Genomic DNA, 55,007 nt, shown 5'->3' with positions numbered 1-55,007 from the left:
AGCTGTCAGGACCTGATATGTGTATGCTGCTAATAACAAACAACAGATACATGTATCTGGCTCATTGTTTATTCATTATTGTTCCAAGGAAAAGCATCTAATCAAAACACTGCAACTTAATAGTTCATGGAGAAAGGAGGTCTGCCGCTCTGGATTTTATTCATGAGGCACGCTGGAACCTGTGTGTGTCTGATGCTGCAGATTACCCTCTGACAGGTCTGCAGCCCTGGGAACAGAACAACAACAGGGACTGCACGATATCAACAAAACATGCTTCCAACAAACCTACTTACACAGTAATGTCCTGATAGAAGGAAAACTATTACATATCTGTTATTTTACATTCTAATATATCGTTTAAAAACAGTGTTTCAGAAGCCTCTTTTTATTTGTTGCCTGCTAATAATAATACTCTGCGGAAATTCTTAAGAAGTAGTTGTCTCCCAAATGTCATTATTCTGAAAAAATCATTTATCCGCCTGCATTATCTTCTCTGCTTTTGTTTATCCCCCTTATGTCTTTACAAAAACCGAATAATGAAATGAATTTCTGCAACAAGGAGGTGTGGTGTCGTGTTTTAAGTTGTTTCTCATATTTTCAGTTGTTACATTTTTACAACAGTCATTTGCTAAGTCACTCCACCAGCTAATAACCTACAATAATTACTTGAAGTGCCAATAAAGCCAAGGGAGCATCCAACTGGTAGAACTTCAGTATTCAGTTGTGACCTGCTTGTAAACAAGCCCCTGAAGAAGCCCACCTCACCCCACCCCGTTAGAGTGAATGAGCTGGAGTATGGACGGGTGTTCCCCATAATGCTCATGTGCCACCATAATAGCCTTTCCCATACAGTGCAGCAAATGTTGGCATGACAGAGTTGCAAATAATGCAGACCTACAGTACAGTTCTTGGTAATATTTGGTATGACCACATTTATTCTTTAACACAGTTTGAGCTCTCTCATGCAAGCTTTCTTGTCATTTCTTGGAGTATAAGAGTCTCTAGGCTTCTTGAAGTACATTCAAAGCTCTTCTTTGGATGTTGGCTGCCTTTTGTATAGCTCTCTGTTAAGATGATCCCACACTGCTTCAATAATGTTGAGTTCCAGGCTCTGGGGAGGCCAATCCCCAATAACTGATAATCATCTGTTGAGTTTTTTCTGTCCAGGTATGCCTTTGCTGTATTGCCAATGTGTTTGGGATCATTGTAATGCTACATAATGAAGCCATTGCCAATGTCCAGATGGCATTGCATGGTGGATCAATATCTGACGGCGCTTTCCCTTTCTGTGCTTTGAAAGATCCCCAACACTACTGTCTGAAATCCAGCCCCAAACCATTACAAGTGATGGATCAAAAATATTTTTTCATGTCTGCCAAACTGTTTTATGTTTGGCATTTTTCACACATTCAGCCAAAGAAATGGGAACGCGTAATATGCCTTTGTAACAGGCTTCTAATAACGTGCCTATATATACAACTGCCGATTTTTTTTTTGCTAAATTGACGTTATGTGTAGATATATTACTTTATTCTTGAATGATTCATAGGTCAGAGTTAAGTGGTTCATCAAGTAAACAAAAATAAATTAATAAAATTCCTCTAAAAACAAGCAGAGTCAAGACTTTGACACACACACAAATCTCAAACTTTAGCTCCACAACTAAGTAGAAAATATGTGAAAGGCATAGTGAGACACAAACATAAGCAATATTGCTCAACTACCTTGTATTCAACGCACCATTTTGAGAAGTCTGCCACTCAAATGAGAAATTCTGAACTTATAGTGCTGCACATACTTTTTTTCTCTTGCACCCTGTAATTTCAAAGTCTCCAAAGGCAACACGACAGGCCACTCATTCACACTGGTTCTGTTCGGTCCTTCGAATTTTTAATCTAACATGAGGAAATTGATTTGCTATGAATAAGGAGCCAACAACGGCAAACAGCCAAGTAAATACACGCCAGGCAAACCTGATCAAGTCAGAGGCTGCCAAACATTACACCGAAGAACATGTGCCATGTGTTCATGAATGCAGCATGCAGCCACAGATTACATTTTGCCCTCTGTGACCTGGTAACCATGGCAACAACACATGCATGGTCATCCGTAGCAGAGTAAAAGTCACCCTCCTGCTCAGATGAAGGGAACGAGAAAAGTAGATGGATGAAATACAGTGAGGGGCCAATAATGGATGCGTGCATCAAACTACAGATGCATAAAAACAAGGTTCTGCTGCTGCTGTGCTGTGCTCTTGTGACTGACAGTGTGTAATGAATTGCCATAATCCCTCAGACTGCATGTCACTACATAACTCTATCCTCCCACTCTGGGTTTTTAACTTATAGCTCACTCAGCCTACTTTGTGTGCTAATCGCACTGCCATGCTTTCTTTCACATTTGCATTTGCATAATGACAATGACAGGAGGAATGTGTGCTTGTGTGTGCGAATGTGTTTGAGTAATCTAAAGTGTCCCTCTGCTGCCTCTGTTAAGACTGTTATACAGTTTTTCTTGGGTATTCTCATTCAGCGTCATGAGACTAATTCTGCCATTAAGCTGGAGATCCTACAAATGACTCGCTATTCATTAGCGCATCATCTACTAATTTAAAAGACAATATTTAATAGTCATACACCAAAAACAATGCGATCATCCTAACAGCGACTCATCATCTCAAACATTATAAAAGTGTTACCCAGGCACTCAACTACAGGAGCCCTGTGCTCACATTAAAGTGATAAGATCCATCTGCCAGACAATATATCAGAACAAGATTTAAATTAAATAACCAAAAACGTGTCATGGTCCTGCCAAGCCCCACTCTTCTTTCTCTTTCACTCTTCCCCTAGATTCCCCTTTTCTCTCATTTAGTGTTTGGAGCAGGTTTTCTGGTTCTCAGCTCCATCTCTGGGCAGGGCAGTGCCTGCCCCTCTGACCCAGCTGGCACACCAATCCTTACTTAACTCTTCTCATTACTCCTTAGTTCAATGGATTTAAGGCCATGCTAATTTATCATCTTTTGCCAGATTATTGTTGCCTCTATGGTGGTAAATTGACCTCACAAGGTGTATGCCTGTTTCTGAAATCTTACCTGTTCCTGACAAAACTCTCTTGAGCCTCTCCTAGTTTATGTCCCTGCTTGTGCTTAGATGGATCCCTCAGAGGAATCGACTTACTTTCAGCTAAATCGCCTGTGATCTTCTCAAGCTGGTCTAAGTAAGCCATTCATCATTTTTACCTGTAGTTACCTGCCTACCCACTTCCCACCTTTTCGTCCTCTGAATTTATCCTGGCAGTTCTCCTCCACCTTCAGCCTAAGGAAAAGATTTAAGCGGCCTCCCTGGAGAATACCTGCCCAGTCCCAGAAAAAGCCTTACCTGACTTCAATCTGTCAGCCTTTGAGTCCAGATTCCTGAGGTCCTTTCAAGTGAAGTCTTTTTAAACTAGTCACTGGTCTCTTGGGTCGTGCTTTTGGTCATAAAAAGAAAGAAATTTCCACCTGTTCAGTGTCTTCTTTTAAACCCTCTATTTTTATAGCTATAGACTTTACCTGATCTCACACAATCTGCTGACTGCTACTTTAATGAAAACAATAAATTGCTTTACTGAAATACTTAAAGAAGCTATTAGAAATACAGAAAAAAAGCATTGGTTAAAGCAATGTAAAAAGGGCTTATTAAAAATGTATGCAGTTTGGTTCAGATCCACTTTCATAAAGTCATTAGATAAAGTCAGTACAAAGTTATTAGTTTAGTTGTTTTCAAAATGGACATGATTTGTTATTTCCACATTTTCCCCATTTAAAAGCAGCCCTTCAAAGTGGTTAGTAGCACCACTTTGTGTTTTAAAAGATTCTATTTTTTTAACATGAAACTAAGGTGTATTCTAGTTTACTCTTTCACACATAGGCAAACACACACAATGCTGCCAGCTTGGGCATTTCAGCAGGGAAGTGCACAATATAGAATAAAAAGTGTATTGGCTCTTGTCTTAAGCATCAAACATGAGGAAGCTGTCAAGGTTTAACTGTGTGGGAGGCAGAGTAGGGCCAAATTGCAGGACTTAGAGACAAGGGATTACCTAAAAGAGGCAGTTTTATTGTTGTTACTACTCAATTTCACACAAATTCAGACAAAGAAGGTGCAAAGAACAAAGGAACAAATAACTAGGAAGAAACTAGGAGGAACTAGGAGATGAGGAGATTGGAGACATCTGGTGAACACAGCTGAACAGAATCTAACTAATGAGACAGGGGAAACCAAAACAAAGGACAAGAGGCTATAATAATGAGTAAATCACTAACAGTGAAACCAGGACTAAAATATACAAACTTGAGACAAACACAGAAGATAAGAAACAAAGAGAAAAGAATGGAAAGACAGACTAGGAAGACCAAAAGGGGAATAATCATCATCTATCAAGTAACAAACAGCACAGAAAACAGAATCATCATAAGCCCAGGAATGTAAATATAACATTATAACCAGACGACTAAATAATACAGAATATAGGATCCAAAAAATACAAAACCAGAAAAACCCAAATTTCCCAGAAATTCAAAACCCTCATCTAAAACCACGTCAGACGCAGTGCATTCCCGTCTTTCCAAAAACATCTTGCTTTTAGTGAGTTAAGTTCATGCTCATTTTCCATTTTCAGAATTTTATGAGATGTCATCCTCAAACCTGCACCACTGCTTACAGGCTCGAGACAGTGATAAAGAAAATTGTATTCTTGAATTAAATCAAGGATTATATTCCATCCAGACAAGACGGATAATTAAATCTCTCCAAATTCAAAGAAAAAAATCTTCTCAGGTTGAGTCGCCGTTCCCATGTATTTTATGTGTTTTGGTTTTGATAGATCCAAATAAAATATTGATGTGTGTTTACAGACATGTCTTAATATCACAGTTTTGTTCTTTTTTTTAAAATTTTCTGCTAGTGCCAAAGGGTTTCTTTCACACTGCAGAGGCGGTTGTGAGAACACGGCATGCATGCGGAGAGGTTATGTAACAAAGAAAGCAAAGTGCTGCATGTTTTAGTGCTGCCTCAGCATTTTGTTTTTAAGATGTTTTTGCCCAGTATGTGTTGCAGTCCCAGACAGTGACAGCCCTGAGTGATATAATCCAAAATATAAACATTTAATTTTCTCTTAAAAATCCACTTTTTCCATTCGGGTGCTGGAAAATCCATTTCTTATCTCATCTGTTTCATACAGTTTAGGTAATTACAGGCTGCTGCATGCCACCAAATTACCCAAATCACTTCTCTTCTTAGCACCTGACAAATTGCAGCATTGAGAAAGGTAGGAGGTTCTCATTTTCCTTCCGCTGCCTTAATTTGGGGTATTTTTGTGGCGCAAAGATATTTGTGAGGTGAATGTTCAATCCATGGCTGAATTATTGATAAATTTGATGAGTTTTACAGTGGAAAGTTCAGAGTATTCCAGGTCAAAAAATTCAAAATGCATACCCATCATAGGAGAATATATGATGTCCAGCACCTAGATTATGAAATCACATGTAATATTGGAATGGAGTCTGAACTCTACATGAGATGAGTTGTGTGGAGTTGAGGCAAATCTTGAATGTAATTTAAAAACCTACCTAATTTTAACAGCATAATATCCTATCTTATTGCATATCCAATACGGCATTAATGGGATATTATGCACAAAAATATTGCAAACGATTGCCATTTAAGTGGCTTTTAGGATCAATTTTGCTGTCGCCTATTGCGGACTCTGGATAGCCGACAGCAAGTGAATGAAAATTAAAATTATTAAAATAATAACCTAGTAAACCAGAGAGCCAGGAGCCTTGTTGCTCCTTTGCACTTCATTGTTGTTCAGCCTCAACATTGTGCCCTGGTTCAGCTAATGCACCTTGTGAAGCTATCAGTGTCTCTGAAAAGAAGTGCTTGAAATTATAGTTCAAACCTCTTCACTGGAAAATATCTTCTTGGCAACTGGAGAGCCGGCGTCATTAGTTCCAGCATTCGGGTCTCACGGGTGGAAAAGTTCTTCTCCAACACCTCAGCAAACGGCATTTGAGGTACCAGGTTCATCTGGCTGTGAAAAACCTGCTGCTGGATCTGGTTAGCGGCTCCTCGACAGCTCCATGCACACTTGAAAAGAATGAATAGCCCTCAATAGCGTGAAGGGATTGTGTAAGCAAGCTGTCTACTGTGGCAAACGGTGCTTGTGCAGTTATTTTTATATTGTTCTCTGAACTGCAGAAGTTAGAGAAAGTTGCTGGAATAGGAAGATACTTTAGTACAAACATGAAAGACATATTATTTCTGGAGCACGTTGATGCTCTGAACAGATGGTCATTACTAACAAGTTAATTTCCATTTACTGAATAAAAATGTTGCCCTTCCTAAGCAACCTTTTCAATATGAAACCTCTCATGTTACGGCAGTTCAACTGAAAGCTTGATTTTTTTTAAAAAACATCAGCGCCATGCCATTCTTCTTCGACTTCCATGTGTCAAAGTGAGGAAATACCTTCTGTAAAGTGTACAACAGATGCTTTGTGGAGAGTTCTTCCACCACAATTTGCTATTCCTGGTATGTATGTCTGCAATTTGGACGACGGTTAGTTGCCCAGCAACACAAGCTGCAGTTATTGTGATCCTTTTAACGTGATGCTGGCACACAGGCACTGAAGATGCAAATACAGGTCAGTATGTCAAGGTCCACTTCCCGTCTCCTCCTTCCTTGGAACGCATATGAGGGAATCATATACTAGAAGTCAAGCATGTTCTCTGTTCACTGTTACATAATTTAAAACGAGGGAGAAAGAACATGTTGTAAAACTTCAGCATCACTTTTTTAAGCAAGAGTTTAGATTTCTTGCCAAATAGTTTGTTTTTTTTAACAGTTTTGCTGCCAAAGCAGAGCCTCATATATGCACAATATTTTACACCAAACATGCCCACAGGACTAAATGGGTGAAAAGCTGAATTATTTATGAAGGTTTAGCAGCAGATTTATTTTTTGATTGATCATTTTTACTGTAGAAGTCAACAGACTCTCTGCACTATACCATCTGGCATTCAGTTACACAAGAAAAATTAATGTGAGATGATGTGTGCAGGGAGCCCCACAGGACCCACAGGAGAAGAACGGACTGCCTTTGATTTCAAGAACATAAAAGAACAATAAGCTTTGTGGAGAAAAACACAGACTGTGTCAACATCAGCATTTGTCTTGAAAGGCTTTGGCCTTTAGCATCTTGCCTCATTATTTCAGTGATGTTTAAGTAAATGTGGGAGCTAGAAACAGAAAATATTGCAAACAATACTTTAAAACATCAACCTGCTAATAACTGTCTATTTGTGAACTGTTTTTGGTCAGCGTTCATGTCAATAACATGGTTTCCACTTTGCTTTCATAGCAAGCTGTGATGGAAAAATACATCTAATTTCCTGAAACTGCTGCTGATGATCATCTTTTCATCAGGCGAAAAATAATAGAGAAAAGAAAGTATGCATCAGACTTTATTTCTATTATGAGCAGCAAGCTGATGTAATTTGGCAAGATAGGAGGTGCCTCTGTGGCGAAGGCAGACAAGTTAATTCTTGATTAGCGTCACATACAGAGTGTTGCAGGTAAACAGGACACCTTGTATTAACATCTAGCTGGCCGATATCTATTTTCTGACCGTTTCATTTCCACACAGGTGGCACCTGCTTTCTGGCGTGCATGACAAGATAGCACAAGCACCTGGGCGCGAACTACAAATATATCAGAGTCATTTCCCCTTTTTAGAATTTTCCGTGTGTGCGTGCGTGAGTGACAAAGTAAGCAATATCTGTGTTGTCCTACATGGCAGGGAGCATGTGATCTAACACCCCCACTACTCATCGACTGGCATGCAGCGCAGCGAGTGTTTGAAGAGAGCAGCAATAAAAATGTCTTTGCAGCAGCACAAGTTGAGAATGTAAAGCACATTTTTAAACGAGAGGCGCTGAAAGCACCAGATAAAAAGCCAAAGTGAATATTTCAGCATAAAGGTTTATCTTTTTTCTCTCTCACAAAAAAGCATTAAGAATAAAGGCCTAATCGCAGGTTCGAAAGGCTTCAGATGGCGCAAATGAATTCACATGCACACAAAAAGCTGCCTTCCAAGTATAGTATGTGCCACTGAGATGAATGTTATCCAACTGATAATGAGCTGTTGGGCTGCAGCGATTTGAAGTCTCCAAAAGGGAAAATGGGTAACCACAAAGTCAATGTGATAGGAAGCGAGGGAAGACTCCTGTGGGTTTTTTTCTTTCTTATCAAAGCAACGCCACATAATCATATCCTTGGGCAACAGCTTATTATACAAGGTGCAAACCCCAGTGCTTCAGCAGACGCGCACACTCACACACATTCAAACATAACCGTGAAGAGCTTTTTATTTTCAGCTGAATTTCTGTATTAGTATCTACAAAAGCATCCCATTTTTTAGAAGTAGGAATCAGGGGATCTTTTGTGGTTTGGTGATGTTGTTGCTCAGTAGTCGTGTTTGCAGGGAAGGACACAGTGGGAGTTAAATGGAAGAGCTCAGTTCACTTGTATGGATTACCTTCTTCAGCTCTCAGACGTTTATTGATCGGTCCATCTTTGTGTGACTGCTGCGTGCCACTCTCCTGTGAAGAGAGAGGGAAGTGCACAAGGAACAAGGAAGGGGCAGATCCCCCCATGCGCACACGTGTTTGCGCACATGTATTTAACCACATATAGATACAGAAAGAAAGTGGGCACAGAGGTGGAGGGGGAGCAATAGGCTACGTCCACACGTACACGGGTATTTGTGAAAACGGAGATCTTCCGTTTTCGTTTTAAAAAATAATCCCGTCCACACGTAAAGGCAGAAATGAAGGAAAACGATGCTAGGAACATGCCAAAGCAACAGGTGGCGATATATTCCTAACCGTGCAGAAATGTTGGCCAATCAGAAGTCTAGAAGCCTCGGTGGGAAAAAGTAAACAAAGCTGGTGCATAGAAGCAGAACCGAGTCATATGTGTGGAGGGACAGTAACTGTGTGTGTATATGTAAGCATTTAAACACTGCAGAGAGTAAAATTAATAGTAATAGTCAGTGTTGGGAAGGTTACTTTTAAAATGTATTCCATTACAGAATACAGAATACATGCCCCAAAATGTATTCTGTAACGTATTCCGTTACGTTACTCAATGAGAGTATTCTAAATACTTTGGATTACTTAATATATTATCATGCTGTTTACAACTACGTGAATGTACTATTGCTGTGTGATTTATTACTGTTACTGAAGGTCCGCGGCTCCGAACCGTAGTAAAGGGACCTCTGGCTAATACGGTGAGTTCTGTGTCGGGCTCGTAGCCGAAAACTAGCTTTACTTTGTTGTCTGGGTCAACTTTGCTAGCGAGAGACAGAGAGAGGCGTTGAAAGGCTGCTCCAACGGAACTTATTGTTTTTGGAGGAAAACACGAACACGGTGTACAGTCGAGTCTTAATAGCTTACTTACAACTGGGCTCGTCAGGCACTCTTCTTGGCTGCAGTGGTTATTATTATATTTACATGCTTCCAGCTCCTGTTTTTGCTCGATGACAGCTCATACTTTTCCTTTTTCTCCCTCTATCGCTCACAGACACATAACGGGTATGGCAGTCCATTCTCCCTGCAGCAGGGACTACACTGCCTATGATGCTACATTCTTTAGAGCTATACCGGTAGCATTCTGCCTATTAGCTTAGCACAACAACAACAAAAAGGCCTCTCTTACCCAGGAAACATGCAGAGAGAGAGAGCGTCACCCTGTAACCATGGCAACCGTAACGCTGCTACCTGTAACAACAGAATGTAGCTGTCAAACAAAACCCAAACAGTCCTGACCCGCCACAATATGAAACAGGGAAGTACCGCCATGTAATCCATTTATTTCAACAAAGTAACTGTATTCTAAATACCACCTTTTTAAACGGTAACTGTAACGGAATACAGTTACTCATATTTTGTATTTTAAATACATAACGGCGGTACATGCATTTCGTTACTCCCCAACACTGGTAACAGTATTGTAGAAATTCATTTCACCGAAACAATAACGTGGCGCACAGTGTGACGTCAAAAAATGCGCACACCTTTGGCGCTGCGTTTTCTCCGTTTTTCTCGTCCACACGTAAATGCAAAAACTGAGTTTTCAAAAATATCCACCCTGGCCGGAGGTTTTAAAAATCTCAGTTTTCAGTGACCAAAAACGCAGTTTACGTGTGGACGAAAGGTGCAAACACATAGAAAAATCTGCGTTTTCAAAAATACCCGGGTACGTGTGGACATAGCCTTAAAATCTAGAGACAATTATTAAAACTGTCACTTCTCCAAAGACACCCGCTTAATTAATGAATCAATCAAATGCCAAAAGTGAAATCCAAAGCAACAGAGAAAGATATCAGATATCACACACACACACACACATATATATATATATATGTATATATATATATATATGTATATATATATATATATATATATATATATGTGTGTATATATATATGTATATATATATATATATGTATATATATATATATATATATATGTATGTCAGGTTTATAATAGAGCTCCTAATTTCATCACACAGATTGTTATCTAAAAAGCTCTTCACCCCTGTGTCATTTGTCCTGCTGCTGCTGCGTGTGTGAGACACAGGTATTACTCAATGTTGTGGGGACCTAAAGTTTTATTGAGACTAAAAGGTAGCACCACAATGTGAGTCATTACCAGTGTTGGTCAAGTTACTTGAAAAAAGTAATCAGTAACTAATTACTGATTACTTCCCCAAAAAAGTAATCCCGTTACTTTACTGATTACTTATTTTCAAAAGTAATTAATTACTTAGTTACTTAGTTACTTTTTAACAACACGATTTACAACCTGAATAGGTGATAAAGCGATAGATCTTCAGCCCAATTCTACTTTTTCTACATAATCCATCATACAAAATGTAATCAAATGGAAAAGTCTCTTTTTAAAACTTGTTTTATTAGTTTAAATCTTTTAACTTTATGCATCAAGCAAAAATTTAATTATATGCAACATTCTCTGACTGGAAGAAATTTGTTCAATATTTAAACCTATTTTCTGCACATTCCAGCACATAAAATAAAATATGTTTTGTGTTTACACTCACTCTTTCAAATAGATGCAAGTAAAACACAGCAGAAAATAAATAACATCAAAGACTAGCGGTCCTTTTGCTCTATTTTCACCTGTAAAGCAGGAGTAGGTTAGGCGGAGGTTTACCTTGGTGCAGGTGTGCGCAGCGGTCAGTGGAAGAATCCGCAGTTTCTCTGAGTTTCCCATTATGTCGTTGCGCACTCGGTGCTTGCTTGGAAGTTTAGCGGGGTTTTTCTTCACTGTAAAAATAAGGTTTCTTCCCACGCACAACGGACACTAATGTTTTTGTCACTTTTTATGGACTCAAACTCAAAGTAAGGTCAGTACTTCCACACTTTAAACGCTGCACGCTCATACTCTCTCCCGCACTCGATATATTATCCATTGTTGATCTGCACACAGCTGTTGTCACCAACGTGGCACCCGCTTACGTCACTGTCATGAGACATTCTCGCAAAAAAATCACGTTTTTAGTAACGCAGTAACGCAGCGTTCCTACGGGAAAGGAACGGTAATCTAATTACCGTTTTTGCAGTAGTAATCCCTTACTTTACTCGTTACTTGAAAAAAGTAATCGGATTACAGTAACGCGTTACAAGTAACGCGTTACTGCCCATCTCTGGTCATTACATTGTAAAGTGAACAAATGTTTTAATATTTTGGGTAAGGGTTAGTATTGGGCCAGTAGTGGATCTGATAAAGGTTAGAATACACCTTAGAAAACAAACATAGGAAGATGTAATAGAGACTAGAGTCGTGCATCTAAGTGCTTGAAAACCTCCCCGCCAAATAGGTCTTCTCTCTCCGAGGAGAAGTTCCCCCTTTTTTCGTGACAGGAGGCTCCACCAATCCCATAATAATCTCGGATCCTGCAGAAGGAAGAAAAGGCTGACAAAAGAGTCACAGTTAAGTCGAGGACACACCTACGCGGTCTATTATCTATGAGTAATATTGTGAAGGTACCCTTTGTGATATTTCTCTGGAAAAAAGAACATCTGATTCTGCGATGTGCAGTTGTTATGTATGTTTGGCACATCCCAAATAGCGTTCAATAGCTTACGCAACTTCAGCCCCACCATCTGCAGCTCTCTGTGAGCACCTGTCATTGTCCTCGTTGGTTTTCTTATGCTCCTTTGTGTTTCTCGTTTGTTTCAATCATTTATTTATGAGTTATTTATGATATTTATGAGTTTATTTTTGTTTTTTTCCTATTTTTCAATGGATGTTGGCATCCCTGTGTATCTAATTGTGGTTTTCACTTCCTGCCTTTGCCACCCAACATCACCAATGCTTCATTTTCTTTCATTTGCATATCTCGCCTCTCTGTCTTTGTTGTATTATATATGCATTTTCCCAGTGTTCTTTGTAGCCCTTTAGTTTTTTTGTATCAGTGCTTCTTGATCCTATCCTGACAGTTTCACATGGGATTTCTGTTACCAGTAACTTCATTTAAATATCTGTTGTGTTATTGTACCCAGCCTGACTCGGTCCACTTTTTGTCCAAAAAGGAGAAGCGGCTGACAGAGATACAGCCTAATAACTGCCATCTGCATCTCATTAAATATAATATGGCTTTTCCAGCTTTTTATTATTATTACACACCATCTCAGTAAAAACACCAAACAGAGCATCAGTTTCATATTTACTGAGTTTTATTAAATAGAGTTATTGCAGGTTGGGGCATAAATGCGTTCAAGCATGTAGTAAATTAATCATGCCCTGTGTGAATAATGTGATGGGCATTAGAAGGCATGATGAATAAAGTGTGAAAGTGAAAATCCAAGATTTTCAGAGTTGGCTTTGTATATGGAAGAAGATGTAACAAGGCAGGTATTGTCGCACCTGCTGATTTTATATGCAGCGTTCATGATCACAGATGCAAGCTTAGTCAGCGATGCCCTTGTCTGCCACCACATTAATCTGAATTAACTCCCCCTTGCTGATGTGTACAGATGTGAAAGAGCAGTGTGGGAAAGATGACACTGAGGGAGGGGGGGGGGGGGACTATAAGATAACAGGAAGGATATGTGAGGGTCAAAAATCTAACGTATGAAGGGATTATCTGACATCCATAACGTTTCCATTACAATGTTTTTTTCATGAAATATTTTAAGGTCTTAGTTTAAACATTTGTGAATAAAATATGAGTTCATGAGTGTTGTGGAAATTTTGACACAGGTTGTCGTTATTTTGCCCTTTCAAAGGGGGTCAAACAATACAGAGTACAGCAGCAGTCTGCATGTTTCATGATCCTCCAGTCCTCCTCTCCTCCCCTGTGTCTTTCTGTGATCGTGCAAATCACACCTTCTGTTACAGCTGTGCCTCCTTCTTTGCTTCCCGCTGCAGCACACCTGTGATAATTAACTTACCGGTTGACAATCCTGTGATCAGCTGTTGCTACTACTTAAGGACAAGGAAGCCCATCAGCTAATGCTGGATTGTTAAGCTGGAAACAGTCAGTGTTGTTGGCACTTCTCACTAGATGCTTTGTGGTATTTTGCTCCCGTTTCTGTCTTACCTGTTTTTTTTTCTCGTCTGCACAGGACTCCTGCTTCTCCATCTGACGTGACTTACTGAGAGACAGAGAGAATATTTTCCTGTACGAATCAACTCTGTGGGTTTACCTGTGGGATCCAACAAATCCTCTGACTACTATTGCTTGCCTTTGCATTACTGTTGAACAGCCACTGTAAATAACCGCACTGAACTTATCATCCTGAGTCCGCATCGTGTCCTGCAGAACTCCCGAGTTATGATGGCATGGCATTTGACATAGAAGAAAATCAAGCATAGAATCATTGGACAGAGCTGGGGTAATGAGACACCGGTTAACACAATCATTACAATAAGGAGACAACAGACACAAAAAACTGGTACAGGACATAAAAAACAAAGACGACTGGTATAGGCCTGATTACTAATACTTCTCAAGATATATGAGAAAAGGAAACCCAAAGGAACCAAGAAGTAAACAAAACAATAAAGAAGAAAACACAAACAGAAACACAGAGAGACTTTTACTGCTACAATTACTACTATTAATAATAGTAATAGTAAGAATAAGAATAATAGACAATTACCAAAACCGGAGACTAAACAACATTACAAAAAGTCAACCTGAGTATTAGAATCATAAGGGAAATTAAAGGGATTTAAGGGAATTAAAAACTTTAAGTAGTAGAACAATAGAAAAAAATCCAATATACAAATATATTAACTAAAGATTTCTAATTCAAAAACCAGTCCCAGAGACCATACTGAATATAAGTGAGGTCCGTGGCATTGATGATCGGGTAGTTTGTCCTATGTGGAATAGGGATGTGCGGATCGATACTGAAATATCGATTCCTCCGATACCAGTCATTTATGTTCTAGAATCTATTCTCACATTAAAATATCGATATTTTAGTAATTTAGGGTAAACTTGTAGTTTATCGTTAACAAGAAGACAGTGGAAAGAAACTATATCATTCAGATTGTCTACATTGGAAGGAACTACTTCCTCTTCCGCCTTTCATAGTCATGTGCGAAATACGGCTGTATAAATGTGTCGCAGCCCCTTGGCGTGCGCACTCACAACAATGGCTGAGCATAATTGGAGTCATGTGCGGACGTATTTTACATCCACAAACAGCCGAGACGTGGTTTGCAATACACGTGGCAAGAAAGTGAGGTGTTGTGGCAACACCACAAATTTGTCAAACACCTCAGAGTAAATCATATCAGAGAATATGACGAGCGTATATTGAGGCGAACTGAAGAGGAGGAGTGGACATGGACACATGGTCTCTCACGGAGTCCTTTAGTGCTGCGGGCAGGCAAGGTGTTCAAATAGTGCACAACTTCAGGTTTTTTATTTCTATATGATGAACTCTGCATTATTAAGTGATAAGAACAAGTAATCTGATGTCCTGTAATCATTATGATGCTATAATTTGAGATACAATAAAAGATACAATAAATAAAATACGTTTTTGTACAAAGTATCGGTATCGGATCAGTATCGTCGATACCACCCTGAATTTTTCTTGGTATCGGATCGGAAAGGAAATCGGTGGTATTGCACATCACTAGTGTGGGAGAGCTGACTTAGTGGTTTTTAACAGCAGTAATGACCAGACAGTTTGGTGCAAGAGCAACACAATCTTCAAAACATTCTCTTCAAACGTACAAAAAGATTATAGATTTGTTTTTTGCTTGCCAGCAGCCTGAGACATTATTTTAGACTTAGTCATTCTAACAGTGACCTTTGAGAAATGCTGTGATTAAAATAACATCAGCATTGATCCAAATCTAACAGTTTCTTAAAACATTTCAGCCATTACAGCAAGTCAAGTCTAGACATTATTTTGTTCTGCAGAAATGTTTGTCAGAAGGTTATCAGGAAGTAGAGCAACCCTCATTTATTTGAAATGCAGGGGAAACTATTGTTATTTAACTTACCTTATTCATTTAATTGACATTTTATTACACTGAAATGCTGCTCTAAACTGCATTGTGTGTTATAAATGATGTTCTTTGTGACTTTGGTCCCCTGTGTAACAAGCTTCTCCCGTGTATTTTTTGGAATATCCACCACCTTTCTCATGATGATCATTATCCCATGATTTTCATGGAGCTCCTGACCAAGGGTGATTGATGGTTACCTTATTACAAAGGCTCATGCTGATGATCTTGTAGCCCATGCCAGCACTGTGCAGGTCTACAGTCTTGTCCTGAATGTCCTTTGACAACTATTTTATCTTGCTCTCTGTGGTGGAGATGTTGGAATAGGACAAAGTGATACTGTGGACATGATAAATTTCAGTTACTTCAATTAAGTTTAATTCGATTTGATTTATATAATGCCAAATCACAACAACAGTTTGTTGGAGGAAGTGACAGTGGGAAGGAAAAACTCCCTTTTAACAGGAGGGGCTGCTTTATACACTTTTCAGGAGTATCTGTAATTGATTAATCGATTGTTGATTGTTGGTTTTTGTTTGATATCCTGTCTCTCTACATTAAAATTAAACCACAATGAAAATTAGAGACTTTATTTCTTTGTAAGTGAATAAATATACAAATTCAGCAGGGGGTCAAATAAGTATTTCTCCTAATATGGGCGTATTACGTGCATGCATCTGTGTGCACCTGCAGGTGTTTTGAGTGAGCAGGCGCTTTTGGACAAGTTCATTTCGCTCAGTTGTTCATGGTGATTGATTTTTGCAGGGCTCAGTTGACTGAGCAGGAAATGAAAGACTCCAGTCGACGGATAATGCAGCCTTTTTCCTTTTGAGCTTAATTATCCATCAAGAACCGGTGACTAGAACAACTCGACCTGACAATGAACATGAAGCACAGGGTTAATTAGACAGACGCTTGAGAGCAACATCAGTTATAAAGATTGTTTCCACACAAATGCTAACCGTGTGTTAGACTATGCATTATTGGCTGTCCCCTAAACACAGTGAGAGTAATTGATACAAAAACAATGTGCAAAAAGGCTGCAATTAACTGGACTTCACTGAATCCCAGAGAGCAAGGCTGTTAAAGCATTGTCCCATGCAAGATGTATAATTCTCCTTTTTATAAGTTTTTTCAAACAGACTTTCTAAAATGTGTGCTGTCTTCATAGTAATTCTTTTTTAATGATTTTTTTTTTCAATAGATTCAGTGTTGGGCTTTCATTAAACCTACCTAACAGAAACATCAGTATTTTATTAATACAACGTGACAATTTCTGTGGATACTGACATTGTTGTATATATTTTGTAAAATAATGAAGATCAGACAATTGAAGATCGATCTAAATCTGATCTTTCTTGTTTTTTTTAATTCAAAAGGCTTGTGCTCCTAAAAACTGCTGATAGCTTTCTGCAGGATTTAGAAAATGCAACCTCATTAGAAAAGATTCAGGTGTGTATTCAGCAGGATTGGGGGCAGAGGTGCAGTTCATTTGTTCAGCACTAAACCCTCTGAGCTTTTACAATGCAAGTTTGCAGTGAAGACTATATTATACAGATTTAATCACATGAAGGTTTAAGCATTTCCGTTTGCTGATGTTGCTAATTATCTGTTTCCAGAGCTTTTTTTTTTTAACATTACTGCAGTCACATTTTTTGACCAAGGCAATATTTCTGCATGTCCTTGCATCTCTAAGCATGTGGGAATAACAGCGAGAGTTGAAGCATTTAGAAACAGATCCTCAACCATCTGTTCCTAAGATACAGGATATATTTTACACTTTTTGCATCTCTACCAAATATGAAAAATATGCCCTCAATAATACACCCATAATGTTGATGCACAGTACACTCAAATTACCAGATGCAAAACATGCTATCGGGTTCATTATAATATAGGTAATAGAAATACAATGTGCAAAAAATACATTTGAAATGTAAATCTTTAAACCTTTGTGATTAAATTTTAATCAACAGAAATTTTATGTAAGCAACTATTACGTAAGAACCTTTTGTAACGGGTCATGGGTGAACACTAAAGTGGCTTACTACAACAGCATCATTTCGCTGCACCATTAGGAGAAATTACTGTGGTAATATGGCCCATTAGTGCAACAATGTCACCCATAATAGGATTACTATCCTGACTGCTGTCTGTAACAAAAGCCATATGTTCCAGTTACAGGTGCTGTCCAGCTTGAGCGAAACAGTCTGCAAATTACGATAAATTAGGAACCATGTGCTCATATTTCATGAGGGGACTCATAATGAGATGAAAAAAAAACCTCTTCGTGTCCAGAAATATCTAAACAGCTCTACTTCAAATTCCCAAATAATCCTCCTGACTAAATAGCATTACTGCAAAGTTTAAAACTTAGGCAACACTGGTAGTAAACACTCACAGACATTTTATTAAGTATACCTTGCTTGTACCGGGCTGGTCCCCCTTTTGCATTAATTCAACAAAGTGCTGAAAACATTCCTCAGAGATTTTGCTACTATAGATACTGATACGAAACTATCCCCCGCACTTCCATCCATCCTGAGCTGTTGCTGCAAGGCAGAATGGATCTCTGCTTTTATGTTGTTCATGCCAAATTCTGAGCATCATCAGAATGTCGCGACAGAAATCAACATTTATTGGACCAGGCGATATTTTTTCAATCTTCTGTTACTCATTTTTGATTAGCCTGTGTGAATTGCAGAAACAGTTTCCTGTTCTTACCTAACAGGAGTGGCATTCATGGTCTTCTGCTTCTGTAGCCAATCTGCTTCGAGGTGGGACATATTTTGCTTTCAGAAATGTTCGCCTACCTTTTCTATAATGAGAGATTTTTCTAGTAACTGTTGCCTTTCTATTAGTTTGAAGCAGTCTGCCCATTCTCCTCTGACCTCTGGCATCAACAAGGCACAGAAAACTGATGTTCACTGGATATTTTCTCATTTTGGGGCTGTCCTCTGTAAACCCTAGAGATTGTTGTGTGGGAAAATCCCAGCAGATCCTGAAATACTCAGACAAACTCATTTGGCATCAACAACCATCCCACGTTCAAATCACTTAAATCACCTTTCTTCCTTATTCTGATGCCGAGTTTGAACTTGACCAAGTCTACATGTGATTGGCTCATTTGTATTAACCCTCTCAAGGCAGACGTTGCCAATTTGCAACAGTTAAAAACTAACAACCTGATTACCCCACATACATATTTTATGAGTTTTTTTTACTCAGAAGTACCACTGCAGGACTTGGTTGTGCAACAAAAAGTTTAATTTGAGCCTGAGAGGGTTAATGATAAGTTGAATGGTGTACCTAATAAAGTGTGTTAATGTCACATAAAGCTGAAGCACATCACTACATATGGTCTCTTACCTCATTCATTTAACTTGGACGTAACCTTTAAATTTCTTCAGGTTTGCAAATAATCAGAATGGCAAAACCATGAAGAAACAAATGTTATGTTTCAGCAGCTTTATACACTAAGCAGTGGTGAGATGGTCAAAAAGGCTTGCTGCTTTTAAACTAAGAGCAACAAAAAAGATGACTATAGCCGAGGGTAAAACAACTTTAAAGCAAAGTCAGAAAGATTTACAGCCACTCATAACCTACAGTGGTTTTGTAGTTTCTGTTGACAGAACATTACAGCATTAACTGCTCAAAGACTTTGCAGCAGGTGTTATAGCAGCAGAGCGAGCATTATATTATATGCATGTATTCCACTTGGGTGCAAATAAATTCTACTCTGCTGCTTCTTGAACTGATGTCTGACTTGGCTGAGGACACAAGCTGAACCAAAAAATTCAGCCTCTGACTGATACCAGCTCACAACAGCATGTTGACAACTAAGAAATAATTTGTACTGACTCATAGTCTCTCATTTATTATGGTTCAGACAATCAATGACAGTTCTCTTTGGGTAAACTGGAGTTAATATTTGATGAGTAAATGCAATCCCTTGAGCCTTTCAGTACACATTGCTGATATGACTGCATGTGAGACACAAAAGCCGCAATGTAAGTCTCTCATATTTTATCCAGGAATGGGTTTTTCTTCTGTTGAATGATGAATGAATGAAGAAATGAATGAAAGTGTCACACATGTACAGTACCTCTGCGATTAATGCTCTGAAATGATTAATCGCAGATTACTTGGATCCTGACAGTGTGACCAGCATCCATCATAAACAATGACACCACGACTTACCTAGAAGTCGTGTCCTGGAGGACCTAAAAAAAAAAAAACCTCCCAGATTCTCTGAGCATGTGAGTGCAGATTGGATGCTTGAGTGAATTAAAGTAATTTAGAGAAGGAGAAATGAACAGATGGCCAGAAAAAGATTATAATGGAAAAGGAAAGGATGGAGCAAATGGTTGAAAATCTATGAAAGAACACGCGGTTATTGAGAGCAATCTAAAGCCTTTTTAAAGCGCGGTTACAGACTACATGTTTACAATTCTTTTCATTTAGCGTTTTCTCTTCTTTAAATGAAAATTTTGTCCACTTTAACCTCAACTACTGTCCCAACAAAACATCAAAAAAAATGCACAAAATAGAAAAAAGTAGAAATCAGTCATATATTTATGACTTGTATAATTTATACTATGATTTTGCATTGGTTCGAAAATGAAATAAACATTTAAAAAATTAAAAATATAAAATTTAGCTGATTTTTTTTTCTTGGTTCTTTTGGTTTTATTGTGTTTTTTGCATCTCAAAACAAAAGCATTAGAGCCGTTTTGTAAAACAGAAAATCAAATATCTGTTAAAAGGATCCCGTTTTTCTTTCAAAGACGCCTTCCTGATTAATGAATCAATCTAATGCCAGCAGTACATCAGTGTCAAAGCACGAAAGAAAAACAGAACTCCCCCAATTTAATTAGCAGCAGCTGATCATGCATGTAATCAATACTGTGGTCTCATCTGCACACACACAAACACACACACAAGGGCACGTAAAGGAGCTGATCAGCAACTGACCATCAAATTACTGAGAATCCTTGTCAGTGTTGGTTTTCATGTGGAGGTCACGTCTGCATGCCAAGGTAAAGATAACAAGCAACACAGGGGACATAAACCTTACAGACAGTCTCACAAATTCAAATTAATTTAATTAAAGCCAGGCTTCAAAGCGTGGAGCTGGAACCTGGGCTCTGCTTCTGCCTAAGCTGGCTTTTTCATGGAGGTGAGATATGGCCCGTTGACTGGGATGTTGCCAATTTAGTCCAGTAAAAAGACAGCTCTATTTATTATTATTAGTAGTAGTAGTATTAGTATTAGTATTATTAGTATTATTAGTATTATTTTACCACCAAAATGGTATTAAAAATGTCCTATTTTGATAAAATTCACGCTTTTTAAGGTGATTATTCTGTAGTATTCTATATGCTCTTCACCCTTTTCACACAGCAGCTCACCATCTACCAAGACGTGGATGTCAGACAGGTCTGCTTTCTGGTTCTGAAGCTGAATTATACATTTGGATGATGCTGGAAGGAAGAAAAGTGGTGATCCTTTATAATATATGAACATATAGAGGGTTTTTTTTTAATGGAGTGGAGGTTTTAAGGAATCCACATCTCCCTTTGGAGGAAGTTTCTCTCTCTCTCTCCCTCTCTCTCTCTCTCTCAACAAGAGCGCACACGGTCACTGAGAGCGCAGCCGGAATGCGCCACAGCGCATCCAGCAGTGTCACACTGATGAAGCGCGTCTCCTGACCCTGACAGCACAAGCACGAGATGCCTGCAAACACCTGGCTGGATTTCGCGGAGGCGGTCTGTTCTCCGTCTTCTTTTTACGCTCTGTCTCAGCGTTGCTTTTGCTAGGAACGCGACGTCCTGGATGCGTTATCTCCAGTGACGCTGAAGTGAAGCGCAGTTCGCTGAAGCCATGTGAAGAGCGGACATGTCTCTTGTCGGGAGCACCGGAGGCAAAACGCGAGTCCAGTAGAGGAACAGTGCTCGCACTTTATTGGAGAGCAAAACAGATCCTTCCATGAGGAGACGAAGAGAGAAGAGATGGTAGAGAAGTAAGTACGCAGTCAAGTTGGAAATCTAAGCCTAGCAGATGACGATTAGCTGCTTTTATTCTTCGTGACTTATAACCTGTTATCAAGTTTGCACTTTAGAGAAGATGTTAAGGGGGAAAGCTACCGTTCAGTAGGTAATCGGTTCATTGATAATTGATTGAAGGTTAATAACGGGGATATTTGAACTATTCGTATTATTGTTTTGAACTTGATGACACTTTTACTTAATTATAGACAAGAAAACGTCATTTTTAATTAGGTAGACCCATTAAAAATGGACTAATATAATAAAAGTGCTTACCGCAGTTGCCTGTATGTGCAAATAACATAACCATAAAACCTAAAACAGTCCTTTTTGTTTTCACTGGATTGTTTTTGAGCGAGTGATCCTCTCCATGAGTTGTTTACTATAAAATTATGTCCAGGACCTCTCGGGGTGGTTATGTAATTGCATCTACTGTAGCAAGCGGTTTAGGAAACGGGTTTGTGACAAAGAGTTCTAAATTTTTAATGAGCGTCCATTCAGTTCCTTTGCACATTTATACTGTGGGACAGCAGCCAAAATAAATAAAAACATGCATGCATTTAAAAAAATATATAAAGATATAGTATTTTAACTCATGGAGTGCAAAGGGTTGCATTCTTCTTTCTTCATTCTTCTTCACATGTTTTGCATGCACAGATTGATTGATTGACAGATCGATTGAAGTGATATATGAAGTCATACATGTATATTTATTGGACATAATTCGGAAGAGGATCGAGAGATAATGAAGCCGATTGTAAAATTAAGGCTGATGCATTGTGTTTTTTTCCTTCAGTGTGAACACAATGTGAATGAAAAGTGTCCAACCTCATGCTGATCGCTGGGGTTGAGGTGGCGCTGTTTCTTAAGAAAAACATAAAAAATGTAATTAGACAAACCAAGTAAAAAAAACATTATTACTTATAACAGCATTAAAAAAAAAACTGCCATTCCTACTGGACTTCTATTTTTAAGATTTAATGATCAGCTTTTCTGCCAGGTTACTGACATTTTAAGAAGGTGGTGGCATTAAAATACTGCAACTGAAAGTCTCACTATAATATCTATATTAACGTTTCTGAAATTTCTTTTTCTTTTTTTAGCAGCCAAAAAACAAAAAACTCTTAGCTGTATGCCACAAAATTCAGAAATTGTCTGCACAGAGGTCATCTTAGGTGATTCCAGTGATTCAATATAAAATACAAAAAGAAAATGCTGCATATACAGTTTTTGTTCTGTTGTACATATATATAGTCAGTCCTCATGTATTTACACTGTGCATATAGTAACTAATTATCCATCCCTTATCTATTCCACTATGTATTACATCTTTGCACCATTGCATCTTAAATGTGCTTTAATTGTTTTTGTCTGTCTCATTGTGTCTGTGTCATGCTGATGTCGTGTAGTCAGTATTGTCTGTTACATACAATGAGAGCAAAGAAGAAAACGGAGCCTAATTCCTTGTATGTGTACAAAGCAGATTCTGATTCTTATTATTCACTATATATAGATATTTGCGATGCTCTGCTTGGCCTTTACTAGAGTCACCTTTAGCTGCTTGTTTGTGGATCTTTCTCCATTCAGTTTTGTATTTAATAACTGAAAAGCTGCCTTACTGGATTGAAATCAGCTGACGGGCTTGGTCGATGCTGGGGGGGGGGGATCACATTTCTTTCCCTGGAGAACAAGAAAGTATGATTTTAGGTCATTATCCCTTTGCTCTGTGAAGTGCTGTCCAATCAGCAGTTGGTTGAATGTAAAGAGATTTCATCCTCAAAATTTGTCCTGCTATTTCTATCAGCAATCACATCATCAATAAACACTAATGACCCAGTTCCACTGCCCATGCCACAACACTGCTTCCACCATGTTTAATAGATGTGGTAAGCTTTCCATGCTTGTCTCTTCCCATCATTGTGGTAGACGTTAATCAATCAGTTCTCTGGTAAAGTCTAATCTTTCTCTTTCTTCAGTGTAACCAGTAATTTGAACCTTGTTGTAAACTTGCTCTATTTCCAATCATGATGTCTCTTCATTGTAAACTTTAAAAGTGTTCAGCTATCTCCTCGAGTGTGCTTGACTTGGTTACTTCTGCAGTTCACACCTTTTTGGCTCAGCCAGCCAGTGCATTCGTTCTTTTTAAGAATTAACCCAATTGTTGATTCAACTGCTCCTTTGTTTTTTCAGTCTAATGGTGTCCTCACTTGCACTGACATCTATTTGGGCATCATATTCAGAGTTGAAACGGAGGCTACCAGAGCTTTTATTGGCCTAATTTGTCATGAAACAACAAATTAACAGCCCTCACCTGCTCATGAAACCGCCTGTCAGTCAATTGTCCAATTAATTTTGAGTATCTAGAAATGGAGATCGTGTATAATAACGTCTGATTCCAAAACAAAAAATGTGTAAAGGCCTTGAAACAAGGCTGAGCCCAGACTCGGTTTTATTTTAAATCCTTTGTTTGTGTGAAGAGGAAAAAAAAATTAACTGTCGAAAACTTAAGGACCCAACTGTATACATTGAGAGATAAAACATTACAATCCAACCCTGCTCTTTTCTTTAACACATTAGACCAGATTTTCTTAAATATACATGTGAAAGAACCTTTTTCCACATCTGCTCCATGCTTGCCGGTCTTCTGGACCAGACAGGATCCTGGTAGTTGGTCAGAAACTTTCCATTTCCTTAAGGAAATGAACTCCTCCCTGTGCTTGAAAAATTTAGAGTAATGTAGGGGGAAGGATAATACCATCCTGGGATGGTTATAAACCACTTCGTGACTGGAAGAGAAGGTGTTGAAATGCCTCATCGACCCATTACACAATTACAAAGTGTTCTTGAGACTATCTAGCCGCTCAATGTTGTATAGTATATATCAATTTTGAGTTCAAGAAAAGTTAAAGGTTTTATGCCCTTTAGGATATTTGATCCACAATAGGCAGTTTAAACATAGAGTATGGGTTGTGGTTGAGTTTGAAGTTGAAAGCAGCTCTTTGAAGTAAATTTATGAGTCAGAAATGCCGTAAACCATTTAAAAAACGATGTTTTGAAGTATCAGGTATTTAAAAATATGAAACTGAAAATCATTTGTACTCATTTACATTTTAAAGACAGATAATTAATAAAAGCAGTTATAAAGAACAGTCTGCAATAGTGTTCAGGGACAGCCAGTCCTGGAACATTTTATGAGTTTAAAGCGTGGTAAGATTTCTAATTATCTCACAAACTTTTTCCTTTATGTGATGAAGAAGCAAACAGTAATTTAAACAGTTAGTTAAATGACAGAATCAATAACTGGCAATTATTTTGTTGATTAAACCATCTTTTTAGGCAGAACTATCACAGCTCCTTTGGTCCAAGCTTCTTCAGTGAGAGCTCCTTTTTTGTTTGACATATTTGTTAAAGGTTTATTATTACATTTAGCCCAGTTTAGTTTGAATGAATAAAACATATTATGATACTGCACTGTCTGGATGGTAACCATGAGAAATAGTTAGTCGCAACCCTATTATATTATATTATGTAAATCTCATATTGCGCATATTGTTTCCTGTTTATGTCTGTGATAAAAATAGCACAGGTACAGTGAGAGATTCATTGACTGATGAATCTACTGGCAACCAAGTCTAATTATAGGAAAGGTGAATGATGTGATAAATGAGGAAACATGTAAAGACACTGATCCACATAAATCATTTGTGTCCTTGCAGTGGCTGCACCTGACCTTCTTGACCCAAAGGCTGCCGCTCACAACTCCAAGCCTCGCCTGTCGTTTTCAACCAAACCAGTGGTGCTGAACACCCCAGAGGACGAGTGCGACACTCGGACTACAGTCATGAGGTGGAAGACGGTATCAGCTATCTTTTTCCTGGTGGTGTTGTACCTCATCATCGGGGCAACAGTGTTCAGAGCACTTGAACAGCCTCACGAGAGCTCCCAGAAACTGGCCATTCTTACTCAAAAGCTGGACTTCTTGGTTGCGCATGCATGTGTAAACTCCTCGGAGCTGGAAGAGCTGGTCCGGGTAGGTGGAAGCTTCAGTGCCATAATAATAATCCTAATTTATTCTGTTGTGCAGGTCTTAATGTGTAGCAAAATACAAAATTTGTCTGCAGATTTTTAAAACTCAGGGAGAACACTGAGCAGTTTGTACCTGGCAGCTTAATGTCATTTAAGCACCCCTGAAACCCTATCCTGCCTCTAACATTATGCCTTGCAGAAAAGTATAATAACTGTAAATAGTTTTTACCCCACAGCTGTAAAAGTCTAATGGAGTATTGTCGTCACCCTGCCGGGGGACGACCAGGGGGTGTCAACACCCAAGTTTGTAAATGTGATAACTCAAGAACAAGGTGACGTAGGATTTTGACATTCATACCATAGTTACAGCTAAGAATCTCAGAAGAGTTTGAGTCTCAGTAACCTTGAAGTCAAGGTCAGAGGTCTTTAGAAGAAAACCCTTTTCTAAAGTTTGAACAACCCCCACCCCCACCCACTGAAGATATAACTCTTTGTTATATCCATCACCATCTTTGTTCCAATGCAGGACTCTCTGACTGCCATGTGTCTCTGTCATAATGTCTCTGTTTTAAAGCTAAATAATACCATTCTTTAAAGATAAGCAAATTTGGGGTTCTTTTGTACCTGTTCTTATCCATGAAATGCATTTTTCAACAGTGATTTGTGAGGGTTTTAGAAGCCTTAGACAATTGATACAGGGTAGCAAATCATGAAATGCATCAGTTTTGCTAAATGGAACTTTAAAACAAAGTTTCATTCTAGGGAATTCCATATCACAGCATATCTTTACTTACTTTTTATCTGCAGTTTCATTTGAAGAAACAGAATCGAACCATGCAGGGAACTTTTTATTTTCTTGAGCTCACCATATGCCAAGCACCAGAAAATTACTACTTGAGGCTGAGACCAGCGCGGGAGTACCTTAGAAGAGGCACGTTTAAATGTTTTTGAGCTGTAAACTAAATGACATGGAACCCATCATTGCTGGAGGCTGATGCTAATTTTGACATTTCTATTAAAGCTATAACAAATTAGCATGGGATGAACAAAAGGGCTCAACAGGCCATCTACCGTTTCATCATCCCAAATCTTGAATGCTAGTGCTGATGTAAATTTAACCATTTTGAACTGCTCTGCAAAAAAAAATATACAGAAAACGAATATAAACTATGAATGGCAGCAAAATAAAGCACAATATCGCCAAATTACCCATCTGGGTCCTCAGGTTTGTTTTATGTTTGCCCTTTGGGTATTCAATGTTTGCTGAAAAGAAAGTCAAAGATGTAACTACAAGTCAAGCCATGAAGTCTCGAGTTGAACTAGTAAATCTCACTAAATTAATCCAATCCGTCAACTTGTAACTGCACATCTGTGACTAAAAATAAAAACGCACTAAAAAAAGATATATTGATGGTGCAGCCGTCCTGACAGTCCTGACTGTTTCTCTATGGATTAGTTTATCTAGCAGGCAAACTTGTCAGGGTTGATTAAAAGCATTTCCTCTTGGGGAATCTTGTTGGAGCATTGCACTTGTGGATGATGATTACTTTTCTAATGTGCCAAAGCTGAAAGGTCTTAAATCTCAAGGGAAAAATGATTTTCGACCTTTTCTAAATTTGGCCGCTAGCTGCAATTTCTCATTAAGAGTCTGCCACTTGGAGCCAAGAAAAACACCTTCAACTATCAAAATGTGCAAGACCAACGTTATGTAGTAACATGAAAAATTCAAAAGGTAATACATCAAAAAGCAATGTATGTAGGATGCCCTAAAACATTGCAACAATGACCAAATGCAAACAAGTAATGAGCCAGCAAAGTAATGAAGGTCTACAGAGAACATAAAGCAAGTTTATTATATAATTTCCAATCTATGATTTCTTTTCATAGCATTCATTTTATTTATTTTTTTTGTTTGTTTGCTTTGACCAAATCATCGTGTCACAAGTCAAATTAAGCTACTGGCATAAACATACAGTTTAATGGCAAGGATCATTTCATTGTGAGTGGAGCAAACATTTTTAAAATAATAAAAAATTCTAAGCAAACACTTCAAGTGAAAAGCCCATCATATACTATAACCTGCAAACCAAAAGCTGTTTTAACGTTTGTTTTTAGTTACTAAATTATAGAACAGCAGCGCTTGAATCATTGGTGCACGCTCTGATATGGATTTTACCTCACACTGAAAAAACCCCCTCTTGATTTAACGAGCAGGTCTTCTCATTCATAACATGAGAACAGGAGAAAACTTTCACAATATAAAAATATTACTTTTTATTTCACTCTGGGTTTTATTGTTTAATATTTTAAAGGGCTTCAAAGTGTACTTAATGCATATTTACCTTCTGTGGCATTAAAGTAATAAAAGTATTAGCACACGCTGTTAATAGTACATGTGTGCTCTAACATAATTAAAACCAATTTCACGCTGAAAGGATTTATTACTGCATGTATTGAAAAATGTGTCGTGGCCACAGTTGTAACAGATGGCGGTTATTTATCTTTAAATTGCCGAGTTAATGTTTAATGGTGATGGTGGTGCTTTCAGAGCCGAGATCATCCATCTTTCACATTGTTAGAGTGAAACCTGAGGCTCTGGACAATGGAAATCATCCTTCCAGCTCTCTCTTTCAGTCCCACTACCTGTTACATGACGTCCAACAATAGGACTACGACTATGCAGTGAAGCTTATTTACGGTTAAGACATACTTAAAAGCATATCGTCAGGAAAACATATGGAAAGCCAGCAGTAGCAGCAGTTGATTCTGCATCATCGTCATCTAAAAGTAGGGACCCACGTAACAACTTACATGACAAAAAGCAACTTCTTTTGACAATATGCACTGAGATTGGATCAGTCTGTAACAAAGTAGGAGTTCTTTTGACAGACCGTGACCTGTAAAACTGATAAACAGGATGAGGATGTTTTTTGCTATACGAGTATGTCTCTTGTCCTGCGTGTTCCTTTTTCTGCAGACTGTCCTCTGTCTTTAGATGCATCTGAGCACTATAGGTTTCCTAGACTTCTGGAGCAAATTGGAACTAATTACTTCCTCAAGAACTTAACCTAAAAATACAGGGCGAGTTGTCTCTGGAAGCATTTAGAATCACTTTAATATTTGGTATTTTGAGGCTAAATGTAAGGCAGATAGCAGTGTCGATATAAATCTTTTATTGTGTTTTCACGAGACTAGAGTCCAGCCAAACTCTAGTCTCGGGCAGAGGTGGAGGCTGCAGTGAGTACACCAGCCTTTCAAGTAACTATTACTCTTCTGATCATTTATTGATAGGCAGCTTCAACTGAGGTCCCCCCCCCTCCCCCTCCCTCACACACACACTTTTACTTAATGATGTATACAAACACACACACATGCACACACCTTTGCAGGTTCCTGCTGATAAAACATTACTCAGCAGAGGATTGAGGAGAGATGTGCTCTCAAAGGGAGTAATTAAAAAAAGTGAGTGATGTTAAAAGCTCCAACTCTTTCTCTCCGGTCTATTTGCCTCAGCTTTGAGACGTCCGCTGCGGTCTTCGCGTCATCCTTTCTTATCTTTTATTAGTTTGCATATAGCTGAGTGCCAAAGCGGTGAATTAGTAAGCTCACTTGGCTGAGACACAAAAGGGGGCTGACTGAGCCAGGGCTTTCTGATCTAATGAATTGCTAAATTATGTTTTTAAAGCCACTGTGAATGTAGTGGAATTAACTTTGACCTCTTCCTCCTCCTTTGGTTTATTTGGGAATTATGAGGTTTAGACAAAAACATAATAAAAGCTAATCTTGGTACATGTATTAAGTCTCATAATACAGCTGTCCTCCAGTGGGCTCTACCAACTCTATTATAGCAGCTAAATAGCTTGAGTGGAGAAAACTGTAAATCAATAAATTCTATGCTTTCGTGCTTTTCCTAATTGTCGTCATTTGAGCTCGTTCTAGTGACTGATGAGCAACATACGGTGTCTTGTACACTTACTATATTATAGCAACGTAACTCTAAACCTGAGAGGTCTATTCATATTAAATCCAGCTGATGGAAATAATTAAAAAATTCTAACTCTTTTCGCTTCAATTCTTACGTTTATTAAAAGAAAAGCCACACAAGAATTAGGTCCTTTTTAGATCTTTTTTCTTGGCCTCAAACTGAACAGAATGCATAATCACAGGGGAGTAAAAGCTTTAGTCCAGCATCATACTAGCGTATTCCTCTGCTAGTTAATGGCATCAGATCTGTAGTAGAGTATCTGCTCCCCTGTCGTTTCAAAGTGTTTCTCTTTCATTTTGTCTCAGTAATAATTCTAGCGAGTCTCTTTAGTTGCCACTTGGGCCAAAAATGCTTTTTTCTTACTGCAGTAAATTAAACTGTTCCCCTGTTGACCTGAGTCTCTCTCTCTCTTTTTTTAAACTTGGTGGGATCAAGTTAATGCAGCATTCAGAGGAAATGACAGTTCACTAGTCTTGATCTTTTATCTATCTCGTTTTATCTTGATGCTGTAACCCTTGACACCAAACAGCCAATACGATCCTTCCTCTCCATCTCCTAGTAGCAGAGAGAGGCCGGGGTTTGTTTGATTAATTATATTAGTTGAGTCTGCCATACTCATCGATGTCTTATTTGGCTCAGGTTTACTCAAGCTGGAATCTCTGTCCATGGACCTGAAACATCAGTCATCCAAATGAATGCGTCATGATGAATCTGTGACAGTTTCCATGGTGCTGTATGCGGTAGACTGATTTTTTAATTGTGCCCTTTTTCTCCTTAGATCTAAAATCAGAGTTCTCAGAGTGTGTCCTTGGGTAACTTTTTGTGCAGTCCATGAGGAGGAAAAAATTTGTAGATTAAACAAGGAAATTTTCATAATATTCATAACAAGGAAATCAAACATTTTATTCACATACACATTTTTCCCTAGCAACCAGTGGTTACCTGGGCAACTCTCAGCTTTACAGCTTTACCTACATACTGTAGTATCTGTGCAGGTTATACACTAGTGATTAGAGATCGATAGAGATTAGGTAGGTCAGTTGAACTAGTCAACTCCCCCCAAAAAAGAAAAGAAAAACAGTTAGAAACAGGTAGCAGGAAGAGCAGGAAGATCACAGACACAGACTGTTGTGTGCTATTGTACAGTACTGTTGTAGTATTGTTATTATATTCCTTTAATACACTTTAACCTCCTAAGATCCAGAAGACAAAATGTTCTTTTTATAAATTGTAATTTTTTTACTTTTTATGTTCTGCTTCTGTCCCTTGAAGTGGACATCAGGTCTTGTTTGATCACAGAGTGATATGATGGCTGAGTTGAGCAGAAAAAATTATGGATATATAAAGACAGATAGAACTATAGAGGTGGAGTCAGGCGCTGTCAGCTGTCATTTTGCCTCGAGGAGCCTGGGAAGGGGGATGATGACCCCCAAAGTTGATCACGGATAAGACGTATTGCATAAGCAATAAGGGGCTCTGAAGTTGTGGGATGTGGTTTGGAATTATTAGGCTTGTTGCATTCTATTTGGAAGTAAATTTATAAGTTCGAGTTTTGATGCTTCCTTTGGAAATGACCATTTCCACCTTGTTTGTGTGCTGATTTTTTTCTAAAACCTCATTGCCTGTTTTCTGTTTGATGGAAACAGAGGACCACCCAATTTGGTGGTTTTGGGCAGTGTTGTCCTGTTTTCATGTTTCATGCTAAAAACGATTTCCGCATGGTATTTATGCTATTTTCACTTTTGTGAGTGCTGACATTTTTTTCTTCTCAAACCCGGTTGCCTGTTTTCTGTTTGATGTTATCAGAGGACCACCTGTTTGGTGGCTGTGTGCAGCGGTGTCCAGTTTTCATGTTTCAGCGTGAAAAAAAATATTTCAGTCCAATTTTAGCATGGTTGAAATTAACCTGATAAAGACAGGAGACGTACAGTTTAATGCACTTAGCATGTATTTTATTAATTACATAAATCAGCAGGATAAAAGAAGAAATCAAACTCTTGGCTGGTGTGTGTCTGTGAATTACACACGTTTATACAAATAGGTTTATTAGTTAGGTTTAGGAAAAGATCATTTTATGGCTAAAAATAGATATTTAACATGCTGACAAAGAAGATGAACACATTTTAACAAGCTGTTTTCATAAACTGTTTTAAAACTGGATGTGACATCACACACTGGTCTTAAACTCATTGTCACTGTGGAAATTTGGAGTCCGATATTCCCTTCACTTTGCAAGCTGCATACATAGCTAACTGCTGAGCTGAATCCTAATTAGTGCTTAGTAACAGACTTATAAAATACTGAAATTTCACTCACTAAAACTAAAGAAGAAACTCGTGCTGCGCAGCAAACTATATCATCTGTCAGATCATTGCAATTAAATGCTCCCAAAGGCACAGACACTACAAATGGTTGGATCTAGCAGCATGGAGGTAAGGGCCTTGCAGACGTGACTACAGCTTCCTGTTGGGCACATGTCAAAGTAGCAGCACCTATAATTCAGTTGTTAAGAAAATGTATCTCGTCTAGAGTTGTTGTGAAGTGGCGAAACTATCAATAGAGGGCAAAACCATTTTTGTACCAGTCTGTAAACATTTTACTGCAGTAAAGTCATTTTATTATAAAAGTAACATATGCAGATTGATTTGCTTTTGAAGTTGCCACTGAAAGAAATAACATTTTTGGCACTTTTGGGACTTCTTTTTTTTTTAATACCACTTAAAAGTATTCTTGATGCCAAGCTATGAATAGCCATCAGGAGACCAGTCACTTATTAGGCCGTATTATGGTGTCTTAGGTGGACATCTATCACAGTAGCTGAATTGTGCATGCAATCTCCCTGAATTAAATTTTTCCCTCCTTCTGGAACACATCAGACATTTTAATGCATTAGCTTTCCAAGGCATAATCTATCATAAAGAAAGGCGATAATGCCACAGCTGTCTGCGTCTGGCTATATTCATCCAGTATGCAGTTTGCCAGCAGGGTGAACTCACTGTAATCAAATGCCCAGTGTTAAGTATAGACTGAGCGGGCTCTATGCAAATAGGTGAGAAAAGAAGCAAGTCTACATGTTACATGAGAATTTCAATAAGGAGAGATCATTTAGAAGAACTGAACATGATTTATTGAGAGAGTAAAATTAAATAATGTATTTGCCGATTAAACTCTGATGACCCTTCATGGCAGAGCAGAATCCCAGCACTGATTTAGGACAGGATCCCTAGATGGTGGTGAAGATGAAGATTGAGGCTTGGTGGATAGAGCTCTGTTGGGTGTGGTGGCGATGGGGAGGAGATGGGCTGCACGAATGAGACTCTGAAAGGGAGAATGACAGAGTAGTCAGATTTAACAACACAGAATGGAGGCAGATTGGCTCAAAGGAGACAGGCAAGAAGATGATAGGACTGTAATGATGTCAGTACTGACTCAGACAGCGTGGGGAACTGGTAGTGATGTAAAGAACAGACTAGTAGCCGAACGTCCAGGAAAGAAGGCAGACCATTACATTATTATTGAACTTACACGTAAGCTTCATTTTGATGTATAGAAAAAAATGTAAAAGCGATTTTTCAAAACATCATCTCTCCGTGTAAATACAATGAACTTGTGCGCAGGTCATTCCACATCTTTTGCTTGTGACATGTAAACTTTGGCATGGAAAATAGCGGCACATATTTACTGTATTATTTATTTCATGCTAAGGTTGTTTTTTTTTTTTTCTTTCTTCTGCAGCAAGTGGTTATAGCAATTCGAGAAGGTGTGAACCCTTCAGGAAATTCATCCAATCAGACGAGCCTCTGGGACATGAGTTCCTCCTTTTTCTTTGCTGGGACTGTTATCACCACCATCGGTAAGCAGAGAAATTTCTCATTCGGTTGTGAAATAAAATGGAAATGCAAATAAATTGTAAGAACAATGTGGAAGCATTTTGGATACAAGTGGATACACCTCGGTCCCACTACCAAAAAGTGTGAGCCAGTGCCTGAACAGGCCTTAAATAGTTGTTTTAGTTGAATACTTGTCCTGATCCAGTTTGGTCTATAGCAGCCTCTCACTTGAGATTATCCCAGTAAATAATTTTGTACCTCATTTGCAAATTGTGCCCTCAATGTTAGCTACTGTGCTCTTTATACATAACAGAACTTAAATGTCCAACTTAAATATTTAGTAATGTAATTTGGTTTCATACGAGCAAAAAAACAGCCTGAAACTCAAACACACTTCCCTTCTTTCCATCATTTACACCATTTGCTCTCTCTCTGTCACCTCCAGCTGTAAGAGCTTGCTAATCAGAAAAAAGGAATGGCACGCACACAAACACCCACACAACCGGTTTGACAGCTCATCTGGCTCTTCCAATTGGACCATGACAGTTCGCCGTGTCTGTTCAGTGGGCTGTTGGGCTCCCTTTCACATCTGTTGCACCTTTTCAGAGCACACCCTCCTTTTAAAAACACCCTAAGTGTGATCTTGATAAATATTTTAGCGTCGGGTTTTGCTCGCTAACGCTAAGACTTCTCCTGCAACCTCTTTCCAGATTTCTAGATTTTGGTGCACTGCGCCAGGCTTGTGCTTGCAGTTCTGCTCATGAAAAATTCCCCTCCACACACACACACACACGACGGGTATAACATATCTGTGTGGTGGGCTGTTGAGCTTCATTTCATATTTCCTGGATTCTGTCACAGCTCATCCTTGTGATAAAATGTTGCTAATGCATTGCATTACCATAAATGGATTTTGCCTTTTGGCTTTAAAATATGCTTCCCCTCGAATTTATTGCAAAAAAGCAAAAACTGCACTGTGGGTTTTTCGTCTGCTCACCTGAGACTGAGTATGTTGACTCTCTCTTTTATACTCCTGTGCTCCAGTGAGTTAAAGATGTCGAGTTTTGTCAGTACAAGCAGGTTTACTTCGATTTTCTATGCAATGTGAGTGCAGTAAGTGATGCAGAGAAATGAAAGAGCTCTGCTTTAGTTTAAAAACTAATTAAAAAAGCATGAAGCATCCAAAACTCTCTGAAATTAAGAATTAAAATCTTTTTTGGTAGTAAACTATGCTTGAAATTGGATTTTGCCACAGAAGTCTCGATCTGTGGTGATTTTGTTTGCAGTATCTCTGATGGTTGTTTGTGCAAACAACATATAATTGCTGCTCTGCCTGTTGGCAATCATTTTAATTTTGCCTTACTGGAACAAAATGTTCTGTGGCCTCTGTGCTGCTATGCAAAGACATCTTGCTTTAGAGAAGCCATTATGTCATTTCTTGTCAGCGCACAGTCTGTAAAGAATCTATTAAGAGTCCAGACAGGAAAACATTTCTGAAGCCATATCAAACATTACATTTCATACACACATACTCCTTTGTTTATGTGATCTTTAATTGGATGCCCATTATTGAAACATAGCATACCCCCCATCATCGTTGCCCTTTATCGAGGAAATGAACTGGAATAACTCTGTGGGTTCGGTTGCCTCTCCTGGCTCCTTCCTACCCTCTCCTGGGAGCAAAAGAGCAGTAATCATTGATCTCACAGCATTTCTCCCCATGGGATTTCTTTGTTAAGACTGGTATACTCGGAAATTCACATTTCTACTGTATTTACTCCAACAGATCTCAAATGATTCATTATTTATAGCCTGTAGAAAATTTTTTATTATTCTCTCATACAACTTTGCTCCTTTTGGACTCTGTTGGAAGGTTGTTTTTACAAGAACATGTTGCGACACGTTGTGCAATGGTTTTCCATAAAAAGGTATATTTTTATATATTTTTGATACCACCTCAAACCCACTGTAACAACATCTGATTCAAGGAAAGAGTAAGAGCAACCAAACCCGGAGCCTGTGTCTTTTTGTAGCTAATGAAGTCACTCTGTTAAATGTCGTGCAGCTGGTTTTCTCTCCCTGTGTCACTTAATGAGTTTAGAAGGAAGTCATTAAGCTTTTACTGTCCACTGCAATTGTCATCGCTCCTACGAGAGATTGCACAAGACCTGACGTGTTACTATATGTAATCATCACATAATCCACTCAACTGTGTCGGGAAAGAGGCGATCCAGGGCTCCTCCTTCTAAAATCTTAAGGTTAATGTACTGTTCATGAGGCAATGCTCTGAAACTAACTCAAGAATACCTTTCGTGGTTTTTGAAGTCTGATATATTGCAGGTCCTGTAGGAAAACAGCATCTCGGTAGAGCAGAAGGCAGATAATGTATTTTAAATGCATGACTTCTTATGTTTTTAGATATTTTTAAGAAAATATGTGATGGTTTAAAATTGGCTGTTTTTGCCCAGGGCTGTCACACTATCAGACTACCACATCACAGTTACAGTCAAACAGTAAATCAGTATATTAACAATAACATGCTGATATCTGCATAAAAGTGTGAAGCCAGTCATTATTTCATTATATTTTGCTTCCAAGGACCGAGACTTCAGTGGTCTTGAGTGGTCAATTTCAATCCAGTACTTGTATGCGACAACCACAGAATAGTGATTAGCAAAGAGCAATGAGCTGAACACTTGGCATGTCTCAGCATGGTGTAGCCTTAAATTTTTGAGGTAACCGGACAAGTGGAGGACAGAAGAAGAAGTGCTAGGACTAAAAAATATCTACAGATGGACAGTATCTGAAAATCATGTCCTTTAAAAATCAGAAAAATAAAAATCCATCAAAGACCTAACATAGGACCTGTTCGGGGAAAGCTCGTGAGAAATGGTCTCAGTGGAAACAGGTTTGCCAAATTACTAGAGCTAGATTGAAAATAAGTGGCAATGAGTAAAACTTTTGTTTCAAATCATTGTCACTATGCACAGAGGTGGTCAGGAGAGAGGCACAACAAAGAGTGTGTGTACAGCCATCTGAAACACATGGTGGAGGTGCTGTCGTGGTTTGGAGCTCAGTCAGTGGTTTTGGAGGTCTTGGAGATCAAAACTGATGGAATTAAAAACACTGTCAGATTTTGATCCATATAGAAGTCGCCTGATTAGATACATCAGCTTTACTGCCAGTGCAGTAAAAGCATATCTAGTTAGAAAAACATACAATGGAGATCAGTCATGGATTGGCCTCCCCAAAGCCCCAAACTCAGCATTACTGAAGTAGTGTGGGATCATCTTGCTAGAGAATGAATCAAAAGGCATCCAAAACTAGCTTTGAATGCTTTTTTTTTAAATAAGAACTATTCCTGAAGATTACTTAAAGAAAAAATGCAAAAGCTTACCTGAGAGAGTTCTAGTTGTGTTATAGGATAAAGGTGGTCATACCAAATATTGACTCTTTAGGTGTTAGAATTGTATAAGCTCTGTTTTTGCCTTATACTCTACTATACTTATACTGTATTTCCATGTATGTTTGCACGTTTCAATGACAAAACTAAAAATAAACATTTTTTTATTTATATCTGTCATGATTTTAATCAATATATAGTCATCATGACACTTCTATTAACTATTTATTATTTGATTATTTATGCATAACGAGGTAACGACATCGCCTAATGAATAGACAGATGAATGAAGACCACAGATGTCTTCTGCCACATGTGACTAATACCCTTACCGTGCTAAGCTTTTATGTCTGCTATTGAAATAAAACAAAAGAAGAGCTTAGAATATAAACTAGAATTAATTCAGGAAGAAATGAATTAAGTACAGGTTCAAATTAGAGAGCTCCTGCTTCTCATTTGTTTTGCAATGTCACCCGCAGGTTAAAAAACCTAATCCGACATCCTGTTTCCCATTGTACCGATCTTAAAATTACTGAGCCATGATTGACAATTGTTCTCACATTAGGTGTCACCCTGCTCCAATGTGATCATGGAAAGTTGTTAGAAGACACCCTGCAGCTCATTTCCTGAGACAGATGACTACATTAATGAAGAAAAGTGGATGTAGTTCATTATGCAGATGCCTTATTAAATGTTAAATAATGAAATTGATATTGCATTTTGATGGGTGTGTGGGGTCAGGAGTATGAGAGGCGCAGGTCTTGTTTTTAAACAGGATGTTGACTTTCATAACCTCCATTTGATTTTCTAGCTGCAGCTAAATATGGGTTTGGGGATTAAAACAAAGGCGTTAAACCTGTAACAGACTCGTATTTTTGTTTCTCGGGTTTCAGAGGTACAGCTCAGTGTTCATCGCTTCATTTTCTCCCCATTTTTCATTCATGTTAGAGTTGGCTGAGAATAGAGGGTGTGAATAATAAGCTTTTTTCCGAGTCAGAGACGTTACGCAGCTTCTACTGAAATTTCTCAAAGCTATTCTTTTGTGCCTCTCAGCAATCATATCATAGCACAGTCAGACTTCGTGAAAATGTTCTTGTCTGGCAGGTTTTGTTTTGTGCAGCCTGTAATGAATGAAGTTCTGAAATTCTGATTTTTTTTTTTTTCATGTGAATATTTTCTCTGCTTATTTATCCACTTCTATTTGTGTTATTTCAGTAATTGCATTATATGTGGTACAGTATAACAATGTCTAAGGCAGGACAGACAGGAAAAAAAGCACAATGTATCGCCAACTACAGCTCTTGTATAAAAAAAGAACAGACGTACAGCACGTGCAACACAACAATTCTAAAATACACAGATACATAAATCAGCAATCTTCTTGTAGTATGAGTGTGTGTGAGAGAGAGCATGCCCAAAGGCAGGCAGAGATGGAACCAGAGTCCCAGAGGACCAAAGGCAAAAGGGAATCAACCCTGATAGAGGCCTGTCACTCTGGTACAATTCAAGAATAGGGTCCCAGGTTTCCAGGCACTCAAGAACCACCTGGCGAGCAAATGCTGCCCCAAACCAGTGGCAAACTGGTACTGCAAAGACCCTCAATGTCTAACTTACAGATAAAATGAGGGTCAGTGAAGGGGTGAATGGGGCCACTGCAACCCAACCCCCGGGCCACGGACTGGTACGTCGTTTGGTACCAGGCCGCGAGAGTTGAGGCTTGGGTGTGAAATTTATGGTTTTCAGGGTTCCAATTTCATTGTACTACTGTACTATGTATGACTGTGCAATGACAATAAAGAGTTATCTTATCTTTTATCGGTTTTTATCGTTATTTTTTTAATCGTTTTATTGTTAACTTGGTTTCCATGGGTCTTTTCCCGCGTGTTCTGAATAAATCTTCTTTTTTTGGTACCGTTACTGGTTTTATTTTGTTGTAATTATCAGCGACACCTTAAAGGTCAGTCCGTGGCGCAAAAAGGGTTGGGGACCACTGAACTATATGATTCCCCCCTCCGCCCAAGACCCTAAGGGTGTGAGTGATGTGATGTATGGAGCCGGGACATGGAAGACCAAGTAAGAAAGGAGAGAACCAGCAAACGACTGGTTCAGTAGGCAGCCCCATTCCCCACACCCTGCCAGAGGGCGGTAAGAAGTCAGACGTCAGGCACACAATGACAATGACAACAGTCCTGAACACCGCCATGTCTAGGGCAGCACCCAGCGCCACCGCCACAAAGAGTAGACTGGAGTGTGCAGATGAGTCCCGAGGCTTGGAGCTCATCTGCACATTGCGTCACAATAAAGGGGTGAGACAAAATGGTCTGGGTCTGGGACAAGCTCCCTGAGACAAGATGCCCAACCTACAGGCACCCACGAGCCCTGGAGGCACAGACCGGACATTGTAACATGGGTCAGCCCACCTTACACATCGAGGTGACCAGTGGGGGGGGGGACCATCCCCACATAAGGAGGGATCCAGCTAGTGACCAGGCAACGATTTGGTTGCATTGCTTGTCGTGTAGTACTGCTTCTCTGCTCATTTGCTTGCATGTTTCTCTGAGCCTCAGGGTTTTGGGTTTGGATTTTGGACTTTGCTCATCTTCTTTTTAGGACTTAAATCTGAGTTTTTAATCTAAATAAACAGTGCCTTCTGTTTAATCTAACCAATGTCTGTTTTCTGCATTTGGATCCTTCACTCTTCATGTTCCATTTCATTACAGAAGAAAAACCAAACACTTGTTCACATGATTTTTCATGATTTAAACTGACAAGCGTGATATAGCAAAAGTAGAGAGCAATAAGATTTTTAAAAATGTGCAATTTCATGAATGAAAGCTCAGAGAAAAATAAAACAGGTGCAACTATGAATCAACAATCGCCTTTAACTTTTATGTTAGAAAGTATGCAAATTGTACATTAAAACTATGTTCTGCTCCAGAGGATAGAATAATTTGGAAACATAACATCACTGAAACTGTCAAGATCCACTCAACATTCACTGTGTGTGTGTCATTTCTCTCAGGATTTGGGAACATCTCTCCTCACACAGAAGGTGGGCGGATCTTCTGTATAATCTATGCCCTGCTGGGGATTCCCCTATTTGGATTCTTACTGGCTGGTGTCGGGGACCAGTTGGGAACTATTTTTGGGAAGGGCATCGCCAAAGTAGAGAAGATGATCGTGGTAAGATATGTTCTCTATCCATCAGTGACATTATACATGAATAAAGTTGTAAAAAGTGAAATTTATTGCAAATTTAGATTAAAAATGAATACAAATCTGTTGATAAGGTAGATAGGCACTGACTTTTATTACCTTGAAGATTGTAGCATCTGGTAGATTCCTAGAAGAAAGACAAAAAAAGATGAGGGCCTAATTATCAGATATTTTTCATTTCCTGATGTACTTTGTTTATCTTCCGTAAAAGTCAGCTGAAATCATACGTCCCCTCAAAAAGTAGTTTAAGAGTCTCCTGTTTCAGTATAAAAGCACTGACAAAAGCATTTTGTCAGGGGACTGATTTTGATGTATAGCTGGCTCTGTCCCTCCCCCGGGGAGGAAAAGACAGGTTGGAAGGTCATGGAGACAATGGAAAAAGATGGACTGCCACCTGCTGAACTCACTGCCGTGCAGTGAAGGTGCTGAAATCCATCAGCTTCACTGGTCCCCATGGAAATACAGTGATTCAGTTTTAATTTGTTTCTATAACATTCACTGTAGATTACCTTTCAACTGTGCATTGTTGTACTATGCTTTTTTGAGAGCGATGAGGACATAAGACATCACAGACAGAGTGATCTGAGGGCAGTCTGCTCTTTATACTTTACCTCTGAGGTGCTGTGCTTTGGTCTTACATAACTGCAGAGGAAAAGGGCATGATACCAAGAGACCCAGCTGAAAGCAGTCACCATGAGTGCAAGGGCAGCACAAAAAAGGACAGCGTGCAGAATATAATGCACAGTAACTCAAGGAAAAGACGAACTCTGGGGATAATGAGGAAATGAAATGTGCATGCTGTTGTTGAAGCAGTGCAAGTGCTGACTGTAATGTATCAATTAGCATACAGTAGCTGCTACTAAAAATGCAGTAAATTTGTTATTAGAGCATTTCCAAGGGATGTCAAGTCATGGGTGAGCGTTCCATCTGAGAGTGGAAATGATGTCACATGAACTTCACAGCTTGAGATGTTAGAAAACATACAGTTTATTCCTAGGAAGAGGTCAAAGAAAGTGACTCATTACAATATTCAGATCCAAATAAATAAATAAAAGCATGGGTTGTTGTTGTTGTTGTTTTTCAGTTATTACATTATATGTAGTATACATATTGACAATATCTAAGGCAGGACAGGCAGGGGGAAATGGGCTGGTGCGGAGCGGAATAAAAGGATAGCATACAAATAAAAATTCCCGATGTATCGCCAGCGGCCGCACCTGTAAGGAAAAACAAACAGCTTGTTTTATTAGCACATCAGAAACCATAGCACATGGTAACTACTCATAAAATTCAGCCGCAGTGTTTCCATGTAAAGCTTCTGAGCTGTTTGAATTCTTTCAAGCACTTCCCTATCGCTCCCACAGATTGAATTTAAAGTTTTAGTCTCCGAAAGTGCACATCATGTATTCTTCATGCGAGCAAATCTCCCTACAGAAGTGGAAAGTCAGCCAGACAAAGATTCGCGTCATCTCCACGCTGCTCTTCATCCTGTTCGGGTGCCTCATCTTTGTGGCCCTGCCAGCCGTCATCTTCAAGCACATCGAAAATTGGAGCACTCTCGAGTCCATCTACTTTGTCGTCATCACGCTCACCACTATCGGCTTTGGAGACTTTGTCGCTGGAGAAAAAGGTCACTTGAATTTTCTTTTGTCCTTCATTTTTATGTAGAATCAGTGTATTTATAGTTCAATGATTTATCGGCCAGCCTGACTCAAAGGATCTGCGCAGCGGTGATAAGCCTCCCAGTGCACTACAATTATATTCTGTGCCTCACTTTAATTTACGAGCACCTTGACAGTAGTTCTTATGAACACCGATAACATATTTAACTGTAAAGACAACCGAGCTCATAGCCACTGATTGTGTGAGTCTCTGGAGCTCTACCAGAACATCAGATTAGTCTCCCAAATGTTGTCTTCATTTAGTGCTTTGAAGATGTTGATGGGAATTACTTTATATCCAAGCAAGCATAACAGAGCCACTGATCAGATTTTGTTTCTAAGGAGCCAGACCTTCTAGTAATTTTTTACAGTAGTTTTGGACAATAGTTCTCCATCTTTCTGAAAGATTTTCGGACATTGGCTCATTTCACAATAATTATTCCCATTTTGTTCTACCATATTGTTTAATCTTTGTGAAACAGCAAGCTTGTTTTACAGTTGTTGGGGTTTTTTTGTGCAGAATAAACAATGTGTCACACTGTGTCTGATGGACCAGTTGGCATTTTGTTATCTTCAGATATACCCTGCTTCCTGCTCATTTTCAAATTTTATACAGCTGCTGGACGTAGATTCATTCTCCTTCCATAAATAAACCCGAGAAGAGCACTGATCATGACTCACCGCAAGAAATGGAATAAGTGTACCGCATTTCTTGAAATGTCACACTATTTCATGACGCAAGTCTGTAAACACCCTAAAAGAATAATTATAAACAATTAACTAAACACACTGTACATAATACAGTATGTCTGTGATAGAAAAAGTAAGAGTGTGTACTGTGCATTTTTCGCAGCTTGTGTGTATTTGTGTAGCAGCTGGTATTAGCTTGATTTGACCTTTTTGGCAGATAACAAGAGAGAGGCAGATGGGACAAATCACAAACACTTAGACTGCTGGATTAAACTTCCCTGAGCAGGTCTAATGATTATAGATTAGATTGTGGCACCTGTGCCAACCCCCAGTAGCTACACTAAGCTAATCAACGTGGACTCCCGTTAGTTAAAATGTTGTTGTAATGGGAGATTATCTAACTGCACACTGAGCTTGCTGGCTCTGACTCTTCATCCCTGCTGATATTTTACGGAGTCATTGAAAGGTAAGGACCATAATGGGGGCTGAGGTGGCATTTAAATGGGCTTAAGGTAATATGTTCACAATGACAGAAAACCAGAACCAGCCCATGAACTGATGCAACATGGATCTATTATAGAAAAATCATTATATAAAAGCCCCTATTCCTGGGTCATTCATAGAAATAGATTTGGGTGAAGTCAAGCAGAGCGTTGTGCAAAAGTCTTTAGCTACCACTCATTTCTTCCAAGGAGCCAGACACCTTTGTTTAAAAGTGTTCTTGAGACTTTCTTAAAAGTTTTTCTTTGGTTTTTCACTCATTTTCTGTCCATTCCCTGTACCTGACTGTTTTCAAAAGGCTGACCTACAAATCATTCAATCGTTCAAAAAAAAGGCACCTAACTCAAGGGAACAACCAGTATCTTTATCTTTAGGCATTTTGTTATTAGCAGTTTGCTGCAAAAACAGATGTCAAATCTAACACTTTTAAATGCATAAAATAGCATATTTGCACCAACAAGATGATTCCCAAGAATCTATGAGCTAAAAACTTTGCACAGTGTGCAAAGTTTCTTTAAAAAGTTTGAGGAAATTGGACAAGTGGGGGACCAAAGAATTGTCAGGCCTTAAAAAACTATCTACAGCAGATGAAAAGTATCTGAAAGTCATGTACTTAAGAAATTGAATTCAGGTTTAAAACCTTTTTCTACCGCCAGCTGTGAAACATGGTGGCGACTCTGTCATGGTTTGGGGCTGATTTCAGCCAGTGCTGTTGGGGATCTTGTAGTAAATATCTGCACACATATATTTAAATGAATATTTGCAGCTATTTCTCATTTTCCAAGCAAAATGTAAATGAGAAATGAGAGGTGGCTCGAGACTTTTGCACAGCGCTGTAAGTATCCCAGAACGATGTGACCCACTTTTATAACACAGTTTTGTTTGTTGTTCTTCAGGTGGGTTCGAGAAACCAGAATACCTTGATTACTATAAACCCGTGGTGCTCTTCTGGATTTTGGTGGGCTTGGCGTACTTTGCTGCAGTACTAAGTATGATCGGAGACTGGTTTCGGGTTATCTCCAAGAAAACTAAAGAAGAGGCAAGTAGTGCTGTTAAGTTGGCTCTTTTGTTGGTTTTACTGACAACATAAAGCATGCAGATATGTAGAATCTGAACTGAAGTTGAAGAAAGAACTCTGTCAGCCCCTCGAATCCCAAAATTTATCTTAGAGTCTTATGCTAATAGCATCCCATGCTTGAGGAACCAAGCTTGTGGTTGGTACTGAGAGGTCTATTAGCATATTTTATTTTCACTTTTTTTTTAAATTGCTGTTTAGCCTTTATTTCACACAAAGTATCCAACAAGTTTGGAACATTTTCCAAAGCCATCCAGCAAGGCTGGATTGGAGTCTTTGCTGGGCCAATTCTGGCCCCCAGGCCTTATGTTTGACACCCCTGCTCTACAAGGTATATTGAGATGATAAGTTAGTATTCTCCAAAAGGTGATTCTGTTCATCTGGACGTAGCGTTTTCTGGGAGAAGCGTTTCGTCACTCATCCAAGTGACTTCTTCAGTCTCAGCTGACTGCAGGTTTCCCCAATCTTATAAACAGTACATTTGCATAATGACTGAAACCAGCCCACTGAAGGAACAATGGGAACAATGGGACGATGGAACAACAATGGGAACAATGGGCTGTGAGGCCAGTTCCTTAAGGAAGAAACAGCCCATTGTTCCTTCAGTGGGCTGGTTTCAGTCATTATGCAAATGTACTGTTTATAAGATTGGGGAAACCTGCAGTCAGCTGAGACTGAAGAAGTCACTTGGATGAGTGACGAAATGTTTCTCCCAGAAAACACTACGTCCAGATGAACAGAATCAACTTTTGGAGATTTATTTTCCTGGATGATTGAGAATGCATCAAGATAAGTTAGTATTCAGTGAATTTTCACTCTTTAAGTAGCAAAGCAAACAAATTTGTAGTTAATGCATTTTTTTCCAATGACAGAAAGGTTCAGGTTACTTTTTTTGTACCTGTGAGTACAGACATTTGGTCTGCAGTAAGTTAATAGTCCTGCACACTTTTAAAACAAACACAAGCCTAATCCAACCTAATGAATTGAATAAATAATCATAAAAGAGTTTCCACATCATGAAGCATAAATAATCAATATAAGCAAAACTATGATCTGTTCATCTGAAAGATGGCAGCTGGAAAAAAGAATGTTTTTAAGCCTTATTGTTTTACACTTCAAACTTTGGTGTGTTTGCAGTGGCTGGTGCTGATAAATATGATACTGTGCTGCTGTGGCAGGTTCATTATTTATATGTAGAAAGAATGGGAAAAGCCACACATTCATGCACACATTGAAGGGCATATAGCACTCTATAGTGGGAAATCCTTTCACAGCCATAATTAGGAGTACAGCTGTGTAGGCTGTGAGCTCCGCAGGGAATTGCATTACTGACAGACAAAGTGGGAGACTGGGGGAATGGATTAGGGGAAGGGAAGAGAAAGTGAAAAGACAGCAGGGAAAGCGTGCAGTGTTTGTGCTCCAATGTGCGCCATCATTTTCAATTCAAGTGTACCTTAGAGCCTAATAAATAAACAAAACAGCCGGGAGAAACGGGTCTAATTCATAATGAAGGTGGGATCAATGATGTGTTGGCCTAACTCCCTCTTCCCTGTCACTATTCAGAAACCATAAATAAGCATACTGTGCAAAGCACATACAGTATATATCCGCCAGAGGCCTGTTCAGTAGGTCACACACAGCTCAATGACAAAACTCATTTTTAATTCATTGCTTTAGGCTCCTGCATTAATATTCTTTGGGGAAAAAATCTCAGCAGGCCAGTGATGAATGGTCGGGAAAATGTCTGTAACCTCTAATGTGTGTACAACATCTTGTGCCAAATGCAGCACAAAAAAAAAACCTCGCAACACAGACCCATTTCTAAAAATCACAATTTGGAAACATTTTCCTGCTTTTAAGTCCTTTTAAGTCCACTACCCTCAGGTTAATGATAGCACAAGAGAATGAGACTAAATGTACTAATGCTTTAAAGAATTTTATTCTCATTCATTTCCCACTTCTCATAAAGTTCCACACCTGCTGTTGGCCTTTACCGTAGCTAACTTTTATTGCAAATAATGAATGAATGTTAAAAAGGTCTGTCGTGCTCATTTGATAATTGGAGTGCTGGCATATTTTGTGGAAGAATGCTCTGGATAAGAGCTATTAAACAGGGGTTTGCACTGATTAACGGAAATGACATTTTATAAACCATGTTCATGTAACACATCCAAGTTTTTTTGTTTTTCCTGGATTTAGTGCTTCAACTCCACATTAGAGTTATAAAAAATTACTTTGTCTCTTCACATGAATTAAATTTTAATCTGACTGTGTGACAGAGGATGGCAGTAAAAGTGTCTCTAGTGTAGATGCTTAGAACTGTGCCAGAAATAGAGAAGCCTCGGGGTTGCCATGTCGGTGTCTCAAAACCACCCTTACAACCAGCAATAACAAGACCAAAACAAGCCTAATATGCTGCAATGGGATCCCCATTGTCATGGTCCTGGGTCCTTTTGACCCAGCGTTTTGTATTTTCTATTAGTGTGATTGTTGGTTCTGTTCTTCCTCTGTTTAGTGTTTACTGTGTTCTGCCCGTGTGTTCCTGTATCAAGTCCGCGTTTCTTAGTCTGTGTCCTTGCATGTGTAAGTTCCTGTTTTATTGTGAAGGTCTGCGTCTTATGTGAGTGTTTTCAGTTCGCCTCCCTAGTCTCGTCACGTTAATCACTCCCAGCTGTGTCCCCCACCTGTGTGTAATCTCCCTGTGTTCTCTGAGTGTTTTTAAGTCGTGTCTTCTGTCTTAGTCGTGGCTGGTTCGTCTGTGTTGTTTACCTCGGTCTCCCTGCATCTCTCCATCTCTCCACCCTGCATCTCTCCATCTCTCCATCTCTCCATCCGTCCTCCCTGCATCTACGTTTCTGGTTTGTTTTGTTAGCTCTGCCCAGTTTAGGTTCCAGTTTCATGTTCCCGCGCCATTGCTGTTTGTATTTTCTTTTGTTTAATAAATACTCACCTGCACCAGAGCTGCTGCATTTTGGGCCCTATCTTCAACCCCACACGTCTGCCACACCGGACGTGACACCCATATTAGTACGGCAGTGTATGTACATGATGAGTAATGTTGGTAGATTACTTAAGTTAACAAATTTAATATGAATTTTTATTTATAGATATTTGATTTATTTATTTATGACCAAATTTGGCACATGGGCACATTTGGGACCCTAAAAGTCAAGGTTCAAGGTTCTTTATTTGTCACCTGCATAGTTATACAAGTATAACACACATTTGCTTAAATGTAGCCTGACACGCTCCTCAACATGTGCAAAAATGGGGGGGGGAGGGGGGGTGGTAGAGGAAGAACATTATATATATATAGAGAGAGAGAGTATATACATTGGGTGAATGTGCAGTAGTAGCAGCAAGCAGGTGAATTCTGTACATTAATATGAATAGACATCTGACGTCTGACATCAAGTCTTATCCATATCCGATATTATGATCTCACCCGGTTGTCTAGCAACCTCCTGTCAGTTAAATTTACACATTTTAGCTTTTATGAATCTTTAACAGCCTATAAAAGCAACATATCATTTTAACTTCAAGACAACAATAAATGTATGTCAACAGAATTTGAATACTTGGATATTATACGATATGCTATTCTCATGGTCCTGTGTTTTGGAACCCTAAGTTTTGGAAAGTTTTTGTGTTTTGGAACTTTGTATTCTTGGTTATTAAGGGTCCTGTTTCAGTTGTGACTGGTTGTTTAGGGTTCTTAGTTTTTTATTGTTTTATTATATTGCTGCTGTGTTTGGTCTTGAGTTCGGACAACCTTGGTAGTCTGGTTTTTGTTTGTGTTTGTGTTTACAGTATATTTTTTGACACAACCAGTCGTGGCACTCTCTGAGCCTGGTTCTGTCTGAGGTTTCTTCCTGTTAAAAGGGAGTCTTTCCTTCCTCATGTTGCCAAAATGCTTGCTCATGGGAGTGACTGTTGCTGGGATTTGGTGCTTTATAAATAAAATTGAATTGAACTAAACTACCTTTCATTTTTTCATTGGCCTTCAGATTCTGGATTCTACAATCACCCTGAATAAAGGTTCACCTTGTGTTTAATTTTGTCTACTTTTAATGCCATGTTAAAAGTAGCCCAAATCTGTGGGAAACCCACAAATCTAGCAACCCTGAACCCTTCAGCTCTTTGTCCAAAACCACCTGCACACAAATTACCAAAAAGTGCAACTGCACAATCTATCATAATAATTTCATCACTGTAAAATACCAGCAATGATATAATTCACGCATGTTACCCAAACACAAGTAAACAGAGACATTTAGTGAAACTAGACTTTTCTAACACCAGGTGTAGATAGAGGAACTAAGAATCACGTGTTTGATCGCCTTCAAACATCAATCTTCATTCTTTTTCTGCAGGTTGGGGAGTTTCGTGCACATGCAGCAGAATGGACTGCAAATGTGTCAGCAGAGTTCAAAGAGACCCGCAGGCGACTCAGTGTTGACATTTATGACAAGTTTCAGCGTGCTGCATCCATCAAGCGCAAGCTGTCATCTGAGCTGGGTATTAATGCGTCCATCAACCAGGAAATGACCCCTGGCAAGAGGACGCTGTCAGCTAACTTTTGTGAGGACAGAGAGGGTTATCCCACAGTGAATCTTTCCCTCAGTCCTCTCCCGGGGGCCCTGGCGAGGAACGGCAGCCTTTATCTAAACGGCCTCAGTCCAGAATACGCCGACCGACAGGAGATCGCCATCATCGAAAACCTCAAATGAGGAGCAGCGTGAATAATAAGATTTGGGGAGCTGTGTAAAATACATCTAGCCACTGACAGAGATTACAGATACAAACATGCTTTTGTGTTCATTCACAGAGCATCGCTGATGACATACCCAAACACATTTGTTAAGTAGACTGTGTTCCAACCATCCCATAAATCAGTCATGAAGCCATGTACCTTCATGTGTGTGAGCCTCACACATAAGAACACACAGTTTGGATTTAGTCTGTGAAAGAAGTCTGAAGTCTTATGTCATCAACGTGACTGACTGACTGCTGTGCTAGTGACTGAGCCAAATCAAAAAAAAAAAAAATGTTTCAGACTGGAGCAAATGATTGTATTGGAGGCATGAGCTTGAAGAAAAAAAGAAAACTCCTCCTGAGCAGAGGAAGGAAATGAAAACCCTGTACTGAGGTAGCAACACACTGGGCATCCTGTCCTCCTACCCCCTGCAAACAAAGACCAATAAATTCATCAAACTTCGGAAGCAATAGACGTGTCTTTGCAAAGCTCCTGCTGAATTTTTCAGAGGCCCTGAAATCTGCATCAGATGGAGAGGATCCTCACTGATAAAAACACTGCATCATCAACAATGAACAAATTCTCTACAAGACAGCAGCTCTGTGCTAACACAAAGGAATGTCCCTCTTTCTTTTGCATTACGCTTGTTACAGCATGAATTTATATGCCTTGCATCTGCCGGTCAGTCTGCCCTCGCTATAGAGATGAATGTTGACATATTAGTTTCTTTGTGACTGACATTCAGTTTCTCATTATGAGGAATATTCCACTCGTGCCTTACTAAAGAGTATACTGAACCTTTGAGGATGACGGCGTGTGAGAGACTGAGCAGCGCTTGTGCGAGCTCTCATACTTCTTATTTTTGAGAACGGCAGTGATAAAGATGTATTTGGGATGTGTCTTGGAAAATAAGTGGACTTTTTTTTTCTTTGACTTGAAGTTTGCATGACAAGGGAGGAGAAAGCATTTTGAGATATATTTGATTACTTGAGGTAACATTTGAGAAAAGGTCACCGCTCTATCAACTGTCTTAGTTTTTTTTTTTCCTTTAACCATCTTAATGTGCCGACAGTTACATTAACCACAGTGCCAGGCTTTCTGATCAAACCCTCTAACTCCAGTATACCAAAGCTATGATCCTGCTTTTCTGACAGATGAATAAGATATTTCTAAAATCTAGCATTTCAGGGTTTTGAAAACTGAATTTAAATGAACTTCTGGCATTTGAGGTACTGTAGTAGTAAAATATCCGAAGCTGTGAGGCACATCTCCACCTTACCGCTCTCTGTGATTGAGCTGGTTGGGGAATAGTTTCTCTATTTGTAAAGATAAGGTCTGTTATGTATTGCTGTTAGTGAATGTATACAATCAGAAATCCTTATTTACTGTGTGTCACATTAGTGACCCGATTAAGGCTTTACAGATATACTAGCGGCATCATATACAAGAAGAAATTATTTAAATAAATGCTGCTCTCTTGCAGGTTTGGTGTTGATGAAAATTTATACTAATGGCAGGAATGTTATTCAGGCACAGCCTATATCTCACTTCCATTTATAATTACACAGAATATGAATCTACTTCTTCTTTTAAATTATTAAAATATAAAAGTTAATAAATTTTTAAGGGATATTTTCCATTTTAGTCTCTCCTAGTGTCTTTAGTGCATCTTGCTTGTCTGATTTTGTTCAGTGCATTTAAAAAGCAACAGCTGGCACTGTCCCATTCATTTAATAGTGCCATTTACAGTTTTACAGTTTGTCTTATAAGATGATTTGTTATGCCATATCAACCTTCCTCCATTCTGCTGCCATTAAATACTGCTAATTTGTCAAAGCTTTTGGCATCTTAGAGGTACCCAAAGTGTCCTTTGTCTTGACACTCCAGTTGTGGCAGTAGTGAGGCCAGTCAACCCTTTGATTCAAGCACACCAGTTACCCTTGAATGCCATTTAACATGCAGGGGTAATGTAAATGAGGATGTTTTAGCCAAAACCACAATCTGGAAATTGAATGCTAAGCTAAACTGAGAGCACAAAGCCCCAAATGGGACACAAATGAAGTTTCATGGTTGATAGGTTTGTGATTTATGGCACCTCCCCCTGCATCCTTATATGGTCTTTGTTGTTCTTTCACACTTTACAGTTTGGCTTCATCTAATATTCCCATAGCTGCTATGTCAAGACACAGACAATGACAAAATTCAGGGAAAAGTAAATTAAAACAGCTTGAACCAACCAAACAAGGTCTTATACAAGATTTAGTTGTCAAATATGTATGTCCATGAACTACCAATTGTAACGTTTAACTAACTTAACTCCAGCTTATATTAGCTTGATATTTCATTACTCATTTAGATGACTTTGGGGGGGGAAAGTAGTTTGTGATATGGTCAGCAAAAGTGACCTTTTAATCTGACCTCAGCACAGTTTTTCTATGTATCTAATATGTTCCAGTTCATTTAAATAAAAAAAAAAATGCAGAAATATGTTTCATTTTTGTATGTATAGAAATCAAATCTGAAGTAATTCTGCTCTTACAAAAGATTGGAAATCATAACTATTGCTGCATATCATCCCACCTCCTAAAGGTGTAAGAAATAGTTTTAATATGTTTTTATATTTGTTTGTTTGTTTTTTGCCTTTCTAAGATCTTTACAGGCTAAGACATTACTTCAATTTTACTTCCCAAGTGACATTAATCCCCAAGTGTGACTCAGTTTAGCGGGCACAACATAATTCCTGACATGTTTTCTTGGTTTGAGCAGAGTCTGGTCGTGTGTGTTCGTGTATAAAAGCCATTCGCTATTATGTGTAATAAAATCAAAGGGGCATCACTGAGGAAAATAGAAAGGAACTTTAACAAATAATACTGTTACTTCTCTTTATGTTTCTAAAAAGCAATCAATACCATGTAAACAGTTATCTGTACCGTGTGCTGAACTGCAATACACTGGGAGAAAGACTATTAGTACATAATTGCTGAGTAGTCTGAGGAAAGCCATCCCAGCTTTAGTGTAGCTTCTCAAAGCAAAGGCCCCTAAAAGACTGTGCTGCTGCTTCCCTTGTCAGATACGTGATTAACAGCCTGTGAGTGCTGCAGAAAGTCAAGGAGGACCGTCAATGAAGTATTATATAATATGTCAGGACACGTAAGGCCACATGCACATGGTGGTTTGTATGACCATTAACGACTGCACGACTGAGCGTGTGCGTTCGGGTTTGAGGAAGCTCATTAAGTTTCCGCCCACACACATTACGTTTCCTTCTCTTTTCCCGAGGTGACAGTTTTTAATTAGGTCTGTAGCTCACATCAGAATCCTGATTCAAGCATGGTGAATGTATCCACCCATCGTTGACAGCTGAGAGGAGCCTCATTATGGACGTAAGCACATGCATCATTTAACGCAGCGATAAATGCTTGCAAAGGTGTTCCAATAGCTCATGTGGGTATGCTGTGAAAGGCCTTTTAAAGCTCCAGCCCTCATTAATTCAGAATCAGAATGCCGTAAACGAGAATCATGTATCAATCATAGTCATAATAACATGAACTAATAAATATATATCAACTTGGGTTTGGAAGATGCATGAAAATTTTACAATTTGTGATGGAAGGACAACACAAATAATTTTCACTGTATTTTTTCTATATATTTCTATTTGTTGAATATATGTGAAGGCTTCATGGTCACATGATCTTTTTTTAAAAAACATGACATCATCAAGTGTTGCATGCTATTTTAAATGTTGTTTATTGATCATGAATTTCCTATCCTGGGCTTTGTTTGGTTTTTAAAAACAATATAGCGTTGTATGTTTCCAGTGTGTTAATGTATGGTATGTCACATTAAATCATGACCACTTTTTTTGAATATTTAGAATAAAAGGTTTTATATGAAAAAGGTCATTTTGTATAACATGCAGTTTGAATGCATAACATTTTTTGCCTTATTGTAACATTCTACAAATCCAAGACTGTTTCTCTGTATATCAGCAGTTTCTACTAAAGATGTAGAACTTTTAAAAAAAATAATTATATGGTTTTATCTTAATATTATTAACCAAATAGCTGAGCACTGTAAATTTCAACAGATTAACACGGTAACACTAAATATTGTATTTGTTAGTGATGCATGGGCCATTATTCCTGCAGCAAAACAAATATTGCTGTTAAATTACAGTAAAGTACCTGAAGCTACATTTCTTTCTGGTAACAGTATTTTAAATAAATCCTGCAGCAGACTGATAAAACTAATTATGGATAAGCTGAAACCTTCTGTTAATGTTGTTGGGAAGTCCAACAACATTGTTTGATTTTAGGCCCAGTTAAAAGAACTCACATTTTGTCTTTGTTAAGTTTTAAGAGGTTTGTGGTGATCTATTTGTTAATGTCAGTCAAATACAGTGTTAGAGAGTTCGTCATCTAACTCAGATAGGGATAGCTATGTATCATCTGCACAACTATGGTAACACATTATGCTGTGTGAACAGGTTGCCAAGTGGTAGCACATATAAGGGCAAAAGTAATAAACCAAGACAACTGCCACAGGAAAAGTCATGAGTGGCTGATACCCAATCTTTCCTGTCAGTAATATATGATCTAAACCAGGGATGTCAAACTCATTTTACATGCAGTGTTGGGACTAACGCGTTATTAAGTAACGCATTACAGTAACTACGTTATTATTGTGGTAACGAGCACGGTAACTAGTTATTATGCCAAAATCAGGAACGCGTTAGTCGTTACTGGGATTTAGATAGGGTCGTTACTCGTTACTTCGTGTGGTGGCTATCGCGGAGCTTCCACAGATTCTGTAACATTAGCAAGTGGTGGAGGCAGCAGGTGGATGAGAGAAAGGGGACACAGAAGGAAAAGAGACCCGAGGCGGCCGCCGGTCCAAGTAAGAAGGTCCAGGTAAGAAGTTATGACCTGCAGTCTATCTGGGTCAGATATAAACCAAGTTTAGGTGGAGTTTAGAGAAACATGAAGATGAAACCAGGAGAATCATCTTACTGAATCATCAGAGCTGAACAGGTGATGGAGAAACAGGTTTACCTTTTAGGTGACATGAATGAGTTGAAGGGCAGTTATGAACTGTTTCTGGGAGACAGATAACCCCACGATCCTTTTTTAGGTAGCTTACAGCTGGTAACTGTGCAGGTGCGGATCTAGCAAAGTTTTGCCAGGGGGGCCAGGTTGGGCATTAACAGGGAGAGGGGGGCACAAAGAAATACTTTTCTTTCTTATTCTCATTTAAAATGTCTAGCTGTAAAAAAATAATTATCTGAATCTTACAACAAATGATTGATAGATTGATGCATATATACCATCAAAACAGTGAACATCACTGTCACAACAGCGTTTGTTTTCATTCAAAGGCTTTATGATCTTTCCTATAATGGTGGGCCAGTCTCTAGTCAAAATGCCCAGGCCGATTTTTTGTCCCAGTCCAGCTCTGTATGCAGCTCATCTGCAGTCTGGTGTTACTTACATCTTCCTATTCAGGAGGCAGAATTTCTGAGTTCTGAGTACAATCAAAGCACCACGACTGCAGTTTTTGTGTTGGATGTAAAAAGTGTGACGTAGGCTAGAATCATGGCAGCAGTCAATGATGGTCCAGGCGTGGGATTTCTCTCGTGGAAATATGCACATTATCTTTTCCTTTCTATTGGTAGGTGGCACAGTGCAGTTGTGGCAAGTAAGCAAGCTAGAAGACTGGCAAAGTTGGGGAAGCAACACATTAACAAGAGAATTTTGAGTAAAACCAAAGTTACTTTCCCTAGTAACTAGTTACTTTGAAAGTAACGAGTAACTTGAAGTAACTGAGTTACTTTTGATAGAAGTAACTAGTAATGTAACTAAGTTACTATTTTAAAGTAACTTACCCAACACTGTTTACATGTCGGACCACATACAGCCCGCTATGATCTTAAGTGGGCCAGAAGAGTGAAGAAAGTCCCTTTCTCTAAGTGTAAAGAAGTTTCATTACACATTTACTTCCTGAGATATTGGGCAATTTCAACAGTAGGTTTCAGTTTTTCTACATGATAAAGAAATGCTGCTGTACCACAATTCTTTGGGCTTAAATTGTAAGAGGCAAATGTGTAGACTTATAAAAGAGGTTCTAGCAGCTCATTGCCCAGACTCTCCTGTAATTATAAAACAGGAGATTTCTCTTAATTTACAGGAAATGCCCCTTTTTTCTTAGAATGGTAAT

At 38.8% G+C, this 55,007-nt stretch overlaps 1 protein-coding gene across 1 annotated transcript; it reads left to right on the top strand.

Moving 5' to 3' along the window:
- Positions 1 to 21,295: 21,295 nt before the first annotated feature.
- LOC102781283 (potassium channel subfamily K member 2-like) lies at positions 21,296 to 52,672 on the top strand. Its single transcript, XM_006797100.2, has 7 exons — positions 21,296 to 21,623; positions 25,365 to 25,678; positions 33,395 to 33,512; positions 39,915 to 40,075; positions 41,543 to 41,738; positions 43,857 to 43,999; positions 48,409 to 52,672. Coding segments are annotated over exons 1-7 (1,290 nt in total). The 5' UTR covers positions 21,296 to 21,622; the 3' UTR covers positions 48,766 to 52,672.
- The last annotated feature ends 2,335 nt before the right edge of the window (positions 52,673 to 55,007 follow it).

The sequence above is a fragment of the Neolamprologus brichardi genome, chromosome 15 (assembly GCF_056152115.1).
Source record: "Neolamprologus brichardi isolate AB-2024 chromosome 15, ASM5615211v1, whole genome shotgun sequence".
In the NCBI taxonomy this organism is placed as follows: Eukaryota; Metazoa; Chordata; class Actinopteri; order Cichliformes; family Cichlidae; genus Neolamprologus; species Neolamprologus brichardi.
The sequence above is the reverse complement of the archived record's forward strand: the minus strand, read 5'-3'. Positions and strand labels throughout refer to the sequence as shown.

Excerpts from the sequence above, each read along its gene's own strand:
- LOC102781283 (XM_006797100.2), top strand. Across the intron at positions 25,679-33,394 it reads AGCTGGAAGAGCTGGTCCGG|CAAGTGGTTATAGCAATTCG; the intron begins GTAGGTGGAAGC and ends TTTCTTCTGCAG. Across the intron at positions 44,000-48,408 it reads CCAAGAAAACTAAAGAAGAG|GTTGGGGAGTTTCGTGCACA; the intron begins GCAAGTAGTGCT and ends CTTTTTCTGCAG.